The sequence below is a fragment of the Choloepus didactylus genome, chromosome 26, assembly GCF_015220235.1.
Source record: "Choloepus didactylus isolate mChoDid1 chromosome 26, mChoDid1.pri, whole genome shotgun sequence".
Lineage (NCBI taxonomy): Eukaryota > Metazoa > Chordata > Mammalia > Pilosa > Megalonychidae > Choloepus > Choloepus didactylus.
Window position 1 is genome coordinate 3,138,506 of NC_051332.1, and position 72,089 is coordinate 3,210,594.

Here is a 72,089-nt window from a genome sequence, read left to right on the forward strand (position 1 = left end):
CACTAATACATCTACCAACACAAGATTGCATCAAAGATAATGGCATTTTGGGGGACACGATACATTCAAATGCCACAGTGCCTAAGAGTTTTCAAATGAGTTGAGCGGTCATTCTGGAGGTTACTCTTATGCAAGCCTCAGCCAAATATTGCAAATTGCTACAGTATGTCAAGCCCCAACCAAGAGTATTCCTGAAAATCCTAAAGAATACCCTGGGCTTTATCTAAGACTCTATAAAATCTTTACCTATTTAATTTATTGTTTTCAGAAACTTAAAGCCTCAAGGTTTCTCCTATACCTGATAAGCCCTGAAACCCAGAGGTACCAATTTCCCCAAGAACATCTACCAGTTTCATTCCTCTGCTCCATAACATTAACACCCATTTTCAGTATGATAATTTAGAATGGTCATTGTCAAGATATCCCTGAAGAATGAGAGGATGATCAAATAAGAGTGAGGAGTTTTAACTTAGAAGTTATGATTTAAGAAATGATTATTACTTCTGACTTATAGATATTTTCTTGAGTTTCTAGTGTATTAGAATAGTCAGAAGGAAATACTGGTGGTTGTTGAACTATAATCCTGTAGCCTTGATATTTGATCATGACTGTGTAACTATATAGCTTTTATCTGGTGGGCATATGATTGTAAAAATCCTGCATCTAGCACCACTTTATCCAGTGTATGAGTAGATGAGTAGTAAAATAAAGACATCCATAAAAATACAGTAGGTTGGAATATAGGAAAAATACCCTACTTAAACTATGGACAATAGTTCATAGTACTATTTTAATAATATTTCATCAGTTTAAACAAGTGTAACTACTGTTTAAAAATAGTAGAATCACAAAAAAGTGCTATCATCAATTGTAACAAATTTTCCTCACCAATGCCAGGGGTGGTGGTGGGGAGGTGTGTGGGAATCCTGTGTTTTATGAATATTTGTGTAGTAAACCCACAACTTCTTTAATAAAAATAAACTTGAAAGAAAGAAAAAAAGAAATGAAGGAAAGAAGGAAGATAGAAGGAAAGAAGGAAAGATAATACCAGAGCCTAGTAGGATGCAGAGAAATTGGAATTATAATGCATCACTTCTGCAAATTTAAAATGGTGCAGCCACTGAGGAAACATTTTGGCAGTTCCTCAAAAAGTTAAACATTGAATTACTATAATACCCTATAATTCCACTTCTAGGTATATAGCCCAAATCACTGGAAACAGGGACTCAAAGATGTACTTGTACACCCAATGAATGTCCATAGTAGTATTATTCACAGTAACCAAATGTGGGAAAAACTGAACTGCCCATCAATGGATGAATACATAAATAAAATATGATATATCCATACAATGGTTTATTCATCATCAAAAAAATTAAGCTATGATAATTTCTACAACATTACTGAGTATTTAAAACATCATGTTGAGTGAAACAAGCCAGACACAATAATATAACAACTGTATGATTTGAATTATATGAAATATCTTTATTGAGTAAATTCAAATTCATTGAGAAAGAAAGTAGATTGCAGATTATCAGGTACCAGAAGAGATGGGGAATTATGATTAATGGGTACAAATTTCTGTTTGGGTTGTTGAATGTTTTGGGTAATAAATGGTGATAATGGTAGCACAATGTTTCAAGTTTAATTAATACATCTGAATTGTACAGTTAAAAATAGTTGAAATGGAAAATATGCTGTGTATAATTGCCAACTACAATAAAATTTTTAAAGAACAAATATAGAAAAAGCTTACTATTTTTCACAGGGAGGGAATTAATGATCACTCTTAGACTCAGAAATTTTTTTTGACTGAAAAAACTATTACTACTACTACTAATTATAACAACCATAACAACAAACAACATTGATTGACTTAGTTTTAATTCAATATGTGAAGCTTAGTTCAAAGCACTCTAAATATCCATTTTTTCATTCAGAAATTATGAATTGGTTAAATGCCACCCACATTTTATATATCTGTATATTTAGAGAGAGAAGGTAGGGAATCCAACTTGGGTTAAACAGGTAATACTTGATAGTTCTTGGATTTTTCCTGGGACTCTAGGAACACCAAGAACATTTGGCCAGTTGTGTCTTAATTTTCAGCCCCTGCCTCAGGCACACTCAGTTTGTAGTCCTTTTGGTCTCCTGAAATGTGGCTATTTCTTGTCCATCTTAGAATTAGGTGTCCTTCTCCTTCCTGCAACTGCTAAATTGAACCTAGTCTTCAGATCTCCATTGATGAGGATTTCCATGTGGTATATTGAAGATTTTTTTATGCTGGAGCTGTCCATGACAAGACCCTGCAGAAACAAAAATCTGGCAAAATACATGTTTCTTGTGCCTGCAATGATAGGTATTTTGGGGCTAAAATTCCTGGTTCCCAGGGGGAAATGCTTCTGCTAGTGGATATAATGGTTTCACTGCACCTAAGTTTTTGTATCTCATGTCATTTGGGACAGTTCTTAAAAAATGATGGCCTATCCTATTTTACAGATCAATTCCATTTTCTAAGCTTGATGAATCTTATTTCAAATCTTTATCATGTGTGGTCCTCTCTCTCTAGCTAAGACAACTTGAAAGGTGAAATCACTGCCCTCCCCCCTACATGGGATCTGAAACCCAGAGGAGTGGATCTCCCTGGCAATATGGAATATGACTCCTGGGGAGCAATGTAGACTCAGCATCATGGGATGGAGAACATCTTCTTGACCAAAAGGGGGAAATGAAAGGAAATGAAATAAGCTTCAGTGGCAGAGAGATTCCAAAAAGAGCCAAGGTCACTCTGGTGGGCAATCTTATGCACAATATAGACAACGCTTTTTAGGTTCAATGAATTGGGGTAGCTGGTGGTAGATACCTGAAACTATCAAACTACAACCCAGAACCCACAAATCTTGAAGACAATTGTATAAAAATGTAGCTTATGAGGGATGACAATGGGATTGGGAAAACCATAAGGACCACACTCCCCTTTGTCTAGTTTATGGATGGATGGCTTATTTCACTCAGTATATTGCCCTCTGGTTTCTTCATCAACCCATTTTTAGATGGTTTTGTTCACATATCATACATTCCATCCTAAGTAAACAATTGATGGTTCTCTGTATCGTCACATATTTATGTGTTCACCACCTTCACCAATATCTATATAAGAGCGTCTACTTTTCTTCCAGAAAGCAGGAGGGAGAGTCAAAGAAGGTAGAAAGGCAAAAGAAAAAGAAAAATGAAAGAGAAAAAAATGACAGCTAGGAAGCAGCAAAAGGAAAGATAACCTTAAATCAAAGTAGAGTAAAGAGTCAGACAACACCACTAATGTCAAGTGTCTAAAATGCCTCCCTTATCCCCCTTTCTTATCTGCATTTACCTTGGTATATCACCTTTGTTACATTAAAGGAAGAACAATACAATGATTCTGTTAGTTACAGTCTCTAGTTTACATTGGTTTCATCCCTCCCTCAATGCCTCCACATTTTTAACATCTTGCAAGGTTGACATTTGCTTTTTCTCCCTCGTAAAAGAACATATTTGTACATTTTATCACAATTGTTGAACTCTCTAGATTTCACTGAGTTATGCAGTCCCAGTCTTTATCTTTCCTCCTTTCTTCTGGTGTCTCACATACTCCCAGCCTTCCTCTCTCAACCATATTCTTAGTTATCTTTGTTCAGTGTACTTACATTGCTGTGCTACCATCTCCCAAAATTGTGTTCCAAACCACACACTCCTGTCTTCTCCTATCACTCTGTAGTTCTCCCTATAGTATTTCCTGTAGGGCAGGTGTCTTGTTCACAAAGTCTCTCATTGTCTGTTTGTTGGAAAATATTTTGAGGTCTCCCTCATATTTAAAGGACAGCTTTGCTGGATACAGGATTCTTTGTTGGCAGTTTTTCTCTTTCAGTATCTTAAATATATCACACCACTTCCTTCTTGCCTCCATGGTTTCTGCTGAGAGATCCACACATAGTCTTTTTAAGCTTCCTTTGTATGAGATGGACTGCTTTTCTCTTGCTGATTTCAGGATTCTCTCTTTGTCTTTGACATTAGATAATCTGATTATTAAGTGTCTTGGCATAGGCCTATTCAGATCTATTCTGCTTGGAGAATGCTGTGCTTCTTATATGTGTAATTTTGTCTTTCATAAGAAATGGGAAATTTTCATTGATTATTTCCTCTATTAGTGCTTCTGCCCCCTTTTCCCTCTCTTCTCCTTCTGGGGCACCAATGATATGTATATTCTTATACTTTGTTTCATCCTTAAGTTCCCAGAGACAGTGCTCATATTTTTTCATTCTTCTTTCCAACTGCTCCTACACTTGTAGGCTTTCAGGTGTTTTGTTCTCCAGTTCCTGAGTGTTTTCTTCTGCCTCTTGAGATATGCTGTTCTATGTTTCCATTGTGTCTTTCATCTCTTGTGTTTCGTCTTTCATTTCCATCAATTCTGCTAGTCATTTTTTTGAACTTTCAATTTCTGCCTTATGTATGCCCAGTGTTTTCTTTAAAGCCTTTATCTCTTTTGCCAAATCTCTAAAGTTTTTGAATTGATTTAACATTAGTTGTTTAAATTCCTGTATCTCAATTGAAGTGTATGTCTGTTCCTTAGACTGGCCATAACTTCACTTTTCTTAGTGTAGGTTGTAGTTTTCTGTTGTCTAGGCATCTGACCTCCTAAGCCACCCCAATCAGGTTTTCCCAGATGAGAACAGGCTCAGGTCACAGAAAGAGGAAATATTCTGTATCTGGTGTCCCTGATGGTTTTTCTTAGAGGATTGACACACCCTGTGCTTTTCTGCCTGACAGGTGCACCTGTCAGCCTCTCATCAGCTGATGTAAGAGGTTGTGGCCCATGGCTCCCCTTCTCCAGGCTTTGGGGTCTGGTTCCAATAAGGCAGGTAGTAGATCTGGGCCCCTCCCTTTCCTCTTGGGAAGCTATGCCCCCTTCAGAGAGGTCATCTGCTTATCAATAAGTTCTTTGTTTCTCTGACTCTGCTGGTCAAAGTGCTGTGATTTAAAAATGGCTGAGGCTTTCTTTACTGCAAAGCATTGGGGGCTGAATATGGCTGAGGCTTTCTCCAAAGAGACAGAAAGGGACAGAAAGCTCCCACATTCACCCATCAGCCAGAGATAGCACCTGATACTCTGGGCTCCCCATCCTGAGACAGATATGTCCCCTGACTCTCCCAAGGTCAGTTGTCACCAAAAGCCTCTGTCTGCTTGTTGGGGATTCACTGTCTGTATTGAGCAGTAAACATTAAAACCCCAGTTGGAGCTGCACTGAGGTACACAGCTTGTTTGGAGAGTTCTGCTCTCTAACACCACAAGGCTTCTGTGAGGGAGGGGCTCTCAGCTCTCAGCATGGATCTGCAGTTTTTACTTACAGATTTCATGCTGCAATCTTGGGCATTCCTCCCAATTCAAGTTGGTGGATGATGAATGGACAGTCACATTTGTCTCCCTGCAGTTATTCCAGGTTATTTACTAGTTCTTTGGTCATTTATGTATTGTTCCAGGGAGACTAACTCACTTCCGCTCCTCTCTATGCCACCATCTTAGCTTCTCTCCTCATTTATTATTTTTTAATAATTATTTTTATTTGATATTTTTGAACACATATATTTTATTGAGATATATTCATACCAAATATTCCATCCAAAGTATAAAATCAGTGTCTCATAGTATCCATGCTTAATTGTGCAATCATCAACAAACTCAATTTTGGACTTCAATTGCTCCAAAAGGAAAACTAATAGTTACATTTTCACAACCCAAGAGGGCTATGCCAGTCCAAAGGCCAAAAAAGACAATGAGAATTTTCTGATACATGAACTTTTATTCAGGGCTTACCAACAGTGTGAGAAGTCATGGACAGATCATGATGGCTTGCTCAGGCCAGGTGGGCATTGCATTCACAGGGAAGTCCACTGTGCAATTGAGAGAGGACTACAGGCTGGTTATATGGGTTTAAGACAAAAACATTTGTAAGGGTAGGGGAGCATAAATGCAGGAACAGGTCACTGTGACATTGGGAGGTGGTGCAGGAATGACTAGATTAACATTTGACAGTGGGAGGTCTGGGATACAATTACATGTTACTCTTCTGTGAGACCAAGAGCCTCTCACTTCCTTCCTGCTTCCCATTTCATATTTTAAAGTTACATTTTTAAGTCAACTCATCATTTCTCTCTTTACTGGCTTACAAAGATGATAGATTAAACATTAGCTGCCTAGGTCACACAGACTGCTATATGCCAAGATTGGCAGGCCTGTTTTGTTCAGGCCAGAGGATGCCAGACATACACACCAAACGGAAAACCCAAAGTACACATATCTTTTATCCACCCCCAATTATTTATCCCTAGTATTGGTATGGTACATTTTACTGTTGGTGAAAGAATGTTAAGGTATTGTAAATATAGTCCATAGCATGCAATAATTTTTCCCATATACCACTCTATTATTAATCCTTTGAACAAGTGTCATAAATGTTTAGTAATTCATGCAAGATCTTATTTATATTTGCAGTGTTAATTGGTGACATACATGACTTTAAACAACCCCTTTCAATCAAATTCTCCTATACTAGGGCACTATTAGTTATAATCCAAATAATGAACTACCATTGCCTCTATCCATTCCCAAACATTTAAGTTCAACCTTGTTACCAATTCTGCATATATTAGGTAACTGCTTCCCCTTCTCTAGCTTCTGTCTCTCTCTTGGTCTCCTACATTTTGTGTTTTAAGACTCTGAGTTTAAATTTTCTAGATATTTCATATTAATTAAATCTTACAATATGTAACCTTTTTTGTCCAGCTCATTTCACTCAGCATTCTGTCCTCAAGGTTCATCCATTTGCATACTTCTGGACCTCATGTCTTCTTACTGCAGCATAATATTCCATCATATGTGTACACCACATTTTACTTATCCACTCTTCAGCTCAAGGACACTTGAATTGTTTCCATTGTTTGGCAATTATGAATAATGCCACTATGAACATCAGTGTGCAAATGTCTCTGTCACTGCTTTCATATCTTAGGGGTATATACTGAGTAGCAGAATTGCCAGATCACAGGGCAACTCAATATTTAGTGTTCTAAGTAACCACCAATATGTCTTCCGCAGTGGTTACACCATTTTACATTCCCACCAGCAGTGAATATGTGTTCCTATTTATCCACATCCTCTCCAGCATTTATATATTCCTGCTCATGTAATAGTGGGCATTTTTTTAGTTATGAGATGTTATCACTGTGGTTTTTTTAGCATAAAACAACAAACATTTATTATTACACTCAGCTTTTCCAGGTCAAGAATACTGGAGTGGCATATCTGGGTGGTTCTGACTCAAGGTCTCTGTTGAAGTTACAGTCAAGCTTTCAGCCACAGCTGTAGTCTCATCTGAAGATCAATTCTGGGAGGGTCCACTTCTAAGCTCACTTCCATGGTTTGCTGACAGACCTCACCTTCTCATGGATTTTTGCACTGAGGGACTCCTTTCCTCTCTGGCTGTTGGCTAGACATCACTCTCAGTTGCCACATGGGCATCTCCATAGAACATAGAGCAGCTTGCCTGGGATCTGGCTTCTCCCAGGAGAGTAATCCAAGACAGAATGAGCACCCAAGATGGAAGCTGCAGTTTTTAAAACTTAAACTCAGAAGTGACACACCATCACTTCTGCCATATTCACTTCATTTCAAATTCAGTCCATGCTCAACAGGAGAGAAATTAAGTTCCACCTCTTCAGAGAAGAATATCAAAGAATTTGTGGATGTATTTTTTTTCAGGTTCTTTTCTTTTTTACTTTTTATTTTGAAATAAATTCAAATTTATAGGACAATTGCAAAAATAATACAAACCCCATACATAGAAATCCAGCATACCCCAACACCCCTCCACTGATACCCAGATCTACCAACTTTAATATTTTGTCACTTTACAATTTCTTTCTTTCCCTCCCTCCCTCCCTATCATCCATTATCTGTTGCTCTGTCTTATGAACATATGAGAGCAAGTTGCACACATCCTTGAACAAACAATAGAATTCACATATACGTTTCCTATGAACAAGAATATTCATTAATGGAATCACATTAAGTGTAGTTAAGAAGTTCAAGAAATTTAACATTGATATAAAGCTTACATTCTATATTTCAGTTTTTTGTGTCCCAATTGTGTCCCTTTGAGTCTTTCCTCCTCTATTCTTAGAGGTCATCCAGGATCATCTATGGAATTTAATTGTCAGCATCTAGACTGTCTTTTTTTTTCAATTGTGGAAACATATGTACAGCATAAATCTTCCCATTCCACCCCCTCCCAAGCATTCCATCTAGTAGGATTAATCACATTCACAATGTTGCAATGCCATCACCTTCCCACCATCCATTACTAGAAATTTCCCTTCACCCCACATAGAACCCCTACCTTCATTTCTTATTAACTCCCCATTGTCCCTTCCCCCACTTCTCATAACCCATATTCTCCATCTCTATGATCATATTCTCTGATACTTTCTTTGTGTTTGTCATGGGGCTTAAATTTAACATCCTAAATCTATAACAATCTTGTTTTCTTTGATACCAACTTAACTTCAATAGGACATATAAACTATGTTCCTATACTCCTTCATTCCCCCATCTTTACATTGTTCTTGTCAAAAAATACATATTTTACATTGAGTCCAAAACCACTGATTTATCATTGCACTTTATGTATTTTAGATCCTGTAAGAAGTAAATAGTGGAGTTAGAAATCAAAAATACAGTAGTATTGGTATTTATATCTGCCATGTGATCTTTACTGGAAATCTTTATTTCTTCATGTGGTTTCAGTCAATTGTTTAGTGTCCCTTCCTTTCAACCTGCACAATTCCCTTTAGCATTTCTCATAGGACTGAACTACTGGTGGTGAAGTCCCTCAGCTTTTGGTTATCTGGGACTTTTTTCATCTCCTCCTCATTTTTAACCTTCAGGTGTTTGTGAATTTCCTAAGTCTCTGATGGTTATTTATTGACTTCTAATTGTATTCCATTGTGGTCAGAGAATGTGCTTTGAATAATTTCATTTTTTTAAAGTTGAGGCTTGTTTTATGTCCCAGCATATGATCTATTCTGGAAAAAGTTCCATGATCACAAGAGAAGACTGTGTATCCTGGTGATTTGGGATGTAATGCTCTATATATATCTGTTAAATCAAATTCATTTATCAGATTATTAAGGTTTTCAATTTCCTTATTGGTTTTCTGTCTGGTTGGTCCATTTATAAGAGAGAGTGATGTGTTGAAGTTTCCCACAATTATAGTGGAAATATCAATTGCTTCCTTTAGTTTTGCCAGTGTTTGTCTCATGTATTTTTTGGCAACATGATTGGGTGCATAACATTTATGGTCGTTATTTCTTCTTGTTGAATTGCCCCTTTTATTAGTATGTAGTGGCCTTCTCTGTCTCTCATAAAATCTTTGCATTTAAAGTCTATTTTATCTGAGATTAATATTGCTTCTCCTGCTTTCTTTTTGCTGTAGTTGGCATGAAATAATTTTTCCATCCTTTCACTTTCAATTTCTTTGTGTCCCTGTGTCTATGATGAGTCTCTTGCATGCAACATATTGATGGTTCATACTTTTTTTATCCATTCTGCCAATCTATGTCTTTTAATTCAGGAGTTTAATCCACTTACATTCAATGTTATTACTGTGAAGGCATTTCTTGAATCAGCTATCCTATAACTTGGTTTTTGTTTGTCAGATATATTTTTCCCCTCTCTTATTGTCCTCTAATGAACCAATATTAAATATCTTTAGTACTGAACCTTTCTCTATAGCTCTCTCCTTTCTTTGTTTCTCTGTCAGTAGGGCTCCCTTTAGTATCTGAAGTAGGGCAGGTCTTCTATTAGCAAAATCTCTCAGCATTTGTCTGTGAAAAATTTAAGCTCTCCCTCAAATTTGAAGGAGAGGTTTTCTGGATAAAGTATTCTTTGTTGGAAATTTTTCTCTCTCAGAATTTTAAATACGTCATGCTGTTTCCTTCTTGCCTCCATGGTGGCCACTCAGTAGTCACTGCTTAGTCTTATGTTGTTTCCTTTGTACATGGTGTATTGCTTTTCTCTTGCTGCTTTCAGAACTTGATCCTCTTCAGTGTTTGTCAATATGATCAGAATATGTCTTAGAGTGGGTTTATTTGGATTTATTCTGTTAGGAGTTCACTGGGCATTTATGCTTTGTGTATTTATGGTGTTTAGAAGATTTGGATAGTTTTCCCCAACAATTTTTTGAATACTCTTCCTAGACCTTTACCCTTCTCTTCCCCTTCTGGACACCAATGCATCTTATATTTGGATGTTTTATTTTATCTATCATATCCCTGAGGTCCATTTTGCTTTTTTCAATTTTTTCCCCATTGTTTCTTTTCTCTTTCATTTTCATTCTGTCATATTTGAGGGTCCTGATTCATTGTTCAACATCCTCTAGTCTTGACCTATGAGTATCCAGAATCTTTTTAATTTGGTCAAGAGTTTCCTTTATTTCCATAAGATCAACTTTTTAAATTTACTCTTGAAATTTCTTCTTTATGCTCTTCTAGGGTCTTCTTCATGTCCTTTATATCCTGTGCCATGCTGTTCTTCATGTCCTTTATATCCTGTGCCATGGTCTCATTGTCTTTAGTTCTGTGATTAATTGCTCCAAGTTCTGTATCTCCTCTGATCTTTTGATTTGGGTGTTTGGGTTTGGGTTATCCATATCATCTGGTTTTTTCATATGCTTTAAAATTTTTCTGTTGTTTTTTAGCCTCTTGGCATTTGCTTTACTTGATAGTGTTCTTTTAGGATATATAGGACTATTCACAGACTTATCTCTAATTTGTCAGATCTACAGCTTGGTGGCTTATGCTTTCTGTAACTAGCCAGAAGATAGCATCTGCAAGTCACCTATTCTCCTCAAGTCAGTTCTCCCTAACTTTGTCTTTGTGCTGTGTGGAGGTCTTATTCTTGTGGGGTCCAATTGGTGCACCAGGTTTAAGTGTGTTGTTGGTGCTGTCTGCCATGAATGTGGGGCTTGTGTCTGAGCAGTTAGGGAGGGAGGGCACCTTTAATAATCAAACCTCCCAGGTTTTCCCAGAGATTTAAGGCTGTTGCAAGAGTCTAAACCTTCATTTTAGTCTCACCAGATTGTCTCTGCCACTGACCCACAAGTCCTTGGTATTGGCATATGGTCCCTGGGATTTCTGAGTGGGTCCCTCTTCCAAGCTGTGCACTTCTAGGGCCTCTGCTGAGAGAAGACTTTGTTATGTCACAAGTGCATACCATCCCTCAAGGGAAGTTCAGTGCCACCAGACTGTGTAGGGGCATTCCCAGCCTGCTGCAAGGATGGCTGAATGGGTTATGTTAATTTCCCCCTTTTTGCACAGCTCTGCTTTCCCAGCTCTGGGACAATTAGCTGTGGGTACATGAAAGGCTATTTTCCATGTCTGATTTTGTGGCATGTGTTCATGCTGCTGGAAACACTTCCTGCCATACTGGGTTTTTTCAGTGAGGCTCTAGGCTGTGCCTCCAGCATTGGACAGGAGTGTTCCCAGCCTACTGGGGAGATGGCTGCAAGGGGTGAGGTTATTTTCCCCTTTTGGCTCCCCTCTGCCTTCCTTACTCCAAAACAATTAGCAGTGGATGTGCAAAAGGCTATCTTACATGCCAGGTATTGAGGCATTCACACAGCCTATTCCTGCCGTGCTTTACTGTGCAGTTCTCACTGCTATATCTGCAGCCACTTTTGGGTTTTTTTATAAAAGAACTAGTCCACCTCCAAATTCCAGCCCATGGTTTCACCACACTGCAGCATGGCTGCCAGACATTCAGCAGGCTTACTCACACATTTCAGAATGCAGACTCCTTGTTTCACCAAGTGCCTGGTCCCTGTGGATTTAGCAGACCTTGTCCAGCTACTGCACTGCTAGAATTGGTATTCTGTGTCACTTTCACATTTTTATCTAGTATTTTTCACAGAGGTGTTTTTTTTACCTTTCTCACCTAGCAGCCATCTTTGGTTCTCTCTCTTACATTGTTTTGATTTGCCTTTCCCTAATGACTAATGAAGATGAAAATCTTTTCTTGTGCTTTTTAGCCATTTGTGTTTCCTCTTTAGAAAAATGTCTATTAATATATTTTGCCTATTTTATATTTGGGTTTTTTGTACTTTCGTTTGTGAGTTGTTGGATTTCTTTATATATACTGTATATCAAACCATTATCAAATATATGGTTTCCAAATATTCTCCCCCATTGTGTTGGTTGCCTCTTCATTATATTGACAAAGTCCTTTGAAACAAAGTATTGTTCAATCTTGAACAGTCCCCATTTAATTTTCTTTGATTGCTTGTGCTTTGGGTGTGAGGTCTAAGAAGCTGACTCCTAACAGTAGTCCTTGAATATGTTTCCCTATATTTTCTTCCAGGAGTTTTATGATACTGGCTCTTATATTTAAGTCTTTGATCCACTTTGAGTTAATTTTTGTATAGCATGTGAGGGAATGGTTCTCTTTCATTCCCTTGGATATAGATATCCAGTTCTCCCAGCCTCATTTACTGAAGATACAATTCTTTCCCAGTTAAGTGGATTTGTGGGCCTTGTCAAAATTCAATTGACATTGGCAGTGATGTCACCAACACAGTGACATAAAGAACTACTTAAAACTTCTCTCCAGAGATTCAACAAAAAAGTGCAATTCTGAATTGTTTAGAACTCTGGATGAGGTGATAGACTGGAGTAAGAACCTGAAAATGGTGAATTGAAGAAAGAGAAGAAATGTCAGGTAGGAATTTTCCATCACAGACCAGCCAGTCCTCTTTCTCTCCCCCTCAGTCTCCATGTGGGAAAGGCACAGAATCAACAGATTAGACTCCTACCACCAGGGACAGATTTTAAAATCCCACAGCAGTGAAAAATACCCTCACTCTTTGAAGACCCAGTGTACAGGGGAGGCCATTTCAAGGCCCAGATCAGTGAAAGAAAAAGAGACTGAGAAAACACAGCCAGACATGCATTTCCAGCCCTGGGACTGAAAGCTCTTCCCCCACTCTGAAGGGAAGTGGTGGCCAGGCTCCGAAGCAGACCAGTCTTTGAGGATGAGTAAGTTACCAAACAGTGCCATCTGCTGGAAGGCCTATTAAGGATCACAGGTGTTGGTCTATACACTACAGAAACCTGGCTCTGTTATGGTTGAGAAATAGGGAAGATACAACTGTTAAAGCAGGGATCCAAATCAAACCCAGTTCTTCCTAGTCAGTGGAAAACAGTACCCCTGGAAACCAGCACATTTGTATTATCACACACAGTGAACTTTCTGGGGTGCCCAGTGTCTACCTCCAATCCCTGTGGCATGCCATGATGGGTGCATGATTTGGGGAAGAAGACTGGGGAACAGAGCCAATCTGACAACTGCTCAGGGAGAGAAACAAAGAAAAGAGAGATCAAAGTGAACCAAAAAGAAAACCTTATGCAAAAGAGAAAACAACCCCCAGAATAAATCAATCAAGAAAACCACATGCCAAGACAGCAGAGAATCAAGAGCAACATCAGAAAATGAGAAGATATGGGCCATAGAAAGGAAGAAACTAACATTTCAACTGAGATTTAGGAGTTGAAATATAACTTTTAAATCAAATCAAGAAAGTGAGAATGTGACAAAAGAGATAAAGGATATAAAGAAGACATGGAGTTATCATAAGGAAGAATTCATAAGCCTGAAAAAACAAATGGCAGAACTTATGGGGATGAAAGGTACAATAGAAGAGATGAAAAACACAATAGAGACATACAACAGCAGACTTAGAGAGGCAGAAGAAAAGATCAGTGAGATGGAGGACAGGATATCTGAAATCCTGCACACTAAAGAACAGATAGGGAAAAGAATGGAAAAACATGAGCAGGATCTCAGGGAATCAACATGAAGCATATGAATATATGTGTTATGGGTTTCTAAGAAGGAAAAGAGAAGTGAAAAGCAGCAGAGGGAATAATAGAGGAAATAATGAGAATTCCCCAACTCTTATGAAAGACAAAAAATTACATGCCCAAGAGGCACAGCAGACCCCAAACAGAATTGATCCAAGTAGACCTATTCAAGACATTTAGTAATCAGATATTCAAATGTCAAAGACAAAGAGAGGATTCTGAAAGCAGCAAGAGAAAAGAAATCCATCACATACAAGGGAAGCTCAATAAGACCAAGAGATTTCTCAGCAGAAACCATGGAGACAAGAGGCAGTGGTATGACATATTCAAGATATTGAAAGAGAAAAACTGCCCACCAAGAATCCTATGTTTCTCAAAACTGTCCTTCAAAAATGAGGGAGAGTTTAAAATATTTACAGATGAACAGAAGCTGAGAGATTTCATGAGCAGTAGACCTCCACTGCAGGAAATAGTAAAGGGAGTACTACAGACAGACAGGAAAATGTAAGAAATAGAGGTTTGGAGAAGAGTGTAGAAATGAAGATATCAGGAGTTGGAAAGAGGGTAGAGATTGCACATTTGATGATGGAGTATAGAATGTTCTAGAGGATTGATTGTATAGATCTAAAAATGGATAGCACAATGCAGTGTGATGATAACACAATATTGCAAGTACATTGAAAAAAGATGACTGTGAATATGGTTGAAAGAGGAAGGTTAGGGGTCTGTATGGCACAAGATGTAAAGATAGAAGATAAAGACTGGGACTGTATAACTTAGTGAAACTTAGGTCAACATGTGATTACATGTACAAATATAAGACTGTTTTTGCATAAGGGAGCAGCAAGAAAGAATGAAGTTATGAGGTATGCAATGAACGAAATGGACCATGAGGACAGTAGGTTGAGGGAAATAAGCCAGAAATGAAATGACAAACGTTACAATACCTCACTAATATAGACTAACAACAATATTTAAACTCTGAGAATTGAATCTGGGAGCATGGGCTATAAGGGGAAGTCTTATATAGAGGTTCCTAGCTTGTAAACTCCTACAGCAGTTGCATTTAGTCATGAGTTGCAATAGTTATTTCTGAGTTTTTGAGGTTCTGACCTCTTTGTGTGTGATGTGGTCTGTCCTTGGAACTTCATGCATCTGTGGCACCCGGTACTCAGAGACAGAGTTTGGCAGCAGTGATTGTTGCCATTGTCCCATGAATCTACTGCTAAAGAGGCTGAAAAGGAGATCAAACTTTAAGTGGAGATATAAATGAGATGGACCTGGTTTAGATTAGGGTAGATCTGACTATAGGGTGCAGGATGTTATTAACTGTGTTTTTTTTTTATTCATTTTATTGAGATATATTCACATACCATGCAGTCATACAAAACAAATCATACATTTGATTGTTCACAGTACCATTACATAGCTGTACATTCATTACCAAAATCAATCCCTGACACCCTCATTACCGCACAAACAAAAATAACCAGAATTTTAATTAAAGTGAAAAGGAGCAACTGAAGTAAAAAAGAACACTGGGCGCCCTTGTCTGTCTGTTTGTTTGTTTGTTTCCTTCCCCCACCTTTCCACTCATCCATCCACAAACTAGACAAACGGGAGTGTGATCCCTATGGCCCCCCCAATCCCACTGTCCCCCCTCATAAGCCACATTTTTATACAATTGTCTTCAAGATTCATAGGTTCTGGGTTGTAATTTGTTAGTTTCAGGGATCCACCACCAGCTACACCAAATCGTTAGAACCTAAAAAGGGTTATCTATATTGTGCATAAGAGTGCCCACCAGAGTGAACTCTCGGCTCCTTTTGGAATCTCTCTGCCACTGAAGCTTATTTCATTTCCTTTCACATCCCCCTTTTGGTCAAGAAGATGTTCTCCATCCCATGATGCCGGGTCTACATTCCTACCCAGGAGTCATATTCCACATTGCCAGGGAGATTCACTCCCCTAGGTGTCTGATCCCATGTAGGGGGGAGGGCCGTGATTTCACCTTTCAAGTTGGCTTAGCTAGAGAAAGAGGGCCACATCTGAGCAACAAAGAGGCATTTTGGAGGAGGCTCTTAGGCACAATTATAGGCAGGCCTAGCTTCTCCTTTGTAGCAACCATCTTCCCAAGGGTAAAACTTATGGTAGAGGGCTCAACCCATCAAACCACCAGTCCCCTATGTCTGTGGTCATGTTAGCAACCATGGAGGTGGGGTAGGCGAATACCCCTGCATTCTCCACAGGCTCCTCAAGGGGGCACTACATCTTTTTTTTTTCCTTGTTTTTCTTTTTTTTTTTTTTTAACTTTCCCTTCTTTTTTAAATCAACTATATGAAAAAAAAAGTTAAAAAGAAAACAAACATACAATAAAAGAACATTTCAAAGAGACCATAACAAGGGAGTAAGAAAAAGACAACTAACCTAAGATAACTGCTTAACTTCCAACATGTTCCTACTTTAACCCAAGAAAGTTACATAATATAGCAACATTTCTGTGAACTTGTTCCTACTATATCCATCAGAAATTAACAGATGATAGTCATTTCTGGGCATCCCCAGAACGTTAAATAGCTTATCTGTTCTTCTTGGATTATTGTTCCCCCTTCCTTAATTGCTCTCTACTGCTAGTTCCCCTACATTCTACATTATAAACCATTTGTTTTACATTTTTCAAAGTTCACATTAGTGGTAGCATATAATATTTCTCTTTTTGTGCCTGGCTTATTTCACTCAGCATTATGTCTTCAAGGTTCATCCATGTTGTCATATGTTTCACATCATTCCTTCTTACTGTCGTGTAGTATTCCATTGTGTGTATATACCACATTTTATTTATCTACTCATCTGTTGAAGGACATTTGGGTTGTTTCCATCTCTTGGCAATTCTGAATAATGCTGCTATGAACATTGGCGTGCAGATATCTGTTCATGTCACTGCTCTCCTATCTTCTGGATATATACCAAGAAGTGCAATTGCTGGATCGAAGGGTATCTCTATATCTAGTTTTCTAAGGAACTTCCAGACTGACTTCCAGAGTGGCTGAACCATTATAAAGTCCCACCAACAATGAATAAGAGTTCCAATTTCTCCACATCCCCTCCAGCATTTGTAGTTTCCCGTTTGTTTAATGGCAGCCATTCTAATTGGTGTGACATGGTATCTCATTGTGGTCTTAATTTGCATCTCTCTAATAGTTAGTGAAGCTGAACATTTTCTCATGTGTTTCTTGGCCATTTGTATTTCCTCTTCATAGAACTGTCTTTTCATATCTTTTGCCCATTTTATAATTGGCCTGTCTGTACTATCATCATTGAGTTGTAGGATTTCTTTGTATATGCAAGATATCAGTCTTTTCTCAGATACATGTTTTCCAAAAATTTTTCCCATTGACTTGGCTGCCTCTTTACCTTTTTGAGAAATTCCTTTGAGGTACAGAAACTTCTAAGCTTGAGGAGTTCCCATTTATCCATTTTTTCTTTTGTTGCTTGAGCTTTGGGTGTAAAGTCTAGGAAGTGGCCACCTAATACAAGGTCTTGAAGATGTTTTCCTACATTATCTTCTAGGAGTTTCATGGTACTTTCTTTTATCTTGAGATCTTTCATCCATTTTGAGTTAATTTTTGTGTAGGGTGTGAGGTAGGGGTCCTCTTTCATTCTTTTGGATATGGTGTGCTGGTTTGAGTGCATTGTGTCCCCCAAATGCTATTATCTTTGTGGTCTTGTGAGGGGCAGAAGTTTTGGTGCTGCTTGGATTTGCTTGGAGTGTGCCTCACCCGGTTGTCGGTGATGAATTTGATGAGATGTTCCCATGGAGGTGTGGCCCTGCCCATTCAGGGTGGGCCTTGATCAGTGGAGCTATATAAATGAGCTGACTCAGAGAGAGGAAACTCACAGAGTGCAGCTGGGAGTGATGTTTTGAAGAGGAGTAAGCTTGCTGGAGAGGAACGTCCTGGGAGAAAGCTATTTTGAGGCTGGAGCTTTGGAGCAGACACCAGCTGCCTTCCTAGTTAGCAGAGGCTTTCCAGAGCCATTGCCCATCCTCTGGTGAAGATACCCAATTGCTGAGGTGTTACCTTGGATGCTTTGTGGCCTTAAGACTGTAACTGTGTAGTGAAATAAACCCCCATTTTATAAAAGCCTATCCATCTCTGGTGTTTTGCATTCTGCAGCATTAGCAAACTAGAGCGTATGGATATCCAACTCTCCCAGCCCATTTGTTGAAAAGACCTTTATGACCCAGTTCAGTGACTTTGTTGACCTTATCAAAGATCAGTTGGCCATAGATCTGGGGTTCTATCTCCGAATTCTCAAATCAATTCCATTGATCTATATGTCTATCTTTGTGCCAGTACCATGCTATTTTGACAACTGTGGCTTTATAATAAGCTTCAAAGTCAGGGAGTGTAAGTCCTCCCACTTCGTTTTTCTTTTTTAGAGTGTCTTTAGCAATTTGAGGCATCTTCCCTTTCCAAATAAATATGATAACTAGCTTTTCCAAGTTTGCAAAGTAGGTTGATGGAATTTTGATTGGGATTGCATTGAATCTGTAGATGAGTTTGGGTAGAATTGACATCTTAATGACATTTAGCCTTCCTATCCATGAACATGGAATATTTTTCCATATTTTAAGGTCCCCATTCTATTTCTTTTAATAGAGTTATGCAGTTTTCTTTGTATAGGTCTGTTACATCTTTGGTTAAGTTTATTCCAAGGTACTTGATTTTTTTAGTTGCCATTGAAAATGGTATCTTTTTCTTGACTGTCTCTTCAGTTTGTTCATTTCTAGCATATAGAAACATTACTGACTTAAGTGCATTAATCTTGTATCCTGCTACTTTGCTAAATTTGTTTATTAGCTCTAGTAGCTGTATTGTTGATTTCTTGGGGTTTTCCAGATATAAGATCATATCATCTGCAAACAATGACAGTTTTACTTCTTCCTTTCCAATTTGGATGTCTTTTATTTCTTTGTTTTGCCAGATTGCCCTGGCTAGCACTTCTACCACTATGTTGAAGAACAGTGGTAATAGTGGGCATCCTTTTCTTGTTCCTGATCTTAGGGGGAAGGCTTTCAGTCTCTCACCATTGAGTACTATGCTGGCTGTGGGTTTTTCATATATGCTCTTTATCATGTTGAGGAATTTTCCTTCAATTCCTACCTTTTGAAGTGTTTTTATCAAAAAGGGATGTTGGATTTTGTCAAATGCTTTTTCAGCATCTATTGAGATGATCATTTTATTTTTCCCTTTTGATTTGTTAATGAGTTGTAATACATTGATTGATTTTCTTATGTTGAACCATCCTTGCATGCCTGGAATGAACCCCACTTGGTCATGGTGTATGATTTTTTATTGTGTCTTTGGATTCAATTTGCAAGTATTTTGTTGAGGATTTTTGCATCTATATTCATTAGGGAAATTGGCTGGTAGTTTTCCTTTTTTGTAGCATCTTTGTCTGGTTTTGGTATTAGATTGATGTTAGCTTCATAAAATGAGTTAGGTGGTGTTCCATTTTCTTCAATGTTTTGAAAGAGTTTAAGTAAGATTGGTGTCAATTCTTTTTGGGAAGTTTGGTAGAATTCTCCTGTGAAGCCATCCAGCCCTGAGCATTTAATTGTGGGAAGCTTTTTGATGATTGATTGGATCTCTTTGATTGTGATGTGTTGGTTGAGGTCTTCCATTTCTTCTCTGGTAAGTAATCAAATTTATTTGGAAAGGGAAGATGCCTTGAATTGCTAAAGGCAATCTAAAAAAGAAAAATGAAGTGGGAGATCTTACACCACCTGACTTTGAAGCTTATTATAAAGCCACAGTTGTCAAAACAGCATGGTACTGGCACAAAAATATCATATTGATCAGTGGAATTGAATTGAGAATTCAGAGATAGACCCCCAGATCTATGGCCGACTGATCTTTGATAAGGCCCCAAAGTCACTGAACTGGTTCATAATGGTCTTTTCAACAAATGGGGCTGGGGATGTTGGATATCCACATCCAAAAGAATGAAAGAGAACCCCTACATCACACCTTATACAAAAATTAACTCAAAATGGATCAAAGATCTCAATATAAAAGAAAGTACCATAAAATGCCTAGACAATAATGTAGGGAATCATCTTCAAGTCCTTGTATTAGGCGGCTGCTTTCTAGACTTTACAATGAAAGCACTAGCAACAAAAGAAAAAATAGATAAATGGGAACTCCTCAAGCTTAGAAGTTTCTGCACCTCAAAGGAATTTCTCAAAAAAGTAAGGAGGCAGCCAATTCAAAGGGAAAAAATTTTTGGAAACCATGTATCTCAGAAAAGACTGATATCCTGCATATACAAAGAAATCCTACAACTCAATGATGAGAGTACAGACAGCCCAATTATAAAATGGGCAAAAGATATGAAAAGACAGTTCTATGAAGAGGAAATACAAATGGCCAAGAGACATGAAAAATTGTTCAGCTTCACTAGCTATTAGAGAGATGCAAATTAAGACCACAATGAGATACCATGTCACACCAATTAGAATGGCTGCCATTAAACAAATGGGAAACTACAAATGCTGGAGGGGATGTGGAGAAATTGGAACTCTTATTCATTGTTGGTGGGACTGTATAGTGGCTCAGCCACTCTGTATGTCAGTCTGGCAATTCCTTAGGAAACTAGATATAGAGTTACCCTTTGATCCAGCAATTACACTTCTTGGTATATATCCAGAAGTTCTGAAAGCAGTGACACAAACAGATATCTGCATGCCAATGTTCATAACAGCATTATTCACAATTGCCAAGAGATGGAAACAACCCAAATGTCCTTTAACAGATGAGTGGATAAATAAAATGTGGTCTATACACATAGAATACTATGCAGCAGTAAGAAGGAATGATGTCATGAAACATACAACATGGATGAAACTTGAAGACATAATGCTGAGTGAAATAAGCCAGGCACAAAAAGAGAAATATTATATCCTACCACTAATGTGAATTTGAAAAATTTAAGACAAATGTTTGTAATGTAGAATGTAGGGGAACGAGCAATAGGAATTTAGGAAGGGGGAAAGATAATCCAATAAGAATAGATAAGCTATTGTGCATAAATTTGACATTCTGGGAATGCCCAGGAATGACTATGGTCTGTTAATTCCTGATGGGTATAGTAGGACCAAGTTCACAGAAATGTTGCTATATTAGGTTACTTTCTTGGGGTAGAGTAGGAACATGTTGGAAGTAAAGTAGTTATCTTCAGTTAGTTGTCTTTTTCTTACTCCCTTATTATGGTCTGTTTGAAATGTTCTTTTGCTGTATGATTTTTTTAATTTTTTTAATTTTTTATACAGTTGATTTAAAAAGGCGTTAATTAAGAAAAAAACAAGGAAAAAATTATGAAGAACCCCCTTGAGGAGCTGGTGGAGAATGCATGGGTATTGGCCTGCCCCACCTCGATGGTTGCTAATGTGCTCACAGGCATTGGGGACTGTTGGTTTCATGCATTGAGCCCTCTACCACAGGACTTGCACTTGGGAAGACTGTTGCTGAAAAGTAGAGTCTAGGCCTCCCTATAATTGTGCCTAAGAGCCTCCTCCCAAATGCCTCTTTGTTGCTCAGATGTCGCCCTCTCTGTCTTGCTAAGCCAGCTTGGTGGATGAAGTCACTGCCCTCCCCCTTATATGGGATCAGACACCCAGGGGAGTGAATCTCCCCGACAATGTGGAATATGACTCCTGGGGAGGAATGTTGATCCAGCATTGTGGGATGGAGAACATCTTCTTGACCAAAATGGGGAAATGAAATGAAATAAGTTTCAGTGGCAGAGAGATTCCAAAGGGAGCCAAGAGGTCACTCTGGTGGACATTCTTATGCACAATATAGACAACCCTTTTTAGGTTCTAATGAATTGGGGTAGCTGGTGGTAGATGCCTGAAACTATCAAACTACAACCCAGAACCCATGAATCTTGAAGATGATTGTATCAAATGTAGATTATGAGGGGTGACAATGGGATTGGGAAAGCCATAAGGACCACACTCCCCTTTATCTAGTTTTTGGATGGATGAGTAGAAAAATGGGGGACAGAAACAAACAAACTAACAAACAAAGGCAACCAGTGTTCTTTTTACTCTAATTGTTCTTTTTCACTTTAATTATTATTCTTGTTATTTTTGTGTGTGTGGTATTGAAGGTGTCAGAGATTGATTTTGGTGATGAATGCACAACTATGTAATGGTACTGTGAACAATCAAATGTATGATTTGTTTTTATGACTTCATGGTATGTGAATATATCTCAATAAAATGAATATTATAAAAAGATATCATCTGCAAATAATGACAGTTTTACTTCTTCCTTTCCAATTTGAATGCCTTTTATTTTTTATCTTGCTGGATTGCCCTAGCTAGCACTTCCAGCACAATGCTAAATAACAGTGGTGACAGTGGGCGCCCTTGTCCCAGTCCTGATCTTAGAGGGAAGGTTTTCAATCTAACACCATTGACTACTATGCTGGCTGTGGGTTTGTCATGTATGCTCCTTATCATATTGAGGAAGTTTCCTTCAGTTCCTACCTTTTGAATTGATTTTATCAAAAAGGGATTTTGCTGTTGGAATTAAAGTAGTTATCTTATAGTAGTTTTCTTTTTCTTACTCCCTTGCTATGTTTTGTTTGATATTTTTTTGTTGTATGTTTTTTTTTATTTTTTTTATATAGTTGATTAGAAAAAGAAGAGTTAATTAAAAAAAACAATGAAAAAATATGCAGAGACCCCTTGAGGAGCTGCTGGAGAATGCAGGGTGTTTGGCTCCCCCACCTCAATGTTTGTTGATGTGCTCACAGATATAGGGGACTTGTGGTTTGATGGGCTGAGACCTCTCTCACAGGACTTGCCATTGGGAAGACTGTTGCTGCAAAGGAGAGACTAGGCCTCCCTATAATTGTGCCTATGAGCCTCCTCCTGGGTGCCTTTTTGTTGCTCAGATGTGGCCCTCTCCCTCTAGCTAGGCTGGCTTGGCAGGTGAGATCACTGCCCTCTCCTCTACATGGGATCTGTTACCCAAAGTAGTGAATCTCCCTGGCAACATGGACTATGACTCCCAGGGAGGAATCTAGACCTGGCATCATGAGATGGAGAGCATCATCTTGACCAAAAGTGGGATGTGAATGGAAATGAAATAAGCTTCAGTGGCAGAGAGATTCTAAAAGGAGCCAAGAGGTCACTGTGGTGGGCACTCTTACACACAATATAGACAAACCTTTTTACCTTCTAAAGAGTTGGAATGGCTAGCAGTAAATACCTGAAACTATCAAGCTACAACCCAGAACTCATGAATCTTGAAGACAATTGTATAAAAATGTAGTTTATGATGGGTGACAGCGTGATTGGGAAAGCCATGTGGACCACACTCCCCTTTGTCTAGTTTATGGATGGATGAGTAGAAAAATGGTGGAAGGAAAAGAAAACAAACAAAACCAAACCAAAAAAAAAAAAAAAAAGGCTCGTTTTCACTTTAATTTTTATTATTATTATTGTGTGTGTGGTAATGAAAATGTCAAAAATTAGTTTTGGTATTGAATGCACAACTATATAATGGTATTGTAAACTATTGAATGTATGCTTTGTTTTGTGTGACTGCATGGTATATGAACATATCTCAATAAATGAATAAAATAAAGGGTTGTTGGATTTTGGCAAATGCTTTTCCAGCATCTATTGATATGATCATTTGATTTTTCTCTTTTCATTTGTTAATGAGTTGCAATACATTGATTGATTTTCTTATGTTGAATCATCCTTGCATGCCTGGAATGAAACCCACTTAGTTGTGGTGTATGATTCTTTTAATGTTTCTTTGGATTTGATTTGCAAGCACTTTGTTGAGAATTTTTGCATCTATACTCATTAGGAAGATTGGCCTATAGTTTTCCCTTTTTGTGGCATCTTTACCTGGTTTTGGTATTAGATTGATAATAGTTTCATAAAATGTGTTATGTAGTGTTCCATTTTCTTTGATGTTTTGAAAGAGTTTAAGTAAGATTGATGTCAGTTCTTTCTGGAAAGGTTGGTGGAATTCCCCGGTGAAGCCATTTGGTCCTGGGCATTGATTTGTGGTAAGCTTTTTGAGGACTGATTTGATCTCTTTGCTTGTGATTGGTTGGTAGAGATCTTCTATTTCTTCTCTGATCAATCTATGTTTTTCCTATGTTTCCAGGAAACTGTCCATTTCCTCTACATTATCCAGTTTGTTGCCATGCAGTTGTTCATAGTATCTTCTTATAAGTTTTTTTAATTTCTTCAGCCTCTCCAGCAGTATCACATTTCTCACTCTTTATTTTGTTCATATTGGTCCTCTCTTTTTGATTTCTTAGTCTAGCTAGGGGCTTGTCAATCTTGTTGATCTTTTCAAAGTACCAGCTCTTAGTGTTGTTTATTCTCTCTATTGTTTTCTTTTCTTTTTTTTTTTTTTGTTCTCTGTGTCATTTATTTCTGCTTTAATCCTTGTTATTTCTTTTATTCTACATGGTTTAGGATAAGTTTGCTGTTCATTTTCTAGCTTCTTCAGATGCTCCATTAGTTCTTTGATTTTACCTCTTTCTTCCTTTTTGATGTATGCATTTAGTGCTATAAATCTCCCACAGTACCACTTTTACTGCTTCCCATAAGTTTTGATATGTTGTGTTGTCATTTTCATTCATTTGTATATATTTAGCAATTTCTGTTGCTATTTCTTCTTTAACCCACTGATTGTTTAGGAGTGTGTTGTTTAACCACCAGTTCTGCATTTTCTAATACTCTGATGGTTATTGACTTCTAATTATATTCCATTTGTGGTCAGGTAATGTGCTTTGAATAATTTCAATTTTTTTTTTAAATTTATTGAGGATTGTTTTATGTCCCAGCATATGATCTACTGTGGAGAAAGTTCCATGATCACTGGGGAATGTGTATCCTGGTGATTTGGGATGTAATGTCCTATATATGTCTGTTAGATCCAATATATTTATCTGATTGTTTAGATTTTAAATTTCCTTATTGTTCTTCTGTCTGGTTGATCTATCTATAGGAGAGAGTGATGTGTTGAAGTCTCCCACAATTATTTTGGACACATCAATTGCATCCTTTACTTTTGCCAGTGTTTGTCTCATGTATTTTTTGTCACCATGATTGGGCACATAAACATTTATGATTATTACTTCTTGTCAAATTGCCCCTTTTATTAGTATGTAGTGGCCTTCTTTGTCTCTCATAACATTCTTGCATTTAATGTCTATTTTATCTGAGATTAATATTGCTACTCCTGCTTTCTTTTGGGTGTAACTTGCATGAAATACTTTCTATCCTTTCACTTTCAATTTCTTTGTGTCCCTGTGTCTAAGATGAGTCCCTTGTATGCAACATATTGATGGTTCATATTTTTGATCCATTCTGCCCAAACTGTATTTTTTAATTGAGGAGTTTAATCCATTTACATTTAACAGTATTACCATGAAGGCATTTCTTGAATCAGCCATTTTATCCTTTGGTTTATGTTTGCCAGATATATTTTTCCCTTGTTCTCTTATTGTCCTTTAATGAACCAATACTGAATCTCTATAGTACTGAACTTTTCTCCATCTCTCTCTCTCTTTTCTTTGTTTCTCTCTCAGTAGGGCTCCTTTTAGTATCTCAAGTAGGTCAGGTCTCTTTTCAGCAAAATCTCTCAGCATTTATTTTTCTGTGAAAAATTTAAGCTCTCCCACACATTAGAAGGAGAGCTTTGCTGGATAAAGAATTCTTGGTTGGCAGTTTTTCTCTCTCAGAATTTTAAATATATCATGCCACTGTCTTCTCACCTCCATGGTGGCTGCTGAGTAGTCACTACTTAGTCTTATGCTGTTTCCTTTGTATATGGTGAATTGCTTTTGTCTTACTGCTTTCAGAACTTTTGCCTCCTCAGTATTTGACAGTCTTATCAAAATATATCTCAGATTAGGTTTATTTGGATTTATTCTATTTGGAGTTCACTGGGCATTAATGCATTGTGTATTTATATTTTTTCAAAGGTTTGGGAAGTTTTCCCAACAATTTCTTTCAATACTCTTTCTAGACATTTACCTTTCTCCTCCCATTCTGGGAAACCAATGAGTCTTATACATGGACATTTTATATTATCATATCCCTGAAGCCCATTTCAATTTTTTGATTTTTCCCTAGTCTTTCTTTTGTTTTTTCATTTTCCATTCTGTCATCCTTGAGGTCACAGATTCATTGTTCAGCTTCCTCTAGTCTTGTACTATGAGTATACAGAATCTTTTTAATTTGGTTGACTGTTTCTTTTATTTCCATAAGATCATCTATCTTTTTATTTACTCTTGCAATTTCTTCTTTATGCTCTTCTAGGGTCTTCTTCATGTCCTTTATATCCTGTTCCATGCTCTCATTTGTCTTTAGTTCTTTGATTAATTGCTCCAAGTACTGTGTCTCCTCTGATCTTTTGATTTGGGTGTTTAGGTTTGGGTTATCCATATTGCCAGTTTTTTTCATATGCTTTAAAATTTTCTCCTGTTTTTGGCCTCCTGGCATTTGCTTAACTTATTAGGGTTCTTTTAGGATGTGTAGACTGATTCAAACACTTATCTCTAATTTTTTATATCTACAGCTTCATGGAGTATACTTTAACCAACAGGTGGCTCCTGTGAGCCACCTATTCCCCTCAAGCCAGTTCTCCCCAAATTTGTCTTTGTGGTGTGCAGGGTCTGATTCCTGTGGGGGTCCAATTTGTGCACCAAGTTTGTGTATGTAGTTGGTGATCTCTGCCCTGATTTTGGGGCATATGTCTGAGCATTTAGGAAGGGAAGGAAGCTTAATAATCAAACCTCCCAGGTGTTCCTGGAGATTTAATGTGGTTGCAAGAATCTAAGTCTTCAGTTCGGTCTTTCCACCATTTCTCTCAGCCACTGACCCAAAAATCCTTGGTATTAGCATATGGTCCCTGGGACTTGCAATTTGGGCCCTCTTCCAAGCCGTGACTTCTTAGTGCCTCCACTGAGGGAAGACTTTGCTATGTCACAAGGGCATGCAGACCCTCAAGGGAAGTTCTGGGCTTCAGAGCCCTGTAGGGTTGTTCCCATCTGTTCAAAGAATGGCTGTATGGGTCATGTTAATTTCCCCCTTTTCACACCCTCCACCTTCCCAGCTCTGGAACAATTAGCTGTGGGTGTGTGAAAGGCTATTATCCATACCCAATATTTTAATTTGTGCCTGCATTGCTGGAAACACTTCCTGTCACACTAGGTTTTTTGGCACTTTTCTCTGCTGTGGTGCCAGCAACCATGCAGGAGCATTCCCAGTCCACTGGAAGAGGGCTGTAAGGGGCAAAGTTATTTTCCCCTTTTGGCTAACCTCTGCCTTCCTTGCTCCAAAGACAATTAGTAGCAGGTGTGTGAAAGGCTGTCATCCATGCCAGATATTGAGGCATACTGACAGGCTGTGGTGATGCCATTCCTGCCACACTTCACTGTGTTCTTCTCACTGCTGTGCAGCTGCTTTTGGGTTTAAAAAAAAAAAAAACTAGTCTGTCTCCAAACACCAACGCACATTTTCCCCACACTGCAGTGTGGCTGCTGGATATTCAGCAGATTTACTCATTTCAGAATGCAGACTCCTGGTTTCACCAAGTACACAGTCCCTGTGGATTTGACAGACCTTGTCCAGCTTGTGCATCACTGGAGCTGGTGTTCTGGGTCACTTTCTAGCTTTTATCTAGTATTTTTCATGGAGGTGTTTGTTTTGTCCTGTCTCCCTTAACCACCCAGTATGTTTTTAAATTATGTCATACTGCATATGAATTTGGAATTGTTACATCTTCCTATTAACTAAACTTCATTATAATGATGAAAAATCCCTCTTTTTATTGAGCCATACTTCCTGCCTCTGTTCTACATTGTTCTACTAGAATTCATCCATATAACTATGTGAGTTTTTTGGCTTGTGTTGCATTACATATTTCCCCTTTTTAAAATTTTATTTTGGATGTATATTTTTTTTTGTTTAAGTATTATTATTATTTATCAATAGCTTATAGTAAGGTATTGTATTTTCTCATGCCACTTGACAAATTATGTGTCATTTAATTTCATATCATTGGTTGTACATGTTGGACTTTGGTTTATTATCATGCTTTCTGTTGCTATTTGCCCCACATTTTCTTGGCCAATTTTTCTTCTATTTGTTTGATAAAGTAAATTTATCCTTTATCATCTAGTAGATATTCAGTCATAAATTTTTATCACATATTTTTAGATATTACTCTAGAGATTTCAATATTCATCTTCCACTTACATTCCATATTTTTCAAGTATTACTTGTCTCAAATGAAAAATTATGCATATAACTATCTGGAGTTGACAGCACAAGGCCATGGATTTATTTTGAAAATGACTGTTTTTAAATATACATTTAGATGACTTATGCAAAAGTAAATTTCATGATTGCTATGTCACCACCACAATTCTGAGTACTTGAGAGTAATTCTGTTTCTTTCTACTAAAACTTACCCACAGAGGACTTCTGCATCCTCAACATCCCATACAGAGAAAGGCAACTAGAGGTGTTTAACTTGGCGTCCTCTAGAGCCAAACAGCCTATGTTCATAGCCAGGATCTACAACTTAAGGGTATGTGAACTTTGACAAGTTATATTTTTTGACTCCCTCAACCACATATTTACCATTTCAGTGTTCTTCATTCCTTGCTGCATCCAATCTATCTATCTGGGATTGGTTTCTCTCAGCCTGTAGAACATAAGTTAGCATTTCTTGTATATTAAGGGTGAGGGAGTTGAACTCCCTATGCTTTAGTTTCTGAATATATATATATTCCTTGTTCTTTGTTTAATTCTTCCAGAGTACCCATTATTTTGACCACAAGCACAGATTACCATGAATACTCAAAAATTTCATAAAAATACAATCACACAAAATGTATTATTTTTAGCTGACTTCTTTTGATCACCAAATGAGAATCAGGCTATTTAGTGTGTGTGTGTGTGTGTGTGTGTGTGTGTGTGTGTTTTCCATTACTGGGGGTGTTTCACCAGATGTATAGGTCAATTTTAGATATCCATTCTCCTAGTAATTGGCACTTTGTTGGTTACTATGTTTTAGCTATTATGAAACATAAATGTCCTTTAAAATTGTTAAACATATGTCTGCTGGACCTAGTTACTCTTTTTTCTCAAGCATGTATGGTATAAATTGCTGGATCAAAAACAGATGCATCTGGCCAGAGAATCATGAGAAAATGGCAAAATAGGGAGCTCTAAGACTCAGTTCTTTCACCATAACAACTATTAAACAGTAAGGAACTGTATGAAAGAGCTATTTTGAATCTTCAGAGACCAAGAGAATCCTGTATAACTTGCAGAGAAGAGAAGGAGGAAGAGGATAACAAATTATGGTAAAGAACAGAAATTTGCTGTCCCTATAAAGTGACTACTATCACCCATATCCCACTCTATCTGCAGGGTTCCATGCGGCCCAACTCCTGGCTAGTTGGAGGGTGACAGAAAGAGATGCAAACATACTCTTACCCAAGATGCAGGGAGGCATGACCAAGCACTGATCACAGCTTTTGATTAATGACTTTGGGTTGCTGGGTCCCAGCTCAAAGGGTGGTCATTGTTTCAATCCACCCTTACAAAAGCAGTGATGACAGCCGTTATTTCAACCCACACAGGGTGTTAGAGGAAAATTGAAGGCACTACACTTCTTCAGGGCATCAGGAGATAGCTATATGTTTGGCTACAATTTCTGAGCAGGCCAAGAGCTCAGCTTTGAGGGTCTGTGAAGGAAGCTCTTGATGCCCTTCATGATCATCTACCCAGGACATTTTGGAGCCAATCTGAACTGCCAAAAGGGGTCACAGGCCCATTTCAGCAGAATAAACAGATGAGAAAGTCTTGCCTAATGTGCCCCTTAACCCAGAACTTACCCTACATGAAAAAGTAACTTGAGACAATGAAATGCATATAAGAACTATAGAGGCAGACATTCAGGAGCAATGGCTTTTGGACTTCAAACACACAGGAGCAGGATGTCTGTCTTCTGGGAAATAGAGTAGACTAACAAACTCCTGAAAACATGTTAACTCCAAACAACTAAAAAGTAAAAGCCCTGAACAAGACATAGACACAGAAAGACAATGTAAGCCATTCACACTGTACTTGTTTTCTGTAGACATTCCTGATGCTGATGCTGAAGGACATCTCTGACCTATCACCAACTTGTTAAAAAATCAAAACAGACATCTCAGGGAATAAATGCCAGAATTAACATATAAATATGTACAGTGTACAACAAGAGCACAAGACAAAAAAAGACACAGGAAATGATGGCCTATCCATAGGAAAAGGATAGAAATCTAGAGGCCAGCAATTAAGAAGACCAGAATGTGGACATACAAAATACAGCCTTCAAAAATGATCTTAAAATACTCAAGAAGATGAAGGAAAATTCAGAGAAAGAACTAAAGGATATCAGGGAAACAGGTATGAGCAATATGAGAAACATAGTAAAGATACAGAGATTGTGAAAGTAATCAAACAGAACTACAGGAGCTGAAGACCATAATGACTTAATTTTAATAATGTCTGGGAAGGTTTCCAAGACAGACTGGTACAGACAGAAGAAAGAATCAGTGAACACAAAGACAACTGCAATGAACCAGGCAGAGGAGCAAACACAAGAAAAGAATTATAGAAAGTGAAAATAGCCTAAGAGATCTCTGAGCCTTTCAAGTGTTCCAATACATGCATTATAGGAGTCTCAAAAGGAGAATAAAAGAGAGAAAGGGGTAGAGGTAATAGTCAAAGAAACAATGACAGTGAAATTCCCAAGCTGAAAAAAAATGTGAATATACACATCCAAGAAGACCAGAGAACATCACACATGAGAAACATGAAGAAAAATTCACCCTATCATTTACTGATCAAGTCATCAAAACAAAGGACCAGAAGAGACTTCTGAAAGCTGCAAGAAATAAAATGACTTATGTACAAAGGAGTCCCGATAAGATTGAGTGTGATTTCTCAATGGAAACCATGAATGAATGAAGTCAGTGGGTTGAAACTCTTTATGGGCTGAAAGAAAACACCTGTAAACTAAGAATTATATATCAGGAGAAACTTTCATTCAAAAATGAGGGAGAAATTAAGATATTTACTTATAAACAAAAGCCAAATGACTTTATAATCACTACAGGTACCCTACAAGAAATGCTAAGGGGAGTTTCATATGAAAAGGAGAAAAAATTAAATGGTACAAACTGGCATAAGGAAACAAATACCTATGACAAATTAAACATTTGGGTAAGAATAATGCCAGCATTATTGTTCCAGTGTATTTTTTGTTATGTAAATCCACTTCTTACTTCCTACATGAGCTAAAATACAAATGCAAATGCATGAAAAGTAATGATAAATCTATGGTTTGGAATGTACAAATTGCAAATGTATAACTGATAACATATTCAAAGTAAAAAGTGGGGATACAGAGGGCTATAGGAAAAGTATACATGTATGCTTTAAGCTGGTATCAATATAAATATAATTGCTATATATTTAGGATGTTATATTTTAACACATTAGCAACCATGAGGAAAAGAGATGTAAAAATTCCAGACAGAGAAGAGAAACCATTCAATATGCAATTTCACAAAAAGTCAAATAAATAGAAATGTAGATATTAATGGAAGAATTAGGGGACACAAAAGTTATGACACTCAAAGAGTAAGTAGTGAAATGGCAAAAGAGAGTCCAGCATTATCAGTAGTGGCTGTAAATGTAAATGTATTGAACTATTCAGTCAAAAAGCAGAAATCGGCAGAGTGGATAAAAAGCAAGACATGATTATATACTGGATGTAAGAGAATTAGCTTAATTCAGAAGGAAAAAAAACACAAGTAGGCTGGAAGTGAATGGATGAAAAAATATATGCCATGCAAGGGGTAACAAGAAGAGAGCTGGGATACCCACAGTAATATCTGATAAAATAAACTTTGATTCAAAAAAATTATGAGGAACAAAGAGTTATGAGGTAATAAAGGGATCTCTTCAACAGAAGATATAGCAATTATAATGATATATGCATCTAACTGCAGAACCCCAAAATACATCAACCTAATACCAACAAATTTTAAGGGAGAAAGTGACAGTTCCACATTAATAGCAGGAGGCTTTAGTACACCATTGTTGATATTGTATAGATTATTTAGTCAAAAGATCAATAAGGAAATAGAAAACTTGAATGATACTCTAAACCAATTGGAACAGACATACACAGAACACATCACCCAACCAAACAGCAAAAACAGAATATATAATCTTCTCAAATGTGTATAGACCATTTGCCTGGATAGCCCAAATATTAGGTCACAAAACATATATCAGTATATTAAAAATTACTGAAACCAATGTATATTTTCTGACAACAAAGGAATTGCACTAGAAATCAATAAAATAAGGAGAAATGGGACATGAACAAATATGTGGAAATTAAACAACATGCTTTTAAACAACCAGCAGATTAAAAAGGAATTCACAAGTGAAAGGAAGAAATATGTTGAGGCAAACTAAACTCATAGTGAGAAGAAGGATGGCAATAACAAATCATATAGAGGGGAAAAATGAAATAGAAAACAACAACAATAACAAAATAATAGAAAGTATCAACAAAGTCAGAAGTTGGTTCTTTGTAAAGATCAATAAAATTGACAAAATTTTACCCAGATTGAGAAAGAAAAAGAAAAAAAGAAAGGATACATATAAGGAAAATCAGTAACAAAAACTGGAACAATATTACTGACCATGCTGAAATAAAAGGACTATAAGTGATAGTATAAACAAATGTACACAAATAAATTAGATAACCTCAAAGAAATGGACAAATTCTTAGAAACACACAAACTAGCTAACTTGATGCAAGAAGAAATAGAAGATCTCAGCAACCAATTACTAATAAAGGGATTGAATCAGTAATAAAAATCCTACCAAAAAAGAAAATCCCAAGTTCAAATGCATTTATAGGGGAATTCTACCAAACATTCCAAGAAGACAACTCCCATCCTGCTCATTTTTTTCCAAAAATTTGAAGAGTAGGGAACACTCCCTAATTTATTCTACATGGTCAAGATTACACTCATAAGAAAGCAGATAGATACCAGAGAAAAGAAAATTTAAGAATATCTTTTATGAATATAGATATAATAATCCATGAGAAAATACCAGGAAGTTATTCCAATAACATATTAAAAGAATCATAAACCATGATCCAGTGGGATTTATCACTGGTATGAAATCTTGGTTCAACACAAAAAATCAATTACTATAAACAATCACAGTAAAGCAATGAAAAGAAAATAAATGACCACCTTGATTGATGCAGAAGTCATTTGACAAAATTCAACATTCTTTTTTGATAAAAACACATAAAACATTAAAGTGAAGGAAGTTTCCTTATTACAAGGAAGGGCATATATGAAAGTTCTACAACTAATATTCTACTTAATGATGAAGGACTGAAAATTTCCTTCTAATATCAGGAAAAAACAAAGATGCTTACTGTCATTATTATTCAACATTGCACTGGCATTTCTTCTGCCTGAGCAACTAAGCAAGAAAAATAAAAAAATAAGAGGAAGCCAATTTAAAAGGAAGTAAAATTTTTGCTATTTGCAGATGACATGGTCCTATGTACAGAAAGTCTCAAGATATCCACAACAAACTCCTAGAGCTAATAAATGAATTCAGCAAAGTGGCAGGCTACAAGAGCCACACCCAAAATCCATAGTGTTTATATAAACAAGCAATGGAAAATCAGAATAAATAAAGAAAAATCCATTCACAATTGCAACCAAAAGTATCAAATATCTAGGAAGATGTTTAACAAAGTGTAAAGGACTTGTAGACAGACAACTACAAAACATTGTTACAAGAAATCAAAGAAAACCTAAATAAATGGAAGGACATTACATGTTCATGTATTGGAAGACTAAATAGTGCTGTGGTAATTTGTAGTTAAAGGACCCCAGAAGATCATGTTATTAATGCTAAACTATTGCTGTGGATGTAAGCCTATTTTGTCTAGGCCCTTTTGATTAAATTATTTCAGTTGAGACATGGCCCAAGAGGGTCTTAATTATCTTACTGTAGTATTTTATCAAAGGATGGAGCACTGAGAAAAAAAGACACAGAACTGAGAGAGAAAGCCACAGAAAGAAAGATGAAGCCACTGTAGACAGAAGCTGGAAGCAATGAAACTTGGAAGACAAGGAAGTGACCAGCAGATATCACTATGTGCCTTGCCATCTGACAGAGCAGTCCAGGATTGCTGGCATCCTGCCTTCAGAGAGAAAGTATTGTCTTGATGATACCTTGATCTGGACATTTTTCTCAGAGTTAGAACTGCAAGCTTGTTAGTTTAAACATCCCCATTGTAAACATCAACCCATTTATTATATATTGCATTTCAGCAGCTTTTGCAAATTAAGCAATCATTAAGATATCAGTTTTACCTGAAGCAATTTATACATTCAGTCTCATTCATAATTCCAACAATCTGCTTTACAGAAATGGAAAAACAAACATAAATATTATTTGGAAAGTTAAGGGGCTCAAATAGCTAAAACAATCTTGAAAAAGAAGAATGAAGAATAAAGTTGGAGGCCACAGTGGTCAAAACAACATGGAACTGGCACAAAGACATTCATATGGGCCAAAGAACTTAAATTGAGATCTAATAAGTCCATGTTCATGTTTAGTTACCTGACTTTTGACAAGGGTTCTAAGACCAATCAATTGGGAAAGAATGGTCTCTTCCAAAAACAGTGCTGGAGAAACTGTTACCCATTAGCAAAAAAAAAAAAAAAAAGAAAAAGAAAAAGAGGGATTCTGCCTCATACCCTGTAGAAAAACAAACTTAAAATGGATCAAAAAGCTAAATAGAAGACAGAGAACCATAAAATCGTTGAAGAAATGTAGAAAAGAAACTTCCTGACCATGTGTTAGGCAATGGTTTCTTGGACTTTATATCCAAAGCTACCACATAACAGAGGGAAAAATAGAGAAATGGGATGACACACACAATCGGGGAAATATTTAGAAATGACAAGTCTGATAATGTTTTAATATAAAGAAAATATAAAAGTGACTTTCAACTTAAGAGGAAAAATGTAAACAACTCAATTTAAAAATGGGCAAAACACTTAAATAGACAGATCTCCAGAGAAGTTATACAAATGGTCAAACAGCACATGAAAAGTTGTGTTTAAAGATTCCAGCTCAGTGACAGTATTTCCCACAATAACATCTGAGCTACAGAGAAAAGCAATTACAGAGCATTTCAGGGATTATGGAGCTAGTCTCACAAATTTATTCCTCATAGTCCTGGTAAAAGGTATGTTCTCTGGACATTCCTGGAGTATGTGAACAGGTATTCCATGATAAATCCACTCTAATATTCAATCTAAGCCTTTGGATCCCCTCCTTTATATTATACCAGGGCAGTTCTGGTGTTTCAACCTCTGTTAATGTTGGTCACATTTTAATCCAAGTTTCAGCCAACTACCAAACTGTTAACACTCTTCCTAACCTCTCAAGCTACAACATTGGCTGCAAAATCTCTACTTAGTGGGTGGTCCCATATCAATAAATTCAGCCTGATCCAATTTTATATTCCTTCCACTATTATCACACACACTTAATATCCATTCCTACACATATTTCCCTGATTTCTGACTATATAAATTGGAAAATCCATGCAGTTCTTTTGGAGCATAATGCAGTTCCTCATGATGTATACTTTGTACCCCCACATTTTGGGGTCTTTTGGGACTTTAGTTATAGGTCTTGAAGTAAAGAGCAGTGGTGGAGTGGGTCATGAAAGATTTAGAAGTATCTTTCAAGACAATTACCTAAGGGAATTTCATTGCAGTTTCATCTGGTGAAACAGGATTAATCTCTGTTTCAGACAGAAGTGAGGGCTGTTTCTCTAGGGGAGGTTATTACCTGTTTAACAAGCATGCAGGGTTAATCTCTTTAAACAGAGGTTGGATGACATGCAGGAGGGCTGGTAGCTGTCTCTTCAGGGAAGGCTGGAGATTTGGTGGCTCTTACCTCAAGGCAGACCATTACAGGTGTGTCTAGCAAAACACAGCAGAATCCAGGATTCCAGTGCTCCTACTTCCATCATTACCAACAATTTTGTCCCCATCCCAGTTTTAAGGATCACATTCTTTTCCAATCAATGCCTTTAATTTAATAGTAGACTCCCTGTGAGGTTGAGATTTTAGTTTATGTTGTATATCTACTACCCACACAGTGAGACACTGGTTGTGGTTTTCAGAGATCTCAAATCTGCAACCATAAGAAATAAGATTTTCTGTAATGGTACATGTAGAAACATTTATATCTTGCATGTAGCATTTAATTGCAAATTTGAAGACTTCAGCTCATCCCTTTCTCTTATAACTATATCTAGCATATCTAAGAACAGCCAGCCAACATCATTGTACCTCTTAACTACACAAATCTCTATTAAGGTGTCAAAAACACTGTCACCCAGAGAATTCCTCATATAAGACTATGATTAGGATAATCAAATGGTGATATTTAGCACTACCCATTTCCAACACATGCCTTGGACTGTCTGAAGCACCTTGATAATTGGAAATAGAGTCTTAGCCTTTGAATCTATTCAGACTAGAAAACCAAATGTAAAAGCCCAGTCTAAAATTCCATTCATCAATAACCACTCCAGGTACCAAGCTGTATTAGTCAGGATTCTCTAGGGAAACAGAACAAGCAAGAGGTATCTGGAAAGATGAGATTTTATAAAAGGGTCTCATGCTGTGCCTATGCATAAGTTCAAATTCCATATGGAGGCAGACAGCTGGCAATTCCAATGAAGGTCTTGGATGTACTCCCCAGAAGAGAGTGGCTGGAAGTGAAATATATCTTTTTCACTTAAAAGTCTTCAACTGATTGGATTAAATCCAACTGATTGAATTCTCTCAATGAAGAAGCTCCCTTCATTGAGGTAATCTGCCATAGATGCAATTAATTGACTAACAATTTGGTAAACCAGCATTCTACTTGTTTAAACAGCCAAAATATCCTTGAAGTAATGTTTAGGCCACTGTTTGCTTGACCAGAAAACTGGGCACCATACCCTGGCCAAGTTGACACATGAACCTAACCATCACAGTTGCTCAACATTCTGAAAAGAAATGATTTCATTTGTGGTCAAATTCTTTCAATATTTGAATAAAAAGGGACACTGTCTAACCCATTTTATGAAGCTAACACCACTCTAATACCAAAACTAGATAAAGACAGTACAGAAAGGAAAGCTACTTGTCCATCTCCCTATTGAATATAGATGCAGAAATTCTCAACAAAGTACTTGCATATTGAATCAAAAGACACAATAAAAGAATTGTGCACCACAACAAAAGGTGTTTCATTCCAGGCATGCAAGGGTGGTTCAGCATAAGAAAAGAAATCAATGTATTACAACACATTAAGAAATCAAAAAGGAAAAATCAAATTTTATACTGTAATGCTGAAAAAGATTTCAACACAATTAAGCATCCTTTCTAATGAAAGCATTTCAAAAGGAAGGAATTGAAGGAATGGAAGGAAACTTCCTCAATATGATAAAGTGCATTGTGCTGAATTCTGAGTGAATGAAAGCCTTCCCCCTAAGATTGAGAATGAGATAAGGATTCCCACTGTCACCACAACTGTTCAACATTGTGTTAGAAGTTCTAGGCAGAGCAATGAGCAAACAAAAAGAAATAAAGTCATTCCAATTGGAAAGGAAGTGGTAAAACTGTCATTATTTGCACATGACATGATCTTTTATTTGGAAAATCCTGAGAAATCAATGACAAAGCAACTTGAGCCAATAAACAAATTCAGCAAATTTGTGGGATATAAGATTAATGCAAAATAAATCAGTAATGTTCCTATACATTAGTAATGATCTAGCTGAAGAGGAAATTGAGAAAAAGAATTCATTCATAATAGCAACTAATAGAATCAAGTATCTAGGAATAAACTTAACCAAGGATGTAAAAGACTGCCATACATAAAATTACAAAACTTTACTGAAATATATCAAAGAGGACCTAAATAGTTGGATAGATATTCTGTGTTCATGAATAGGATGGCTAAAGGTCTTTAAGATGTCAATTCTACCCAAACTGATCTACAAATTCAATGCTATTTCAATCAAAATTTGAACAACTGACTCTGCAAATCAAAAAGGTTAGCTATCAAATCTATTTGGAAGAGAAGGGGCCCTAAATAACTAAAACCTTTCTAAAAAAGAAGAATGAAGTGGGAGGACATAGTCTTCCAGACTTTAAAGCCTACTATAAAACCTAAGGGGTTAAAACAGCATGGTTTTGGTGCAAAGATAGACATATTGATCAATGGAAACAAATCAAGAGTTCAGAAATATACCCCGTATCTACATCAACTGATTTTTGACAAATCCTGAACTGGGACAGAATAATCTCTTCAACAAATGTGGCTGGGAAAACTGGATATCCATATACAAATGAATGCAAGAGGACACCTACCTCTTACCCTATACAAAAAATTAATTCAAAATGGATCAAAGAGCTAAATATAATAGCCAGTATCATAAAACTCCTGGAAGATAATATAGTGAAGCTTTTTCAAGAACAAGTCATAGGATTTAGTGTCTTAAACCTTACACCCAAAGCCCAAGCAACAAATGAAAAAGAGATAAATGGGAACTCAAATCAAAGGCTTCTGTGCCTCAAAGTACTTTGCCAAAAAGATGAGACAGCCAACTCAATAGGAGAAAATCTTTGGAAACCACATATTTGATAAGAGACAGACATCTAAGATATGTAAAAAAATCCTACAACCCAACAACAAATGTACAGTCCAATTATAAAATGGACAAAAGAAATGAAAATGTATTTTTCCAAACAGGAAACATGAATACCTAAAAAACACATAAAAAATGTTCATATTCACTAGCTATTAGTGAAATACATATCAAAACCACAATGAGATATCATCTCACACCAATAGGAATGGATGCCATTAAACAAACAAGAAACCTCAAATGTTGGAGAGGATGTGGAGAAACTGGAACACTTAACCACTCCTGGTGGGAATGCATAATGGTACAGACACTGTGGAAGGCAGTATGGCAGTTCCTCAGAGAATTAAATAGTAAGTTATCCTATGATCCAGCAGATCCACTAGTCTGTATTAACCCAGAAGATATGAAAGCAGTGACACAAACAGACATTTGCACATTGATGTTCATAGTGGCATTATTCACAATTGCCAAAATATGGAAACAATCAGACTGTCTTCAACAGATGGGTCAATAGATAGAATGTTGTTTATATATATATGATGGAATACTATGCAGCAGTAAGGGAGGAGGTCCTGAAACATGTTACTACATGGATGAACCTTGAAGACATAATGCTGACTGAAGTGTCAGACACAAAGGGAAAGATATTGTATGTTTTAACTAATATGAACTCCCTAAATAATGTAAAATCAGTACCTTAAAATCTAGAATATAGAGGACTTTTAGATAGACAGAACTAAAGAAGGGGGAATGATGATCTAATATGTACAGACCTGTTAGCAAGGTTGAACTTAAAGGTATGGGAATGGACAGGGTTGATGATAGCTAGTTAAAGGGATGATAGTATAAGCACCATACTGAAGGTGAAAATGATTAAAAGGGGGTTGTTTAAAGACATGTATCCTACAGATCAGCACTACAAATATAAATAAGTGCTTGCAGGATTTACTTTCTTCACTTTTTTTTAAACTCAATTTTATTGAGATTTTTCACATATCATGCAATCACCCAAAGATCCAAAGTGCACAATCAGTTGCCAATGGAACCATCATACAGCTGTGCATCCATCACCACAATTAATTTTTTTCAATTTTAAGGACTTTTCAATACTCCAGAAAAGATGTAAAGACAAAAAAGAAAACAAATCCTCCAATACCACTAACCACCCCCTTCCATTATTGACACATAGTATTGGTATAGTACATCTGTTACTGTTGATGGAAGAATGTTAAATACTACTAACAGTAGTGTATAGTTTGCAATAGGTATATTTTTTCCTATATGCCCCTCTATCATTTACTTATAGTTATAGTGTCACAAATTTTTTGTAGTTCATGAAAGAGATTTCTAATATTTGTACAGTTAATCACACAAATTGTCCATCACAAGATTCATTGTTTTATACTTTCCCATATTTTAACCTCCAACTTTCTTTCTGATGACATACAGGACTCTAAGGTTACCCTTTCCATCACATTCAGACACCATTCAGCACTGTTAGTTATTCTCACAATAACATGTTACCATCACCTCTGTCCATTTCCAAACACTTAAGTTCAACCTAATTAAACATCCTGCTCATAATAAGCTATTGCTTCCCATTCTTTAGCCTTGTTCTATATCCTGGTAACTTATATTTCATATCTATGAATTTAAATATTATTTTTAGTTCATATCAGTGAGATCTTACATTATTTGTCCTTATGTGTCTCACTTATTTCACTCAATATAGGGCCCTCAATATTTCTTCATCAACCCATTTTTTAAAGATGGTTTTGTTCACTCACCATACAACCCATCTTAAGTAAACAATTGATGGTTCCCTGTATAAACACAGATTTATGCACTCACCACCATCACCACTATCTATATAAGGACGTCTCCATTTCTTCCTCAAAGAAGGAGGAAGAGTCAAAGAAGGTAGAGAGACAAAAGAAAATAAAGAAAAAAATTACAGCTAAAAGCAACAAAATGAAAGATAGAATTAAACTAAAGTACAATCAAAGACTCAGACAAAATCACCAATGCCAAGAATTCCATACCCTACCCTTATGTCCCCTCTTATATGCATTTACCTTTGGTATATTGCCTTTGTTACATTAAAAGAAGTGTAATACAATGTTTCTGTTAACTATAGTCTCCAGTTTGCATTGATTGTATTTTTCCCCAATACCACCCCATTTTTAAAACCTTGAAAGACTGATATTCATTTTTTTCTCACTCATGTAAAAACATAATTGTACATTTTGTCAAAATTTTTGAGCACTCTTTATTTCACTGAGTTATGCAGTCCGAGTCTTTATCTTTACTCTTTCCTTCTGGTGTCCCAAATGCTCCTAACCTTCCTCTTTAAACCATACTCATAGTCAACTTTGTTCAGTGTACTTACAATGTTGTGCTACCATCACCCTAAATTGTGTTCCAAACCTCTCACTCCTGTATTTTCCTTTCTGTCTGTAGTGCTCCCTTTAGTATTTCCTTTAGAGCATGTATCTTGTTCACAAACTCTCTCATTGTCTGTTTTCAGAGAATATTTTAAACTGTCCCTCATATTTGAAGGACAGTTTTGCTAGATATAGGATTCTTGGTGTCCATTCTTCTCTTTCAGTATCTTAAATATATCACACCACTTCCCTCTTGCCTCCATGGTTTCTACTGAGAAATTGGCACATAGTCTTTTCAAGCTTCCTTTATATGTCATGTATTGCTTTCCTCTTGCTGCCTTCAGGATTCTCTCTTTGTCCTTGACATTTGATAATCTGATTAAGTGTCTCTGTGTAGGTCTATTAGACCTATTCCATTTGGGGTATGCTGCACTTCTTGGATCTGTAATTTTATGTCTTTCATAATAGATGGGAAATTTTTAGTGATTATTTCCTCTATTATTACTTCTGCCCCTTTTCCCTTCTCTTTTCCTTCTGGGACACCCATGAAATATACATTCAGACACTCATGTTGTCATTCAATTCCCTGAGACTTTGCACATATTTTTCCATTATTTTCCCTATCTGTTCTTTTGTGTGTAGGATTTCAAGTGTTTTGTTCTGCAGTTCCTGGGTGTTTTCTTCTGCCTCTTGAAATCTGCTGTTGTATGTCTCCATTGTATTTTTCATATCTTGTTTTGTGTCTTTCATTTCCATAAATCCTGCCAGTTGGTTTTTCAAACTTTTGATTTCTACCTTATGCTCACCCAGTGTTTTCTTTATATCTGCATCTCTTTTAACTTATCTTCCCTGAACTCATTGATTTGCTTTTGAATTGATTTAACATATTTCTTTGAAAATAGTTGATTGTTTCACTAAATGAATCTTAACAGAGGTGTAAGTTTGTTCCTTTGACTGGGATATATCTTTGGTTTTCTAATGTATTTTGTAGTTTTCTGTTGTCTACTCATCTGGTTTCCTTGGTTACTGCAATCAGCTTTTCCAAGAACAGAATGGGTTCCAGTCTCAGAATGAGGTTATATTCAGCTTCAAATTTCTCTGAGGGTGTATCTCAGAAGATTGACAGACTATCATATGAGGCCTCTCACCACTGTTCTTTTCCTAACTGCCCAGCAGTTGGTGTCTGTGAGCCTGTAACTCCCCACTCATGTAAAGATGTGGGGCTCCTTTACTTCTTAGTTTAAGTTGTTTCCATTTTGACTATTTTCCTCCAAGCACTGGGGTCTGAGTTCTGAAGGGAAGGCCAGCACTAGAGCTGGGCCCCACTTCCTTCCTCTTAGGAAGATACACCCCCTAGGGAGTAATCTTCTGCATTTGAATTGCTCCTTTCTCTCTCTGATCTGTTAACTTCACCCCTGTCTGGGTCAGAGTACTGTGAACTGATGGCTGGGCACTCTCCACTGAACCACTCAGGATGAGAGAGAGAAAAAGGGAAATAAATCTCTTTTGCAGAGCCAGTCCATGGCCCCCCAGTTTCACCCATTTGCCATAGTAAGCACCTGGTCTTCTGGGCTCCCTTTCCCAGGGCACAGGGCATTTTCTGGCCCTTTAAGGTCAGTTATCTCTAAAAGCCTCTATATTTTTCCTTCTTTTTCTAATTACTTTTTTCCACCAGCCCCACCTCCTCTCCACTGGGAGCAACCTCAATGTACTTTGCTGCTTGTTATGGGTTTGTCTACACTGGTAGCTTGTATTTAGCAGTCCATATTTGTTAATTAAATCACCTGTTGGAGCTAGGTTGAGCTATCTTTGCCTGCTCCAGAACTGCCACTTTATCCTACAGGGAAGTCTTGCAGCTCAGCCTGTTGTGGAGCTCCCAGCATAAATTCCACAGTTTTTACTTCCACATTTTATGCTGTGATCTCAGCCATTCTACCCAATCCCATTTGGTGTATGATGTGTGAACAGTCATGGTAGTCCCCCAGGTGTTGTTCCAGATTATTTACTGGTTGTATTTTTTTTTTTTTATTTGTTTCTCCAGAGGACTAACCAAATTCCACAACTCTCTATGCTGCCATCTTGCCCCACCTCTCCATGATTTAATTTTAATGTATGACACTGGTACAAAGAGTTAACATCACAGTGGTATATGGGAAAAACTACCTATTGTATATTAAAAACAATATGTAATGGGAATAACTTACCAGTACCACAGTAGCATTAGGTATAAATAATTGGGTGATAAGAGATTTGGAGTGTTTGTGTTCTGATAAATTTTTTAAAACTGAGCATGATGATGATTGTATAAAAATGTGAAGATAATGTGAGACATTGATTGTTTATCTTTGACAGAATGAATGCTATGTGAAATTAGGAACCCCCTAATTAACAAGTCAAGCCCTTGACCTTGAGGCTTACTCTTTTGAAATTTATTGCTGTAAAGGAATGGCTAAGCCTACCTATAATTATTAATAGAGTCACTTCCAGTGAACCTCTTTTGTTGCTCAGATGTGGCTTTTCTCTCTCTAAGCCCAACTCTGCAAATAAATACATTACCCTTTCCACTACATAGGACTGACTCTGAGGGAGGAGAAATGAGGTTTTCTCTTGTGAAATTTATTGCTGTAAAGGAAAGGCTAACTCAGTTTCTAGCATGGAGGATAGCCCTTCTGACACTCACTGCTGATTGTCTTGGGGCCAAGGGAGCAGAGGGGAGCCAAAAGGAGAAAGAAATCATGTGCCTTGCAGCCCTCTCCCTTGTGGGCTGGGGACACTCCTGCCCAGGGCTGGACTGACAGCCCAGAGCTGCACCAAGAAACCCAGTGTGATGGAGTGTCTTTCCCACAGCACCACACACACACCATGATATCAGCCATGGACAGTGGCCTTTAATGCACCCACAGCTAATTGTCCCAGAGCTGGGAAGTCAGAGCTGTGCAAAAGGGGGAAATTAACACATCCAATTCAGCCATAATTACAGCAGGCTGGGAACACCCCTGCATGGCCTGGAAGCCCAGGGCTTCCCTGGTGGGCCCATGCACACTTGTGACATGGCACAACCTTCCCTTAGCAGAGGTCCTGGAAGAACATGGCTGAGAAGGGAGACCCAATCAGAAATCCCAGGGACCATACATCAATAACAAGGACTTGTGGGTCAGCAGCAGTGACAGTCTGTGGCAAGACTGAAATGAAGGCTTAGGCTCTCACAATGGCCTTAAATCTTCAGGAACACCTGGGGGGGTTGATTATTAAAGCTGCTCTGCCTCCCTAACCACCCAGACACCTGTCCCACATTCAGGGCAGACAGAACCAACAACACACCCAAATTTAGTGCACCAATTGGACTCCACAAGAATCAGATCCCCACATACCACAAAGACAAAGTTGGGGAGAACTGACTTGAGGGGCATAGATGACTCACAGATGCCATCTGCTGGTTAGTTAGAGAGAGTGTATGCCACCAAGCTGTAGTTCTGACAAATTAGAGATCAAGTAAAGCAAATGCCAAGAGGTGAAAAACAACAGAACATCTTAAAGCATATGATAAAACCAGACAATATGGAAAACACAAACCCAAACACCCAAATCAAAAGATCAGAAGAGACGCAATACTTGGTGCAATTAACCAAAGAAATAAAGACAGACCATGAGATCATGGCACAGGTTATAAAGGACATAAAAAAGACCCTAGAAGAGCATAAAGAAGAAATTGCAAGAGTAAATAAAAAAAATAAAAGATCTTATGGAAATTAAAGAAACTGTTGGTCAAGTTAAAAAGACTCTGGATACTCATAATACAAGATTAGAGGAAGTTGAACAATGACTCAGCCTCCTCAAGGACCACAGAACAGAAAATGAAAGAACAAAAGAAAGAATGGGGAAAAAAAGTTGAAACAATCAAAATGGATCTCAGGGATATGATAGATAAAATAAAACATCCAAATTTAAGAAACATTGGTGTCCCAGAAGGGGAAGAGAAGGGTAAAGGTCTAGAAAGAGTATTCAAAGAAATTGTTGGGGAAAACATCCCAAACTTTCTACACAACATAAATACACAAAATGTAAATGCCCAGTGAACTCTAAATAGAATAAATCCAAATAAACACACTCCAAGACATATTCTGATCAGACTAAGTACTGAAGACAAGGAGCAAGTTCTGAAAGCAGCAAGAGAAAAGCAATTCACCACATACAAAGGAAACAACATAAGACTAAAATGCCTGCCTTAGTTGCTTTTTGTTCTCTATAGTTTTCCGAGTAAAGTTAGAGTTCAAGTAATAATAAAGCTATTTACCATTCCAAATTCACTTATGCTACAGTCCATCCCAGCAAAAGACAATCTTCATGATTGCTGGTTCATGGATACAACAGAAAAAGAGTATCTTTTGCTCTACTGTTGCATTCTAGAGTGTTACAGATTGCTAAATCTGACAAAATGCAATATACCAGAAATGGATTCAATTTTATATAGGAGATTTATTAGGTTACAAACTTCCATTTGTAAAGCCATAAAAGTGTCCAAACTAAGGCCTCAACAAGGAGATACCTTTACTGAAGAATGTCTGATGGCATCTGGAACATCTGTCAGCTGGGAAGACAATGTGGCTGGTGTCTTCTATTTCTTTCCTCCCAAGTTGCATTGCTTTCAGCTTCTGATTCCAGTGGCTTTCTGTTTAAGCATCTGTGGGTTCTTGCTTAGATTCTATGGGCTAAATTCTGGATTACTTATTTTTTATTATCTCCAATATGTGTCTTGCAGCTTCTCTGGGCTCTGTCCTTGTGTCTCCAGGGGCATTTACATCTAAGCATCTCTGAACTCTCTCACATCCTATGAGTAATCCTTGCTTTTCTCAAGGGCAATCTCTGGATTATGTCTCTTAGCTTCTCATGTCCAAGAGTCCGGGTCTGTGTCATCTCTGAATGCTGTCTCTCCCTGAACTCTTAAGGACTACAGTAAACTAATTCAGACCCACCTTGAATGGGTAGGGCCATATCTCCATGGAAACAACTTAATCAAAAGTTCTGCCCAAAATAGGTCTTCCCCACAAGTGTGGATTGAAAGAACATAGTATTTTATGGGTTACATAACAGATTCAAAACAGCACATAGATACAGCACAAAAAAACCTGATTGAGGGAGTTTAAATCATGTTCAGAAACATAGTTTTGATGACTCTGAAATTTTTCTTTAGCTTTCCATTCTCAGAAATATAGAAAGGTACAATAAATGCTTGGGATGGATTTTGAGTGCCCTTTAGCCACATCTCTGCAATAATTATTGCCAATATAATTTTAAGTGGATTCAAGTATTAATAAACTGCATTATGCAATGAAATTCACAGGTCTCATAAAAAGATATTGAAAAGTAAACATATTCCTGGAAACATCAAACAGAATATGAACATTGTTTAACATATAAATGGCTTTCTTATACACTGGAGATAAAAGTCAAGCTATAATGTACCAGTTTGTATATGTCATGTCCCCCAGAATAAAGCCATGTTCTTTGATGCAATCTTGTGGGGGCAGATATATTAGTGGGGGTTAAGTTGGAACTTTTGGATTAGGTTATTTCTACAACAATGCACCCCAACCAAATGTGGGTTATCACACAGTTGGATAATTTCCATGGAGGTGTGGCCCCACACATTCAGCATGGGCCTTGATTAGTTAACTGGAGAACTATATAAGTTCAGATGGAGGGAGTGGGCTTGCTACAGCCAAGATGGACACTTTGAGGAATGCATAGGAGCTGAGAGAAGAACTGCAGTCCAAAATAGACATTTTGGAAGTGGCCTTTGAAAGCAGACTTTTGCTCTGGAGAAGCTAAGAGAGGATAAACACCACAAGAGCAACTGAGAGTGACATTTTGGAAAGAAGCTGAAGCCTAGAAAGGAATGTGCTGGTAGAAAGCCATTCTGAAACCAGAACTTTGGCACACATACCAGCCATGTGTCTTCCCAGCTAACAGAGGTTTTCTGAACACCATTGGCTATCCTCCAGTGAAGGTATCTGATAGTTGATGCATTACTTTGGACACTTTATGACCTTAAGACTATAACTGTGTAACCAAATAAACCCCCTTTTATAAAAGCCAATCCATTTCTGGTGTTTTGCATTCCAACAGCATTAGCAAACTAGAACAGATTTTGGTACCAGAGATGTGAGGTACTGGTGTTGCTGTGTTTGTAATTACTAAACAATTTGGAATGGCTTTTTAAATGGATAAGAGGGATATTCTGGAAGAATTGTGAGGAACTTGATAGAAAAGGCCTAAACTGTTTTGAAGAGGCTGTTTGTGGAAATATAGGCTCTAAAAATACTTTTGATGAGGACTTGAGCAGAAATGATGAATGTGCTGTTGCAAACTGGAAGGAAGATGATCCTTGTTTTAAAGTGGCAGAGAATTTGGCAAAATCGAGTCCTGGATTGGGATGGAAGGCAGAATTTGAAAGTGATGACCTGGAATATTTAGCTGATGAAATCTCTAAGCAAAATATAGAAGAAGTAGCCTGGCTTTTACTTGCAATTTATAGTAAAATGAGAGAGGACAAAGATAACCTGAGAAATGAACCCTTGGTTTCAATGAAAACAGAAATTGATGGCCTGAAAAACTCTGGGCTTCCAGAGGATGAAACACCAGAAGCTACAGCCCAGTGTGAGGATGTAACCAAACATGGAACCCAGCCATCAATTCAGTACAAGCCAAGATTGGAGAAGGAGTTAAGCAGAAATGATTTGTGGAAATTCCTATTGTCTGACAGCTTTGATCCCTGTGTTCTACATGCAAAGCCAACAGAATTTTTGCAAGATCTTTATAGACACAGCTGCTGGTCTGGACTGGAGAAGACAGACAAGGAACAAATTGAAGGAAAAATTCCTTCAAAGATGTAACCATGGAGGTTGAGGACTGGAGACAAGAGGTTTCAGGCTGGGTGAGTGGAGTGGCCCACATGCATGGAAAGGGTGAGTTTGCCCTGGAAGTCAAGGAGAACCTGGCCACCACCCCCATTGTTCTGAAGGGGTTGAGCCTGTGACCTGGAGATGGAAGAGAACCTGGATGCTGCCCCCAGAGTTTGAGCAGCTAGAAGGTGTTCTCCCCAGTGTGTGGATATGTTGGAGAACTCATCCCAGCATTTGGAGAGAAAAGGGCTGCTGCAAAGTCCTTAGAAGGGTTTAAACTCCCACTCTCTCAAGCCCCAAGGATAAAATGTCATTCTCTAAATGATTCTCAGACTTTGAAATCTAATGGAGTTTGCACTGTGGGTTTTGGGAATTGTTTTGGTCCCTTAAACCCTGTTTTCCTTTCAGTTTCTCCTTATGGCAGTGGGAATGTTTACCCTATGACTGTCTCTCCATTGTATATTGGAAGCAGATAACTTGTTTTGCATTTCACAGGTGCAGAGTCAGAGGGGAATTATGCCTTAGGACCAGCCATGCCTCCAATTGATTTTGATGAGATCTTGTACTTAACTATTGTTACTGAAATGATTTAAGTTTCTGTGATATTGTGATGGGATGAATGCATTTTGCATATGGAGAGATAATGTTTTTCTGGGGTCCAGTGAGTAGAATGTACCAGTTTGTATATATCATGTGCCCCAGAAAAAGCCATGTTCTTTTATGCAATCTTGTGGGGGCAGACATATCAGTGGGGATTAAGTTGGAACATTTGGATTAGGTTCTTTCCATGGAAATGCACCCCACCCAACTGTGGGTGATAACTTATTGGATAATTTCCATGGAAATGTGGCCCCACCCATTCAGCATGGGCCTTGATTAGTTTACTGGAACACTATACAAGCTCAGGTGGAATGAGTAGTCTTGCTACAGCCAAGAGGGACACTTTGAAGAATGCACAGGAGCTGAGAGCAGAACTGCAGTTTACAGAGACATTTTGGAGATGGCCTTTGAAAGCACATTTTTCTATGGAGAAACTAAGAGAGGAAAAACACCCCAAGAGCAACTGAGAGTGACAATTTGGAGAGAAACTGAAGCCTAGAGAAGGAACATCCTGGGAGAAAGCCAGTTTGAAACCAGAACTCTGGGGGAGATGCCAGCCATGTACATTCCCAGCTAACAGAGGTTTTCTGGACACCATTGGCCATCCTACACTGAAGGTACCCAATTGTTGAAGCATTACCTTGGACACTTTATGGCCTTCAGACTAACTGTGTAACCAAATAAACCTCCTTTTATAAAAGCCAATCCATTTCTGGTGTTTTGCAATCTGGCAGCATTAGCAAATTAGAAAAATATAATAATCCATGAGCTGTGATCTTATATTTTATCCATATCCCAGGATTCTACTAGATAAGAATACATGGTTTCTGAATATATTACCTATTTTTGGCAGGCTAATAAGTTTCTCTTTCTTTGCTGTTTTATTTTGGGAGATGATATCTAGGAATCAGTAGTGTTGGTAGCAGAAGAGGAAGAAAGAGAAAATGTCTGTTGGAGTGAAAGTGCAAGAGACAAGATGAGATTGTCTCTGATAGAAATCAGTTTTGGAAATCCTAGAATGTCAGTTTAAGAAATATAAACCAATTGTTTATCTGTAGATAATGTGTTGGTGCAAATAACAACTGAAAATGTGACACAAGAAGTTGTTTTAGGAACACAAATCCAGTGAATATAGAAAAATAATGGATTAAGTTACTATTTAAATCATAAGGAAATTTAAAATAGAGGTACCCACAGACTTAGAATGATGTCTGAATTAGCAAATTTTATTAAGATATATGGAGTGTTCTATATTAGAAAGTCAACAATGAGAAAAAATTCTTGTTCATTAAGGTGCTTATATAAACTGAGAGGTTGTCATAGAAAATACAGGCTTAGCAATTTAACAAAACAATACACTATTCCAGTTTCCTAGGCTACTCAGAACAAATACAATGAAATGGTTCAGATTAAGCAAAGGGAATGTATTAGCCTATAGTTTGAGACCAGGAAAATGTCCAAATCAAGCAATGTTGTCTTCCCCAAGACCAGCTGCTGGTGATCCTTAGCTCCTCTGTCACATGGCAGGGCCATGGTGGTGTCTCCTGGTCTCTTCCTCCTCTTCTGGATTTTGTTGTATTCAGCTTCTTGCTTCTGTGGTTTTCCATCTCAATTGCTTCCTCCTGTAAAAGATTTCATTAATAGGATTAGGATCCACCCTGCTTGACATGGGTCATTCCTTATCTGAATAACCTTATCAAAATTTCCTACTTAAAATGAATTAAAGAGCTTGTTTTTCTGGGAGACATACAGCTTCAAACTACCACACTGTTGCTTCAGTGGAACTTTTCTAGCAGAGAAAAATATAAATTCATAATATCACAAAGAAAATACATTTGTTTCCATGGTACAGAGATGGTATATGAATAATAAAGTATATGCATATATCCATCATTCTTGGCTGATAAATAGTTCCATTAACTTGCATGTCTGTTCACACTTTAGCTTTATACATTCTTCAGGGATATGAGTATATTCAATTATAATAATCAAATGTATATTTTACATTATATTCATATCTCCAGGTTGCCTTCTATATTAGATTTTCATCTTCTATTTTCTCTAATTTTAAACTAATTTCTTTATAGATAGATGGTAAAGAAATTGTATTTAAGGGAGGAAATAAAGCCAGGTGCCTACAATACTGAGTAACTATTTATTCAACTCAGTACTATAAAAATACTTAAACTCTGATTTATGTATGCTATTTTCTACTTTATCTCTTTGTATAAGGGTTCATGGAAATTTTATATATCAAATGTACTTAGAAAGGCAAATATGTTCTCAGTAGATTGGACTTACTGTATATCAAAAAAGATAATTTAGGGGATGTAGAGACTAAATATTTTGACAGCAAAGTTGATTATATATAACTGAAAAATATTGAATGGACTAAAGAAGTAAATGTTACCTATTTCAAAATTCACATACATTTTTCTCAAAAATTGTATCAACTTTAATATGAAAATATTTCAAGTTTACAAAATAATTGAAAGTACAGTATAATACATATCCATATATTTACCAGTTTACCAAATTTTAACAATTTCTCAGTCTCTCAAAATATTTGTCTTTCTCCCTCCCCTTCCTATGTAATCTGTATCAATATTTACCCATCTCTATCCACATGCATGTGCACTTTCAAACACAAGTGACTTGCAAATAATTCAGGCTAAATTGCATGTATGTTCATAAGCATATTGGCTGAATTGTGTGTGTAAATAGGAGCTCATAGTGATTCTTTTAATGTTGTTTGTGGACTTACAGAACAATCATGCATATAATACCTGTTTTCCATATACAATCCAACCACCATCATCTTGTTTTGGTGTGGAATATTTGTTACAATCAATAGCACAATTTCTATTTTTTTAAATTTTTATTGACATTTCTCACATACCATACAATTATCCAAAGTTCCAAAGTGTACAACCAATTGACCATGGTACCATCATACAGCTGTGCATCCATCACCACAATTTTTTCATTTTTTTGAACATTTTCATTATTCCAGAAAAGAAATAGAAAAAGGAAACTCCAATCCTCCCATACCCCTGAATACACCCATCCATTATTGATTCATAGATTTGGTATAGTATATTTCTTACACTTGATGAGAGAATGATTAAATACTACTAACTGTAGCATATAGTTTGCAATAGGTATATATTTTCCTACGTGCTCCTCAGTTATTTACTTCTAGTTATAGTGTCATACATTTGTTCTAGTTCATGAGACAGATTTCAAGTATTTGTACAATTAATCACAGACATTGTCCACCACAAGATTCACTGTTTTATACATTCCCAGCTTTTAACCTCCAACTTTCCTTCTGATGACATATGTGATGCTGAGCTTACCCTGTCCACCACCATCACACACCATTCAGCACAGTTACCTATACTCACAATGTGCTACCATCACCTCTGTTTATTTCCAAATGTTTAAGTTCACTCTAGTTGAACATTCTCATAATAAGCAACCACTCCCTATTCTTTAGCCTTTTTCTATACCCTGGTAACTTATATTTTTTGTCTATGAGTTTACATGTTATATGTAGTTCATATCAGTGAGACCCTGCAATATTAGTCCTTATTTGTCAGTCAATTCATTCAATACAGTGCCCTCAAGATTTCTTCATCAACCCATTAAAGATGGTTTTGTTCACACACCATATACTCCACCCTAACAAAACAATCGTTGATTCCCTGTGTAGTCACGTGTTTATGTATTCAGCACCATTGCCACTATCTATATAAGGACTTCTCCATTTCTTCCACAGAAAAGGAGGAAGAGTCAAAGTACGTAGAGACAAAAGAAAAAGAAAAAAGAAAGAGAGAGAAAAAACATAGCAGCTAGACAGAAACAAAAGGAAAGAGAGCATTAAACTAAAGTAGAATCAAGTGTCTGATGGTATCTGCAATGCCAGGAGTCCCATATCCTTCCCCTATGTCCCCCCATATTTATTTGTCTTTTGTATATTGCCTTTGTTATATTAAAGGAAGCATAATACAGTGTTTCTGTTAATTATAGTCTCTAGTTTGCATTGATTTTATTTCCCATCCCACCCTAATTTTAACACCTTGCAATGTTGACATTTGTTTGTTCTACCTCACATAAAAACTTATTTGTACCTTTTATTACCATCATTGAGCACCCGACGGTTCATGGACTTATACAGTCGCAGTCTTTATCCTTCATCTTTTGTTCTGGTGTTCCACATGCTCCTAACTTTCCTCTTTCATGGATACTCATTGTCATTTTTCTTCATTGTACTTACATTGCTGTGCTTCTATCTCCCAAATTTGTTTTCCAAATCTCTCATTTCTGTCTTTTCCTTTCTGTCTGCAGTGCTTCCTTTAGTGTTTCCTGTAGAGCAGGTATCTTGTTCACAAACTCTGTCATTGTCTGTCAGAGAATATTTTAAGCTCTCCCTCATATGTGAAGGACAATTTTGCTGGATACAGGATTCTTGGCTGGTGGTTTTTCTCTTTCAGTATCTTAAATATATCACCTCACTTCCTTCTTGCCTCCATGGTTACTATTGAGAAATCTGCACGTATTCTTATCAAGCTTTCTCTGCATGTGGTGGATCACTTTTCTCTTGCTGCTTTCAGGATTCTCTCTTTACCTTTGATGTTTGATAATCTGTTATTAAGTGTCTTGGTGTAGGCCTATTCAGATCTCTTCTGTTTTCTATATGCTTCACTTCTTGGATCTATAATTTTATGTCTTTCATAAGAGATGGGAAACTTTCATTGATTATTTCCTCCATTATTGCTTCTGCCCCTTTTCCCTTCTCTTCTCCTTCTGTGACACCAATGACAGGTACATTCCTGCATGTCATTTTGTGCTTAAGTTCCCAGAGACATTGCTCATATTTTTCCATTCTTTTCTCTATCTGTTCTTTTGTGTGTAGGCTTTCAGGTGCATAGTTCTCCAGTTCTTGAGTGTTTTCTTCTGCCTCTTGAGATCTGCTGATGTGTTTCCATTTTGTCTTTCACCTTTTTTGTTGTGCCTTTCATTTCCATGGATTTTGCCAGTGTTTTTTTCAAACTTTTGATTTCTTCATGTATGCCCAGTGTTTTCATTATATGCTCCATCTCTTTTGCCATATCTTCCCTAAAATTTTTGAATTGATTTAGTATTAGTTATTTAAATTCCTGTATCTCAGTTGAAGTGTATAACTTCATTTTTCCTAGTGTAGGTTGTAGTTTTCTGCTGCCCTGGTATCTGATATCCCTGGTTACCCACATCATGTTTTCCCAGAACAGAACAGGCTCAGATCTCAGCAGGAGGCAATAGTATCATGTCTCCCTTTAAGTTTCTCTGAGAAGATTGGTATGCCCTATGAGGCCTCAAGTCACAGTGCCTCTCTGCCCAGCAAATGATACCTGTCAGCCTGTAGCTTCAGACTGGTGTAAGGAGGTGTGGCCCATTACTGATTTCCTCCAGGCTCTGGGGTCTTGTTCTTAATGCAGGGCAGGTAGTAGAGCTTGGCACCACCTTCTTCTTAAGGAAAATACACCCCCTAGGGCAAGGTCATTTACATTTGGATAGAGTCTCTGTTTGTGCTATCTCCACCCTTGTCTGGTTAGAGTGCTGGGAAATGAAAATGGCTGAGGCTTTCTCCACTGAGCTTAAAAAGTGAGAGAAACCCACCTTAAGGGCTGGTCTACGGCCACCCTCTGGCACTCCAAGGTCAGTCATCACAAAAAGCCTTTGTCTGCTTGTTGGGGATTCCTATCTTGTATTGAGGAGTCCATGTTTGTTAATTAAAACCCAGTTGGAACTCAGCTGAGGTATATTCACTTGCTTGGAGAGTGCTGCTCTCTAGCACCATGAAGCTTTGCAGTACAGGCTGTGGGGGGGAGGGGGCTCCCAGCTTGGATCCAGTTTTTACTTACAGATTTTATGCTGTGATCTCAGGCATTCCTTCCAATTCAGGTTGGTGTATGATGAGTGGACAGTCACATTTATCCCCCTGCAGTTATTCCAGATTATTTACTAGTTGTTCCTGGTGGTTTATCATTTGTTCCAGGGGGACAAACTAGCTTCCAGTCCTCTCTATGCTGCCATCTTCTTCCTGATAGCACACTTTTATAATTGTACTAAAGTCCACGGTGTTCATGGTTTGTGTAGTATAGTTCCATATGTTTAAAATTTTTTGTCATATTACCATACATACAATCTAAAACTTACCCTGTTAGTAATATTCAAATTCTTATTTCATTGCTGTTAACTGCATGCAAAATGTGCTACCATCACCACCATCTATTACCAAAATATCTCTATCATTCCAAATTGAAACCCTATACATTTTAAGCATTAACAGCCAATTTCTTACACACTCCCTTCCCCTAGTAACCTATATTCTATGTTCTGACACTGAGTTTGCTTATTCTAATATGTTTCAGAACAGTGAGATCATACAATATGTGTCTTTTTATGACAGGCTTATTTGACTCAACATGTTTTCAAGGTTTGTCCATGCTGTCACATATATCAGGACTTTGTTATTTTTATGGCTGAATAATATATCACTGTGTGTGTATATCAGATTTTATTTATCCATTCATTGGTTTAAGGTCACTTGGATTGCTTCCATCTTTTGGCATTTGTGAATTATGCCACTATGAACACCTGTGTGCAAATATTTGAGTCCCTGCTTTCAATTTTGGGGTATATACCTAGTACTGGGATTCCTGTGTTATGTGGTAGTCCTATACTTAGCTTTCTAAGGAACTGCCAAACTGTCTTCTACACCAGCTGCCCCATTTTACATTGCCACCAGCAATGAATGGGTGTTCCAGTTTCTCTGCATGCTCTCCAGCACTTATTTACCATTTTTCTTAGTAGTGACCATGTTAATGGGTGTGGAATAGTTTCTCATTAAGGTTCTGATATGTATTTCCCTGATGGCTAATGGTGTTGAGCATCTTTTTATGTGCTGTTTTACAAAATTTTAGATCTTTTGCAGGAGATGTCTGTTCAAGTTTTTTTCCCATTTTTAAATTTGACTGTTTTTTTTTTTAATTGAAGGAGTTCGTTAAATATTCTTAATATTAAACCTTCATTGGATATGTGGTTTCCAAATATTTTCTCCCATTGTATAGGGTCTCCTTTTACTTTCATGAAGGCCTTTGAGAAAGCCGTTTTAGTTTTGATCAGGTCCCATTTATGTGTTTTCTCTTGTGCTTTGAGTGTAAAGTGCAAGGAACCACTGCCACTGCCTAATACAAGATTCTGAAGTTGTTTCCCTGTTTTATTTTTTCTCCAGGAGACTAAAAATTCTATCTCTTATGTTAAGGCTTTTGATGCATTTTGAGTTGATTTTTGTATATGGTGTGATGGTGTGAACTTCATTTGTCCCCATTTTTTTTTTCCAAATTGAGATACAATTCTCCCAGTGACTTCTGTTGAAGAAACTACTATTTTACAAATTGAGTAGTCTTGGAAACTTTGTGAAATATAAGTTGGCCAGAAATTGTAAGGGTTGTTTTCTGAGTTCTCAAATTCTACTCAATTGGTCCATGTCCATCCTTGTGCCAGTACCATGCTGTTTTGATTACTGTGGCTTTGTAATCAGCTAACATGGGGAAGTGGAAGTCCTCCAACTTCATTCTTCTTTTACAAGATAATGTTAGTTATTCTAGGCCACTTTCACTTCCAAATGAATTTGTTGAATGGCTTTTCATTTCCTCAAAGTAGGCCATTGAAGTATTATGAGGATTGTATTAAATCTCTAAATCACTTTGGGTAGACTTGATATCTTAATGATATTTAGTATTCCAATCCATGAACATGGAAGGTTCTTCCATTTATATATGGTCATATTTAACATCTTTTAGCATTGTTTTCTGGTATTCTGAATACAGGTCCTTTACATCCCCTGTTAATTTTTTTCATAGATATTTGATTCTTTTAGATGACATTCTAAATGGGATTTTTCTCTTGATGGCCTCCTCAGGTTGCTCTTTCGTAGTGTGAAGAAACACTACTGATGATATTAGCATGTTGATATTATACCCTGCCACTTAGCTGAACTCATTTATTAGCTGTAGTAGCTTTGTCAATTTTTCAGGACTTTCTAAATATCGTACACCATCTGCAAATAATGAAAGTTTTGCTACCACTTTTCCAATTTGTATTCCTTTTCTTTTTCTTGCCTCATTGCTCTGGATACAATTCCAGCACAATGTTGACAATGATCATTTTGGTCTTGTTCCTTATCTCAAAGGGAAAGCTTTCACTCTTTCACCATTAACTCAGGTGTTAGCTCTGAGCTTTCCACATATGTGCATTATCATGTTGAAGATTGCTTCTATTCCTAATGATAGTGTTCTGAGTGTTTTTTCAAGAGATTGTATAGAATTTCTTTCCAAAGCCTTTTCTGCATTGATTGAGATGGTCATGTGTGTTTCTTCCTTCATTCTCCTAATGTGGTGTATTATATTAATTGATTCCCTTATGTTGAACCAATCTTGCATACCAGGGATAAAATACACTTATAGTGTATGATTCTTTTACTATGCCCTTGGATTGTTTGTTAGTAGTTTGTTGAGGATTTTGCTTCAAGAGATAATGTATTTTAGTTTCCTTTACTTGTGGTATCTTTATCTGAATTAGTATGAAGGTGATGCTGGCCTTGTAGAATGAGTTATGGAGTGTTTCCTTCAACTTTTTTGAAGAGTTTGACCAGAATTGAACTCATATCTTCTTAGTATGTTAGGTAGAATTCTCCTGTGAAACCAATGAGTCCTAGGTGTCTATTGGGTGGTTTTGAGTCAATGTAGGTAATTTGTGTATCTTTTTTCAAGAATTTTGTCTATTTCCTCAAAGTTATCTAATTTATTGGCATACAATTGTTCATAGTATCCACATAAAGTCCTTTTTATTTCATTAGCATTGCTAGTAATGTCCTTTACATTTCTAATTTTCAGTATCTGTATTCTTTTTTTCTGTGTCAGTCTACCTAAAGATTGTTGATTTTGTTCTTTTGAAAGAAACAACCTTTGTTTGGTGATTCTCTGTTGTTCTATCTAATGTTTTCTTCCTTCTGCTACCTTTGGGTTTAGTTTACACTTTTTCTAGTTCTTCAGGTTTTGAGGTTATGTCTCTGATTTTATAATATAAAGTCTTTTATCATGTAAGTCTTTAGATATATAAATTTATTTTTGTCACTGCCTTTACAGCATCCCACAAGTTTTGGTATGATGTTTTGCATTTTCATTTACCTAAATATGGTTCCTAATTTTGGTTCATATTACCTGTTGAACCCTTTGGTTAATTAATAATTTGTTACTTTATTTCCACATATTTGAATTTTCCATTCTTCCATCTGTTAGTTTCTAGCTTCATTCATTTGTGATTGGAGAATATACACTCTATAACTTCAATATTTTTGAATTTGAGACTTGTTTTGTGACCAAATGGACCTATTTTGGACAGTATTCCATGTACAGTTGGGGAGACTATTCCATGTGAACACAGGGAAAATATGTTTCATGTTTTCTTTGGGTACAGTGTTCTATATATGTCTGTTAGGTCTAGATGGATTTGTGTATCAAGTCCTGTACTTTCTTATTGGTCTTCTATATAGGTGCTCTATCCATTGAGAGTGGTGTGTTACAGTCATATATGATTAATTTAGAACTGTCAATTTCTCCATTCAAATCTGTCAATATTTGCTTCATATATTTTGGGCTCTGCTGTTTAGAGCATATATATGTATAATTGTCACAACTTCCTCTTGAATTGTCTCCTTTATCAGTATACAATGACCGTTTTCCCCTCATAACTATATTTGACTTACAGTCTATTTAATCTTAGTATATCCACCCCAGCTCTCCTTTGGTTCCTACTTGAATGGTGTAGTTCTTTCTATCCTTTCAACCTCAAACTACTTGTATCTTTGACTTTAAGGTGAGTCTCTTGGAGACAGCATATAAATGTATCTTGCTTTTTTATCCCTTCTATAATCTCTGCCTTTTGACTAGAGTTTAATTCAGTTACATTTAAAGTCACTACTCATAATACTGTACTTGTGCCATTTTGCTATTTAGGCTTTGTAGGCCTTATACTCCCTCTTCTGTTAATGTTTACTTTTATATTTGGTTTGTGTTGTACCATATTGTGTGCCTCCTCATTTCTATATGGATATATTTTCATCTATTTTCCTAGTATTTACTATGAAGTTAAAATTTAATATCTGTTCTAGTTTACTAATGCTTCCAGAATGCAAAACACTAGAGATAGATTGGCTTTTATAAAAGGGGGTTTATTTGGTTACACAGTTACAGTCATAAGGCCATGAAGTGTCCAAGGAAACATATCAACAATCATGTACCTTCACTGGAAGATGGACAATGGTACCTGGAAAACTTCTGTTAGCTGGGAAGACATGTGGCCAGCATCTGCTCCAAGTTCTGGTTTCAAAATGGCTTTCCCCCAAGATGTTCCTCTCTAGGCTTCAGCTCCCCAAAAACATCACTCTTAGTTACTCTTGGGGCATTTGTCTTCTCTTAGCTTCTCCAGACCAAAAGTCTGCTTTCAACAGCCATCTTCAAACTACCTCTCATCTGTAGCTGTGCTCTCATCTCAGCTCCTGTGCATTATTCAAATTGTCCCTCATGGCTGTATCTCCTCTTCAAAACATCACTCACAGCTGCACTGACTTCCTTCTGTTTGTCAGCTCATTTATATTCTTCCAGTAATTTAATTTAGACCCACCCTGAATGAGTGGGGTAATACCTCCAAGGAAATTATCCAATCAGAGTCATCACCCACAATTTGGTGGGGCACATCTCCATGGAAACACTCAAAGAATTACAATCTAATTAACACTGATAAGTCTACCCACACAAGACTACATCAAAGATAATGGCATTTGGGGGGACATAATACATTCAAACTAGCACAACATCCTAAACATATAACAATTATATTTGGTTTGATACCTAACTTCAATAGCATATATATACTTTTCCTATACCCCTAATATCTTTGTGCATTGTAGGTCGAAAAACCCAGATTTATCATTATTTTCCATGCATTTGCATTTATCTTAACTCTAGGAACTTAGAAGTGGAGTTACATATACAATACAATATAATAATACTGGCATTTATATTCATGCAAATGGTTACACTTACTACAAGTCTTTCTTTCTTTATACTGCTTTGAGCCATTCTTCAATGTTCTTTGCTTTTGGTCACAAATCCCATTAGCATTGCTTGTAGGTCAGGTCTAGTGGTGGACTCCCTCAGGTTTTGTTTATCTGAGAAAGTCCTAACCTCTCCCTATTTTTTTTGTAAAGAGTCTCACCAGATGTGGCAGTTATTTTCTGTCAGAACTTTAAGTATTTCAACCCACAGCCACCTTGCCTCCCTGGTTTCTGATAAGAAATTTTGACTCAATTTAATTGGGGCTCTCTTGTACAGAATACATTGTTTTTCTCTTGCAGCTCTCTCCACTCTTTTGATCTTTGCATTGGATAGTGTAATCAGTATATGATGGAGTGTATTTTCATGTTTATCTTGTGTGTTCATCTCTGTTCTTTGTTCATTTTCATGTCTCTGACAAAGTTTGAGAATTTCTCTGTCATTGTTTCTTTGACTATTCCTTCTGCACTCTACTCTCTTCTATATCTGGGTCTCCCATCATTTGTTTATTAATGAGCTTGATGTCCCAGTGCTGTATTTGGCCATTTTCAATTTTAATACTTTCCTTTCTGCTGATCCTTAGCATGAATTATTTCAAGTGTCTTAAATATCACTGATTCTTTCTTCTTCCTGCTAGAATCTACTCTTGAATCCTTTCTGGGCATTTTGGTCTTTGACTGCACTTCTGGTGGGTTCTTTCTTAAAATTCCTATCTCTTTACATAAACTCTCAGGTTGTTCACTCATTGTTTTCCTGATATCCTATAGTTCTTTCTCTATATTTTCTTCATCTTTTTGAGCATTTTAGAGAATATTTTTTGGGGTTAATGCTTTATAATTCAATTTTTGAGATATATTCACATACCATACAATCATCCAAAGTGTACAATCCATTGTTCACAATACCATCATATAGTTGTACATTCATCACCCCAATATATTTTTGAACATTTTCCTTGTACAAGAAAAAGTGAAAATAAAGATAAAAATAAAAGTAAAAAAGAACACCCAAATCATCCCTGACCTCACCCTATTTTTCATTTAGTTATTTGTCCCCATTTTTCTATGAAGGAAATTTAGAACTGTCACAAGGATTTCACAATCACAGTCAGGCCTTGTAGCGTTACATTGCCATAAAATCATCTTCAAGAGTCAAGGCTACATGGTTGCAATTTGATAGTTTCAGGTATTTACTTCTAGCTATTTCAGTGTATTAAAACCTAAAAATGGTTATCTATATAGTGCATAAGAATGACCACCAAAGTGAACTCTCAACTCCATTTGGAATCTCTCAGCCACTTAGATTTTATTTGTTTCATTTCACATCCCCCTTTTGGTGAAGAAGATGTTCTCAATTGCATGATGTTTGGCCCAGTTTCATCCTTGGGTGTCATATTCTGCATTGCCAGGGAGATTTATAACCCTGCGAGTCAGGTCCCACATACAGGAAAGGACAATTTGTTCACCTGCCGAGTTGGGTAAGCTGGAGAGAGAAGGCCACATCTGAGCAACAAAGAGATACTCAGGGGGAGATATTTTGGCACAATTATGGGCATGTTTAGCTCTCCTTTGCAGTAACAAGCTTTATAAGAGTAAGTCCCATGATACAGGTCTTGGAATATCAAAGCAACCATCCTCAATGTTTGTTAGAACATCAACAACAATCCAGGTGAGGAAGCCCAACACCAGTGCATTTTCCTCCAGCTCCTCAGGGGGGACTTGCATATGTATTTTTATTCTATGTCCAAATTACTTTGGGATGTGTCTCTATTTCACAATATCCTATGCAAACCTACCAGGATTCATTTCCTATTAAAAGTTCCATGTAATTTTTGTATTGGAACAAACTATGAGTTAAATTGTTTAGGAAATATAGATCTTGCACAACTAAACATCTCCTCCTTGGTCTCACATGGAATTTGAAGTTTTCAAATGCAATCAGTATTGTCCTTTACTCTGTGACATGATTTGCCCCAGTCTGAGGCACATCTGCTTCATTCGTATCTCTAGTTGAAGTCTGAAATCTTTTTTCAGCTTAAGAGTTGCTGTATGTGCTAATACTGACATTCATATCTGCCAAGTTCTAGCTCTCAGTTTCAGGTGTCACACAGATACCCAAAGTTCCAGGGATCAGTCAGGTTATACACAAAGCAGTCAACATCTCAGAATCTGGAGATAGCCATTACAATTCAGGAATAGATATGACTGTTGTATGAGCTTACAATGTAGGGACCATTACAATAAGCATTCCCCTGATAAGCTGTGCTCTAAGGTTCAATTCTGAGTTTACACATTATAGTTAGTCCATATTGGTGAGACATTATAGTGTTTGCATTTGTTTCTGGTGTAGTTCACTAAAAATGCTGTCTGAGGGTTCCATGCCCCTGTTGTGTGTCTCACAGCTTCACTCCTCACAGTTGTTCAATATTCCACTGTATGAACACACAACAGTTCACTCTTCTGTTCCTCAATTGATGTACCCTTAGGCTACCTCCTCCCATTGCAAATCATGCATACTGTCTCCTTAAACACCAGTGTGCAAATGTTCATTCATATTCCTGCTCACAGATCCTCCAAGTAAATGCAACCTGCTGAGTTTCAGGGCCTTAATGCACCCACATACTTAGCTTCTTTTGGAACCACCCATTGTCCTCCAGAAAGGATATAGCATTCTGTCTCCTAACCAACAGCAAATATGTACATCCCTCTCTCCATGTTTACACCAGGACTTGTATTCATTTATATTTTTCCACACAATTTTTAGAGCTATATTCATTACCATATAATTAACCACAGTGTACAGTTGTTCACAGTATAATCATACAGTTGTGAATTTATCACCAGTCAGCAATTGAACATATATAATAATATGGAAAAAGAGAGTTTTTATAGTGAATAATAAAAAAGATAAGAAAAAGAAAAAATATCATAGAATACAATAAAATAGTAAGGTCAGAAAACAACATCACAACCAAGAATCTCATATCCCTCTTTTATAGCCCCCTATCACACATATTTATCTTTGATATATTACCTTTGTTACATTTAATGGAAGCCTATTACAATGTTACTGTTGACCATAGACTGCAGTTTGCTTTGATTGTATTTTTCCCCAAGGCCACCCTCTTTCCAAAACTCTGCATAATGGAAATTAATTTGTTCTCCCACATGCAATAACTGTTTTATATTTGTACATTTAGTCACAATCATTGACCACTTCACTTTTTGCTAAGTTCAAGAGTCCCAGTCTTTATCTTCTATGTTTACCTTAGTTGTCATTCATGCCCTAGCCCACCTCTTTCAGCCTTAATCAGAGACATGTTTGTTCAGTGTAGTTACAATATTGTGCTACCTTCACACAGTATTATGCTATCTATTTCTGGATCTATACAATCAATCCTGCTGAACATTCTGTAGTCCTTCAGCATCAAATGCCCAGTTTCTACCCTCTTTCTATCTCCTGGTAGACTGTGTTATCAACTTTAGCTCTCAAATTTTGCTTCTTAATGTTAGATCATATTAGTGAGACCATACAGTATTTGTCCCTTTGTTTTTGGCTAAAATCACCCAGCATAATGTTCTCAAGGTTTATCCACATGATTATATATTCCAAGTCTTTGTTCTGTCTTACAGCTGCATAATATTCCATCATGTGTATGTAGCAGTTTGTTTATACACTCATTCGTTGATGGACATTAGGACTGTTTACATCTCCTTGCTATTTTGAATAATGCCATGGTAAACATTAATATGCAAATGCCTGTTCATTTCTTAACTTTCAGTTTCTCTGAGTATATAGCTAGTAATGGAATATCTGGGTCATATGGCAAATCTAAACTTAGTTTTCTGAGGAAATGCCACTCTGTCTTCCAGAGTGGTTATGCCTTTCTACATTCCCACCAAAAGTGAATGATTGTGGCTCTTTCTCCACATCCTCTCCAGCACTTGTAATTTTCTGTTTTTTTTTGAAAATGGCCATACTGGTATGTGTAAGATGATCTCTCACTGTGGTTTTCATTTGTATTTCCCTAATAATGAGTGAAGTTCAGCATTTTTTTTCATATTTTTGAGACATTTGTATTCCCTCTTCAGAAAAGTGTCTGTTCATGTCTTCTGTCCATTTTTTAATTAGAATGCTTTTCATTCTGTTGTTGAGTTTTAGTATTGCTTTACATGGAATATTAAACCCTTATCTAATATGTGGTTTCCAAATATTGTCTCCCATTGTGTAAGATGACTTAGTACTTTTCTGGCAAAGTCCTTTGATGTATAATACTGTTTAATTTTGAGGCAATCCCATTTGTCTGTTTGTTCTTTGGTTGCTCACACTTCAGGTGTAAGGTCTAGGAAACCACCGTCTATCACAAAATCTTCAAGAAATTGCCCTATGTTTCTTCTAAGACTCTTATGGTCTTATCACTAATGTTTAAGTCTTTGCTCCATTTCAGATTTATTTTTGTATAAGGTGTGAGATAGGGTTCCTCTTCCATTCTTTTGACAATGGATATCCAGTTCTTGAAACAAGATTTATTTAAGAGGCTTCTGTGTCTCAGTTGCTTTGGCTTGACTGCCTTATCAAAGATCAATTGTCTGTAGATGCAGGAGTCTATTTCTGAACACTTAATTTGATGACATTGGTTGATAAATCTATCCTTATGCACATACCATGCTTTCTTGAGCCCCATAGCTTTGTAATATGCTTCAGTGTCAGGCAGTGGGAGACTTCCCACTTTGTTCCTGTTTCTCAAGGTATTTTGGTTATTCAGGGCACCTTGCCTTTGCAAATAAATTTGGTCATTGGCTTTTCTATTTCTGCAAAGTAAGTTGGGATTTCAGTTGGCATTGCATTGAATATATAAATCAGTTTATGTAGAATAGATATCTTAATTATATTTAGTATTCCAGTTTATGGACATGGTATGTCCTTCCATTTTTTAAGGTCCTCTCCAAATTCTTTTAGCAGTTTCTTGTATTTTTCTTTGTAGAGGTATTTTGTGGCCTTCATTAAGTTTACTCCTAAATACCTGAATCTTCTGGTTGCTATTGTAACTAACTTTGTTCTTGATTTCTTCTTCTTGTTGCACATTATTTGTGTATAAGAACCTACATATTTTTGCATGTTGATCTTGTAGCCTGCAACTTTGCTTTATTCATTGATTAGCTCTAAGAGATTTGCTGTAGATTTTTTTCTGGATTTTCGACATATAGAACCATGGCATCTGTAAAAAGAGTGAAAGTTTTCCTTCTTCTCCAATTTGGAGGATTTTACTTTTTCTTGCATACTGCTCTATGTAGAAATTCCAGCACAATGTTGAATAACAATGGTGATAGTGGGCATCCCTGTTTTGTTCCTGAGATTAGAGAGAAAGGTTTCAGTTTCTCTCTATTGGGTACGATGTTAGTCATGGGGTTTTTGTATTTTGCCTTTATCATATTAAGAAAATTCCATTCTATTCCTATCCTCTGAAGTGTTTTCATCAAGAAAGGATGTTGAATTTTGTCAAATGCCTTTTCTGCATCAATCATGATGATCATGTGTTTATTCTGCTTTGATTTATTGATGGGGTGTATTATATTAACTGATTGTCCTGTGTTTAACCAGCCCTGTATACCTGGAATAAACCTTACTGGTCATGGTGTATAATTATTTTTATGTAATGCTGGATACAATTTGTGAGGTTTTACATTGGTATTCATTAAAGAGATTGGTCTATAATTTTCTTTGTACTATCTTTGTCTGATTTTGGTATTAGGGTGACATCAGCTTCATAGATTGAGTTTGGTAATCTTCCCACCTCTTCAATTTTTTTGAAGAGTTTGAGCAGTATTTGTGCTAATTCTTTCTGAAATGCTTTGTAGAATTCATATGTGAAGACACTTCATCCTGGACTTTCTTTTTGGGGAGCTTTTTGATAACTGACTCAATCTCTTTACTTGTGATTTGTTTTTTGAGGTTGTCTATTTATTCTCGAGTCAATGTTGGTTGTTTATGCTTTACTAGGAAGTTGTCCCTTTTATCTAAGTTGTCTAGTTTATTAACATGTAATTGCTCATAACATCTTATTTTTTTCTGCAGGGTTAGTATTGATGTTTCCTTTTCCATTTCTAACTGCATTTATTTGCTTTTGTTCATTCATATTCTCTCTCTCTCTCTCTCTCTCTCTCTCTCTCTTTCATTATCCTAGATTGGTGTCCATCAATTTTGTTGATGTTCTCAAAGGAAAAAATTCTGTTATGTTGATTCTCTCTCTGCTCCTATTCTCATTTTCATATATTTCTGCTCTAATCATTGTTATTTCTTTCCTTCTGTTTGTTCAGGGTTACTTTGCTGTTCTTTCTCTAGTTCTTCCAGGTGATCAGTTAATTCCTTAATTTTTGCTCTGTATTCTATTTTAATATAGGCATTTAGGGCAATAAATTTCCCTCTCCCATAAGTTTTGATATGTTGTGTTTTCATTGTTGTTTGCCTCAAAGTATTTACTAATTTCCTTTAATTTCTTCCTTTACTCACTAGTTTTCTGACAGTGTCTTGTTTAGCTACCATATATTGGTGATTTTTGCAATCTTCTGCCTGCTATTTGTTTCCATCATTCAATTATGAACCAAGAAAGTGTTTTTTATAACAATATTCTTAAATTTGTTGATATTCGCTTTGTGACCCAATATGTGATCTATCATAGAGAATGTTCCATGAGCACTTGAGTATAATCTGTGTCCTGCTGTTCTGGTATATAGTATTCTATAAATGTCTGTCAAGTCTAGTCCATCTAACATACAATTCAACATCTTCTTTCTTATTGATCCTCTGTCTAGGTGTTCTATCCATTGAGGAGAGCACTGTATTTAAGTCTCCAACTATTATTGTAGAGGTATCTACTTCTCCTTTCAATGTCCTCAGTGTTTTCCTCATGAATTTTGTGGCACTCAGGCTTGGTGAATAAATGTTTATGATTCTTATGTTTACTTGATCAATTGACCCTTTTATTAATATATAGTGTCCTTCTTTGTCTCTTTATTGTTTTACTTTTGAAGTCTAATTTGTCTTTTAATATAGCTACTCCCACATTTTTCTGGTTGCTGTTTATGTGAAATATCTTTTTTCAACCTTTCACTTTTAGTCTATATTTGTCCTTGTATGTAAATTGAGTTTCTTGTAGACAGTGTATAGATGGGTCCTGTTTTTTAATCCATTCTGCCAGTCTGTCTGTTATTGGGGAGTTTAATCCATTAACATTTAATGATATTACTGTAAGAGAAGTACTTTCTTCTACCAGTTTGTATTTGATTTTATATGTCATGTCTTCCTTTTTCCTCTCTCTCCTTTTTTCCTTCCTGATAATCTTCATTTCTACACTCTTCTCCAAATAACCCTCTCTTGTCTTTTCCTATCAGCATGTAGCACTCTCTCTAGTATTTCTTGTAGCACTGATCTCTTATTCATGGCCCCTCTCTGTGTCTGTTTGTCTGAAAATATTGTAATCTCTCCCTCATTTTTTGAAGACTGTTTTGCCAGATATAGAATTCTTGGTTGACAGTTCTCCTTCAATATCTTAAATATATCATACATCTGTCTTCTCACCCCCATGGTTTTTGCAGAGAAATCTGTACATAGTCTTATTGATCTTCTGTTGCATGTGTTAGATTGCTTTCCTCTTTCTGCTTTTAGAATTCTCTTTGTTTTTGGCATTGGACAATCTGATCAGTAAGTGTCTTGGAGTAGTTTTGTTGGGAGCTATTCTGTTTGGAATATGCTGTATTTCTTGAACTGGCAATCTTCTATCTTAAGTGTTGGGAAATTTTCAGTGAATAGTTTTTCTAATATTCTTTCTGCCCCCTTTCACCACTCTTCTCCCCCTTGGATACCCCTAACTCATATATTTGCATGTTTCATGATGTCATTCAGCTCCCTAAGACCCTGCTTGTATTTTTTCATTCTTTTAGCTGTCTGTTCTTTTGTATGTATGAATTCAAATGTCTTATCTTCCAGTTCACTGATCCTTTTTTCTGCCTGTTCAAATCTACTGTTGTATCCCTCCATTGTCTTTTTCATCTCCTCTATTATGTGCTTCATTCCTGTAAGTTCTGTCATTTGTTTCTTCAAGTTTTTGAATTCTTTATGGTCATCATGTCTTCCTTATATACTTCATCTCTTTTGGTATATCATCCCTCAGTTCACTAAATTAATGACTTAGTTTTGTTTGATCTTTCTTCAGTTCATTGAATTGATGTATCATTAGTGGCCTAAACACTTGTATCTCAGTTGAACTATTTGTTTGTTCCTTTGGCTGGTACATATTTTCATGTTTCCTAGTATGGCTCATTATCATTAAAATTAAACATATTAGAATAATGTTAAATACTTGCAACTCTTTAGTTAATGCATTACTGAAACATAAACACAGAATTTTTTTCTCAGCCACTGAAGATTTATTACATTTCATTTTTCATCCCCCTTTTGGTCAAAAAGATGTTCTCAATCCCATGATGCCAGGTCCAGATTCATCCCTTGGAGTCATACCCTGCATTGCCAGGGAGATTTAAACCCCTGAGAGTCAGGTCTCATGTAGGGGGGAGGGTAGCAAAATCACCCACTTAGGTGGCTCAGAGAGGCCCACATATGAGAAACAAAGTGGTATTCAGGGGAAGACTTAGGCACAATTATAAGCAGATTTAGCCTCTCCTTGTAGCAACAAGCTTCATAGGGGTCAGGTTCAAGACAGAGGCCTAAGCATATCAAGCCATCAGTCCCCAATGTTTCTGAGAACATCAGCCACAATCCAGGTGAGGAAGTCCAAAACCTTTGCATTCTCCTCCAGCTCTTCAGGGGGTCCCCAAATATATATTTTTAGTCTACACTCAAATAACTTTAGGATTGTTGCTATTTCATTCTAATCTATAGAGACCTACCATAGCTCACCTCCTATTCAAATTTCCATGCAATTGTAGTGTTTGAACAAACTGACTGTAGAAGCCATACTGTTTAGAAAATATAGATCCTACACCAAATAAACATCTCTTCTATTTGTCTCACTTGGAAGTTGAAGTTTGAACACAGTCAGTTTCAACATTTACCCTTTTGCCCAATTTGCTCTAGTCTTAATCAGATCTGCTTTATTCATATCTCTGATTGAAGTCTGGGCTGTATTTCAGCTTTTTTTAACAGTTGCTCTATGTGTTAATACTGATAGTCATATCTGCTGAGCTCTAGCTCTGAATTTCCAGTGTAACACAGATTCCCAGTGTTCCAGAGACCAATCAGTTTATACACTAAGTGATCAATATCTCAGCTTTTGGAAATAGCCATTACAATTCAGGAATAGATTAGACTGCTGTAAGAGCCTACAATCTAGGGACAATTAAAATAATTTCCCTGTTAGGCTGTGCTCTAAGATTTAATTCTGAGTTTACTGGTGAGGCATTATAGTGTTTACCTTGGTTTCTGGTGTACTTCTCACACATGCTGTCTACAGTTTGCATTCACCTTGTTGCATGTCTCACAGCTTCACTCCATCTCATAGTTGCTCAATATTCCATTGCATGCATACACCACAGTTTACCACTCTGTTCCTCAGTCAGTGTACCCTTAGGCTACGTCCACGCACTGCAAATCATGAATACTGCCCCATTAACACATGTGCAAGTGTCCATTTGTGTCTCTGCTCTTGGATCTCCCAAATACATAGCTCATAATGAGGTTGTAGGACCTTATAACCCCACATACTTAGCTTCTTGTGGAGCCCCCACAGTGACCTCCAGAAAGGTTACAACATTCTGCCTCCTCACCAACAGTAAACAGGTGCATCCCTCTCTCCATGTTTTCAACATCACTTATACCTCTATTTATATTTTTCCTACATTCTTATAGAGATATATTCACATAACACACAGCCATTCATTGTGTACAATCATTTGCTCACAGCATCATTATGTAGTACATTTATCACCACAGTCAGCACTAGAACATATTGATTATTATGAAAAAGTGTTTTTATTTTGGTGAATAATAAAAAAGATAATAAAAATAAAAATAAAAATGTCATATAATACAGTATAAAGGTAAGGACAAAAAACAATACCAATACCAAATATCTCATATCCCTCCCTTATATCCTACTTTCATACACATTTAACTTTGACATATTGCCTTTGTTAAATTTAATGGAAACATATTGGAATGTTACTGTTGACCATAGATTCCAGTCTGCTTTGTTATGTTTCTTCCAAAATACCATCCCTTTTTCAAAACTCTGCATGGTTGACATTCATTTGTTCTCCTTCATGTGAGAACATTTTTATATTTGTACATTTAGCAAGAGTCATTGGCCACTCCAGTTTTTGCCAAGTTATACAGTGCCAGTATTCATCATCTGTCTTTACCTCTGGTGTCATACATTCCCCTATCCCACCTCTTTCAGCTTTACTCACAGACATATTTGTTCCATGTACTGACAATATTGTGCTACCATTACACAATATTTTGCTATTTCTGGATCTATACAATCAATCCTGCTGTATATCTCTGTAGTCCTTCAGTATCAAATGCCCAATCTCTACCCTTTTCCTATCTCCTGGTAGCCTGTGTTATCAGCTTTTAACTCTTGAAGTTTTCTCATTAGTCTTATTTCTTTTAGTGAGACCATAAAATATTTGTCCATTTGTTTCTGGCTAATTTCACTCAACACAATGTCCTCAAGTTTCATCCGTGTTATTATGTATTCCATGTCTTTGTTATGCTTACAGCCGCTTAATATTCCATCCTGTGTATATATCACAGTTTGTTTATCCACTTGTCCATTGGTGGACATTTGGACTGCTTCCATCTCTTGGCAATTACAAATAATGCTGCAATAAACATCAATCAGTAAGACATAATTTTTAATAAGAATTCCCAGAATAGGAGTGGGACACTTTGGGATTATTAAGAAGGAGTGAGGAAATGGTATACTATGGAGGGAATAGGGCAAAGGAGGGGTTTGTAGGGGCCTAGAGATTATAGCATCTATTTCTATAATGGAGACTGGAGAGTGAATCAGTGGCTTGGAGAGTAAAGGAATGAAACAATTTTAACTGCAACTGAGAGCATTACCCATGGTATCATCAGTGTGATGTTGGTGACTGGAGCTTTTTCAGTACCTGGACAATTCAATTGTCCATGGTGAGCCTCAGGAGATTGAGGAGCTTGAGCTGTGGATCAGATTGGCTTTGAGAGTTTGATATACTCTGGCTGGGAGGGGCCTGAAAGCAGTCAGACTCAGTGGCTTCCCTGTTTGCAAAGTGGCTGGGCTCAAGTTTTTTTTTCTTTAAGTCTTTTGCTAATAATTGTCACATCTACTTGTAAGAGTTAGCTTTGGCTTATGTTTTCTCCTGCTCCTGGTGACAGCACTTCAGGTTTTTATTATTAAACACTTTGAAGGCTAGATTTTTGGAGTTTGGGGGGAAGATTTTAATTTTTAGAGTTTGCAGCATATTTCAGAAGTGGCTTGAGAAATGAAGTGAATATTTAGAAGTAGGTAGCCTAGGCATGTCAGGAAACAGATAAGCATAGCACAGGAGGGCATTTCTAAGACAGGAGACAAAAAAGGAGTTTTATAATATGAGTTTAGGTGCTGTTTAGTTTGGGAAAGGTCAGAAAGGGAGAGAAGGGAACATCGATGCAGATGGGCCCCTCTGGTCCAGTCACTTCTTGCAAAGGAAGGATAGGCTGTTGTCAATAGAAGCAGGTTCTTTGTGGGGAAGAAAAGAGGGTTGATATTCTTAGGTGGAATCTAGAGATGTGGGAGGGTTGTATACTGGCTGTGGTTTAACAGCAGTTTCACCTTGGTTAGGAGAGGCTGTGTAAGGAGACAAAGGAGGGGAAATGTGGCAGCTGCAGTAAGGCCCTAGCAGGAATGGGGTGCAGCAGCATCAGTGGCATGGAGCTCCAGCAGGGCTGGGTGGCCACTGAGCACAGTGACTGCTGGGGGATGAAGCCAGGTGAGGAGCTCAAGAATACTTGAGGAGAAAGTTTTGGGAGGAGGAGGAGAGGATTTGATGAGTGGAACAAGTTTGGCAGAAAGAGGGGCAGAGAGAGAGGGAGAGAATAGGGGCGACTGTACAGGTTGTAAAAGGCCTGGACATATGGGATTTCACCACTTTTGGCAAGATGTTGACAATATTTATCAAGGTTGAATGAATTTGGAGGGGAAGTCAAGGGTTCAGTTTTTTGGCCAGGT